Below are 72,089 nucleotides of genomic sequence, written 5' to 3'. Positions count from 1 at the left end.
ACATCTAAAGTCTTGAACTATATGAAAACATTCAGCACATTGTCAACTGTATATATTGTCTTTTTATCGGATTTTAATTTTTCTCTGTGCAATTAATTTAAAGCATAATAACTGCATAGTCATATACTATTTTTACTTTGTTAAATCAAAAGGATTAACAATATATGAAATCAGCACACTAAATGTTGGGCTGAAGTGTCAAAATGTATATATAGGCCTAATTTGGTTATATTGAGGATATATACATTTTTTCCTGGAAGTTTGGTGGTTTAATTATTTCTGAAATGATTTCTTTCAGACACTGTTGTTTGTATGTAGCAAGGGTATATTCATTGAATGTACAGGAATGTTTACAACACCTTGCTCTAAATATTACTGGAATGTTATGTAATGGGAAGTGTCTCAAGCCAGCAAAGAGTCAATAGTGGAACAGATTATAAATAACTCAGGGCCCTGAGGGGTCCTAGGTCAAGGGTCACTCACCTGATTGTTTATATAGGTATGGAACGTGTTAGATTGCTTCTGTGGTCTCTGTATTCACGGGACATGAAAATGGAGTATGTAGTAGTATAGGAACTTTTCTTCAAAAATGGTCTGTATTTTTTTTAATTCACATCTATGTATGAGATACTTTGAGATTGCTTAGTGTAGTATATAAGAGGGTGCATGGTTGTAGATGCATGGTTTTTATGGGGGAAAAAACAAGAAACAGATCAATCAAGATTGTACATCAAATAAAATATCAACAAATATTATACTCACAGTACAGTGAAGTTGCTTATTGCAATATTAAAAATTTGTTAAAATGAGTATTTGGGAAAATCTCATTGTAGTTTTCATTAAGTCAGCTGTATATGTGTATTTAGCCCTAAGGAGAAGGTGTTGACACTTCAAAGAAACAGTTTATTTGTTTAAGATTTACCTTTAAGGTATATCTACAGCAAAGTACACATGAACAGACATATTCTTGCACATATTGTCTGCTAGCTCAGCAGTTAACTGCAGACCTGAGATGTGTGTGAGGGTGAGGTGGGGAGGAGGGCAACTACCATCTACATGTATACTTTTGTTATGGAGACTCGGCTGTTTTTCAGTGACCACTATACAGGTGTAGAAAGACCACTTTGACCTGATCCGAATGATCAATCAAACCCTGATGTATAAAGTTAACCCCCTTCATTTTCTGTACAAGCTTCCTCTCTCTATATAGGTCTTTGTATATTTGGTTTTTCTTAGTCATTTTTCTGTCTCAAAGTTAAAGGACTGGAATTTTTATTTTACTGCAACTCATATAGCATTCTTGTTTATAAGATGAAAAAAATGTACTAATATTATATCCTTTAAAAAATCCTTGTGGAGGGTACTTCAAACTCTCTTGTACAATGACTGTACATACAGTCTACTCATGTAAAATATGTCTTTGATTTATTCAATTTTCTTTTTTAAAGTGAAATGATAAACTAGAAAATCTGGCTTGTATCAGAATGGGTCATCAGTGTTGTAGAATTAATCCTATACTGAAAACAGATTCCTTTAATGGGATATCATGTTCTGTCTTAAATGTAACCTATGTAGAGGCTTCACAATAACCATGTTGTTGTGTGGTACAGCAAGGTACAAAAGTTAAGTGCCCTGAAATGTGTTGGTATTACATAACATAATATTTATGGGAACTCATTCTTCAGTGTGAGTCACTTGGAGGGAATTTAAGTCTAAGCAGATTTATTTTACCTGTGCAATCAGCTGTAGAAGTTACAGTTTTACTTAATTGTGGACTTTTTTCACTGTTTGGTCCACCAACACTGGATTTGTTAAGACAATGGTGAAATGTTTCTGATGCCAGACATTTTTTTTCTGTGAAAATTGGTAATTTCTGACACTTGAATATTAAAACTTCTCTCTCTATCTCAGTATAATGATGATTTGTTGTCTTTGAAAGAAAATCTTTTCTCTTTCTTTCTAAAATTGCCTCATTTACATACATTTTATAGTATCTTGGTTATTCTCTGCCATATTTCAAAGACAGCATTTAGGCATGATCTAGATATGATTTTAACAATGTTGACAATTATTACAGAAAAAAGAAAATTTTAATTGTTTGAAAGCTTCCAGTAACATATACGACAACTGTTGAACTTTCTGAAACATTAAAGGAAGAAAATATACCATTTACATCTTATCATTGTCTTAATGAAATAAAAATAAATTACCTAAAACATATATTTAATTATTTTCACTCTTTTATAGATTTGTGACAGAATCCTCTTTTATTTTGTGTATTTTGTTTTTAACCGTATTTTACTCCATTGTAGGTTCCTCAACGAGGTCCAGAAACAGGATCAATGACAAACCTCCACACGCAGGATAAACAGCTGACTGCTGGTAGTAAGTATATCCTACATGTTGTTTATATACACAGTTATCTTCTCCTGAAAAGTGATGAAAAATCATATCAGTCTGGATGACCAGACATAAATAACAAATGAAGATAACTTTCACTTTGGAGTTATCTCCCTGCACTATTTCTAATCAGGTTAGAGTTATCACCCTTAGTGTGATGTTGTCTTCGGTAATAATGTTAGTAAAGGGTAGTCTTGGTCTATTTTCTAGTTATCTGCTCATAACTTGTATAGATGTACTGTATTTCTCCAATGTTAGCACACTTAATTCTCTCAGGTGACGTCACTCACATGTCTACATAGTCGGGGGTTTTCAGTGATATTGGAATTGTGACCTGCAGGTCAGAGTGCTACAGGATTTGACATTTTCTTTCCCCACAGACCCCAAAAATAAACATTTTATTCATGACTGAATGCTAATTTTAAGGGATAGCTTCAGTTATTGATAATGTAATATACTCAAAGCCTACAACCTTAATTGCTACAACTCTAAATGCTCGAATTCTGTAATATGTATTACATGTACATATGTACCTTGGTGTTCTCTTGGTAGTGGTTGTTTCATTGCATATTTCTGATCAGGCTATTGTATTTATGATCTTTTTCAATCTCAGGTAAAGAATAAAACTGATGTTTTTTTCTCTATTTTATAAAATGGAAAAGGTACTAAAAGCAAAAATATCAACTGTATTAATTGTTTTGGTTCACTACATAGCCTATAATACTTTCATCTTTGAATTGCTTACATTGCAGACTTTTGACCCTGTTGTATGGAGTTAAAATAAGTGTACAGGTACATGTACTTTATCAATGAAAGAAATACCAATCATTCCACTGTGTCAGGAGGGTGAATTAGAGCTAATAATGGGGAGTTAATTTAGATTTCAGGGGAGGAAAGGAAATTCTTTGGTATCTACAGTTCCTCCCACTGTGAAAAAGCCAGATTTTCTTGGCTATCCAACTTCCCTCTCCTTTTACAGTCATTAGGCTGGTCATGCTAAGGCTTCTGTCAGTCACATCAATTAACAAAATCTATTTACATCAGATTAAATATTTGAATTGTTTTTTGCACATTTTGGGTTACAGTATAGTCACCTTTAATTATGAGGAGGTCTGTTTATTTTAGATTATGTGTTTTATTTTCATTGTGGAGTTATTTTCTGGGTTAATTCTTTTCTGTCACATTAACAATTAATTAACAACAATTAACTATATTTATACTAGTTTATGTGACTTAATATTCCTGTAGTGTTTTGGGGGTTATTTATGGCCTAAATATCATTTGTTGATACAAGGATGAGCTATTTGATACCTATATGACACCTGAGCCCACCTTTACATTAGATACACTTTTACATACCTGGGTACAGGTGACACCACTCCTTTCAATACACATATACAGATCAACAGAAGATTAAAAAAAAAGGTTAAGGATTAAACACGGACTGAAATATGCAGAAAATGATAGTAAACTTCTGACTAGAAAAAAGGATCACACTGTATTAATGGCTTGATTGTGCCTGGTCAAGTGACACAATTATAACACAATGATGTCACAGTTCTGTATAAAGGTAAACACTGGTATCATATATAATTGACACAAATATGCAGAGAATGAAAGAGTTCGGAATTCAAGTGATAACAAGGGTTAGACAGAAAATGTAAACATGCATGCCTGGACCCTAGCTGCATTATTGTTGGTACTGAAATAATGAATTAATTCATGCCCAGTCTGAGGATGATAAAATGATTAGAGTTTTTCCATATTCATGATCTAGACTATTATAGAAATGATTAATTGCAGTCATCATAATAAAAGAATTTTTAATTGATACGAGTATGGAAAGTCTGTAAAGTTTAAATAGTGCAGTGAGATTAGGAGCAGTTATTAAGTATCCGATTTTAGATGCCCACATTTATATAAGGATCTCTGGTAATTGGATAGTTTTCTGCACTCAGATAGGTCTGTCCAGGCCGTTACTTGGTTCCCTGGTCAGTGTCCACGCAGCATTATAAAGACCTTAATTAACAACAAGCTGCTTACTGTGGTCTGCTGACAAAGCTCTGTTTAAAAATTAAATGATATTTACACTGTATTGATACTTAGTAAATGAGTCATTGTTATCCACAAAGACAGGCCCTAATAATGTCACTTAGGTGGAGACACAGATTGGGTCCTGGAGTGTTTCGGTCCAACAGTCAGTTTGGTCATTATTTGACAAAGATAGTTTTAGCAAAACAGTCGTAAAATGTTCATTATTTGCTCTAAATAAAAGAATTTATTATTATTAGTACATTCTGGTTCATGACACACAGAAAAAATAATCCAAAAAGAGAGTTTTTGTCTCGTATGTCTTACAACAATATATACATTAACAACAAGCTTGAGTTTTCTGTTTCTTCTTGATATTCTATGCCAGCTAGGTCAGACTTGTATGCTACATGCTTTCTTATGTTAACTTTTTTCAGTGGAATGATGTGTTTGCATGTCTTCTCCTTTAAAATTGGTGAACTCTATATTTTTCTGTATGATCATAGCACTATATGCAGGGCTGTGGTTAACTTTTAAAACCTTAGGGGCCATGTGGGCTCCTAACTTTTCAAATTTTACGGGCCCACAATGTGATCCACGGGCCCACATTATATGTAAATTAAAAATAAGAACACAAAAATTCTAAATTTTTTTTTTTGTAGTATCTATATGTTCGCAGAATATGGATTTTTGTCACGTTTTCTCTTTTCTAAAAACTATGATCCGATAATATGTTCATTACATTTCGTAGTATTTAACCTTAACTTATACAACTGAAGCGTCTATGGTTTAACAATTAAAGGGCATATTAAATAATAAATTTATTTAAATTACAACCTGTGATTAAGTTTGATCCCGATCTTTTATTGTGTGCATCGGTAATTCAAATTCTATCTGTGAATAACTAGTCGAATGGTGAGTGTGACAACCATAGCCGATTGTTACAATATTTCTATTAGAACAATCTCAAACATTTGCTCTTGTATCATCAGATTTAACGGAGATTTAACCGCTTCGATAAATCGCCATGTTTGATCTCAGTCACGTACATGTTTGAGAAATATGCTTGTACGCAACACAAATAATCTAAGTTAGTAGAGCGTTTTCTTAAAAAACTGAAAGTACATAAAATAAAACTGAAATGTGATTATGTTCCGGTAAAAAAATCGTTCGCCATGTGGGCGACCAGATTTTTAATATCTAGTCGCCCACCGCAAATTTTACTCGCATTTTCGAGTGGGCGAGTGGTTATCCACAACCCTGATATGTGTTAGACTACATATGTATTATATATCAGCTGGTTGTTTGTGTGTGTATTCCTATCCTTGACTAAGTAAACCTCTCCTATATCTTGTATCTGAGAGACTATATCCTGAAGCATTGTTTACATACGTAATTACTAATTATGTACATTTATTCACATTGCTTGTATATCCAGTTTACCAAAGAACTGTAGAATCATTTTTTCAATTATAATGATCTTTATCACCCGATGTCTTTGTGAAAATTCTTGCCAAATGGTAATAGGTTGGTCAGAGGTTGTATGGTCAGGAACATTTTAGTCTAAGATTAAATTGTTAAGGCACCTGGCTTTGTGTAGTATGAATGTGAAGGTCACAGACAGCTGAATTCATCAGTGTGTAAATCAGAAGGAAATATTATAGTGTGGATATAACGGGTATCATCACGGAACAAATGTACCCCACTGAGGGGACAAGCGAGGGTAAGTAGCCTGACCCCCGGGATCACTGAACATCCAGGATTGACAAATTAACGCCATGGTTCTGTATATAAGTAACGCTCAGTACATTGCAATCTTTTTTGCCTTGGGATAATGATCAACACCTCTAAGTACAAAATGTTTTTTGTTTTCTGTGTTGTTTTATCACTATTCACTCCATCTCAGGTGTTTTTGCGTGGGGCTGTATTTAAGCATTTGTGGGATTTAGACACAAATTTTACTGCACCCTTTGTTTTAGAAATTTAATGGTGTTAGAATGTAGGTCATGTAAGTATAAAACAATGAAACAGACAGGAAAATTATTTTTCTTTTTCTGAAGTCTCCAAATTCTTAGTTTTGGGGTAGAGAAAAACAAATCATAAATGTTTATAGGCTGAATTATAATATACTTACAGGAGAATGGGAAATGAAATAATGAAAAAGGAAGAAAATCTGTTTTAAAATATTGATTTTCTCTGTGAGATGCAGTAAACCGAAATAATGTGTATTATACAAGTTATTTTAAATCTCATTTTCCAACCAGAAAGAATACTGTAAACAAAAGAATCATTGTTTTCTGGGTTTAAAAAGATTAACAAATTTATAGAAGCTGCATGGTTATGATAAAGGAGGTCATCTATCATAAATGGATCCTTTACATATAGTCACTTGATTTAATGAAGCAGATTATTAGATTTTTTAAAAGTTTATACAGAGATTTTCATCCCATCTGTTACAGAGCAGAGACTTCAGAAGTTTATTGATCCTGTGACATTTCTCTTGTCCTTCAGCAAAACTAGAGAGTTCTTTCATTTTTTACTGTTTAAAGGTCTGGATTATTGGAAATCAATCCCTCACTCAGAATTGATTTACTTGATGAATAGTTGTTTGTCTTTTTCTGAGTTTTTAACAATACTTTGATGAAGTCATTGTAATTTTCCAGATACACGGGTCACAGGCAGGTTTTTATTATAGTGGGAGAAATTATCAGATATTAATGAGAAGTGACATTTCATTCTGTCATTTAGTACTGCTTCTGTAAATTGTATTCATCTAGATAACCAAGTCTTCCAAGTATATATAATTTATAATTTAATGATGGTCTGTCAGAGCATTGTGGTCTGTCTGTGTCATGTGACATGTTATATCAGCTCTGGTGCAGGTGACAGGTAGTCGCTTCACTGTTACCACATGTGTAGACAACAGGTAGCTTCACTGCCACCACATTGTCTGCTGTTTATGTGTGTAGACAACAGGTAGCTTCACTGCCACCACATTGTCTGCTGTTTATGTGTGTAGACAACAGGTACCTTCACTGCCACAACAATGTCTGCTATATATGTGTAGACAACAGGTAGCTTCACCACCACCACATTGTCTGCTGTATATGTGTAGACAGCAGGTAGCTTCACTGCCACCACATCATCTGCTGTACATGTGTAGACAACAGGTAGCTTCACTGCCACCACATTGTCTGCTGTATATATGTAGACAACAGGTAGCTTCACTGCCAAAACATTGTCTGCTGAATATGTACAGGTGACAGGTAGCTTCACTGCCACCACATCGTCTGCTGTATATGTGTAGACAACAGTTAGCTTCACTGCCACCACATTGTCTGCTGTATACGTGTAGACAACTGTTACAGTTAGCTTCACTGCCACCACATTGTCTGCTGTACATGTGCAGATGACAGGTAGCTTCACTGCCATCACATCATCTGCTGTACATGTGCAGATGACAGGTAGCTTCACTGCCATCACATTGTCTGCTGTTTATGTGTGTAGACAACAGGTACCTTCACTGCCACAACAATGTCTGCTGTATATGTGTAGACAACAGGTAGCTTCACCACCACCACATTGTCTGCTGTATATGTGTAGACAGCAGGTAGCTTCACTGCCACCACATCGTCTGCTGTACATGTGTAGACAACAGGTAGCTTCACTGCCACCACATTGTCTGCTGTATATATGTAGACAACAGGTAGCTTCACTGCCAAAACATTGTCTGCTGAATATGTACAGGTGACAGGTAGCTTCACTGCCACCACATCGTCTGCTGTATATGTGTAGACAACAGTTAGCTTCACTGCCACCACATTGTCTGCTGTATACGTGTAGACAACTGTTACAGTTAGCTTCACTGCCACCACATTGTCTGCTGTACATGTGCAGATGACAGGTAGCTTCACTGCCATCACATCATCTGCTGTACATGTGCAGATGACAGGTAGCTTCACTGCCATCACATCGTCTGCTGTACATGTGTAGACCACAGGTAGCTTCACTGCTATCACATCGTCTGCTGTACATGTGCAGACGACAGGTAGCTACAGTACTACCTTCGTTTATCCTGCCTTCATCATGTCAGCTGTCAAATCCAGTTTGTTATAGCTTTGTAGTATTGTGCACACTTTTACTGCACCTTCATCCTTGCACTGATCTCTTAAGGATTTATAGTAATAAAGTGTCCTTTGTGTTTTAACCGTGGGCATTATTTAAAAACTCTTGATCCACATTGATTTGTATTAATGTCTACTGCTACCATGACTACAGTATTATCTTTTGAGAAGATGATTGTACTACCATAGACTTCATCACCTTGCAAAGTTCTGCACTTCATACATGGCTTTGAAAAGTTTTCTGTCAAAATAAAGCTGTGTTTTCCTGCTTTTCAGGCCCACCATACCAAGATATGGGGGTACATTAATAGCCAATTAGAGCGAGTAAATAGCCCTTCCCTTATCTCCAGCCTTGAAGTTGTCAGGATTTTCAAACTTGACCAGTGTTAGGATTCTGTAGATGTATGGACATGTTCCTGCATAAATCAGAAGTTCATATAATACTAGGAGGACTCTGCCTTTGTTTTCCCATCATGTTGATATAAGTCAAGTTTTCTCAAGAACCTTTGGTCGATAACTGTACAAAAAGAGGCACTTCAATTTTTATGAGTAATTTTCAACTAGGACTTCTAGATCTTTCATTCAAACCCTAATATTTTTTCTCATGAACATTAAATAAAAACCTGTTGAAATGTTTCTTTCAGAACAAATGACCAAAATGCATATATTTTGCTTTTTTATTCCTGCAGTTTTAAATCTAATTTTTATAATCTTTGTGAGAAGCGCGGGCCAGTTTTTAGTGACCTTGTACTTAACTTTTTTAGTTCTGACACGTCAGTCAGTCACAACATGACCTTGTAACTGCCACACATATTCTGCCTTTTAATCTTTTAATCTTATATTGATTAAACGCTCATATTTCATGTTCTTTATATGTTTTATTTTCAAAGAGGGCAGTCAGATGTTGCTACTGTTCAAACAAATGTTTCCTGGAGTCAACAGCAAGGAAAAAAAATTGTTCAAAAGTTTTTAAATGTTCTGAATACAAAATCTTTTATTACATTTTTTGCTCTTTATAATGCAATTGCATTTGTGCATTCCATTAGGATATTCCTGATGTTTTTTATATAAGTATTGTCTTAACATGTGAAATGTATTTAAGGTATCTTTAAATATATGGGAGTTGATCATATATATATATATATATATATATATATATATATATATATATATATATATATACACATGTATATATATATAAGATATATGTAAGTAAGTTAAGAAGCTTATTGTGAGAGAATGAGCTGCTAGGGAAGGGTCCAAAATAGACTAATTATTAGGCTGTTATCAAACCCTAACTAACTATTTTAGTGTGAAAAATGTAAAAGTAAGTTGGTTTAAACTGATTTTCTGTATATGTACTATTTTTTTTATTGTAGCTGCGTACTCAGGTCTGCGACCCACCCAGTCCTTTAAGGAGCGGAGTCCATCAGCGGGGGTCCCATTGAGGAATCAGGTAACCTCCTCCTCCTCATCAGCAGGTGTCTCTCTGTCCGCTATTCCTGACTCTTCTGAACCTGACGAAAACCAGGTATGCATGCACTGTCCTCTAGTAGCCCCCACTAACTCTCACCACACATACAGGTCCAGATCAGGAGCTCATATACACTCTAATAATCTTATAGTCAGTAAAAGGTATATCTTTTTAAAAAGTGTTATTTCTTTCTAGACTTTAATTAAGTCACTAAAAATTTACAGATTCTTTATTCACAGTTGAAAGATAATGGGATGAGGGTTATTATAAAAATGCTTTCTAAACTGTACAGGTGGTGCTTTCTTATTTATCACTGTACTTTTGACAATTATAACTATATAAATACAGCTGTACATACCTAAATATATATAAATGATTTTTTAAATCTGAAATCTTGTACTTCTGCATTCATAATCATATATAATCTTGGAAAGAGTTTTATGTTCCATATAAATGATGTATGGTAAGAGGTAAATAATTTTAATATGTACCTTTTATTCAGTCCAAGTATCTAATGCTAATATATGTACTGCCAGATATCCTTAACATTGGTACAATTCTAGCATCCTCCCATTTATTACAGTCTTAACACTAATGCCACTTTGTAAGAGACAGTCTCAACTAACTCTCTAGTTCTCTTGTCTTAAAGTTTTCTCAACTTGAAATTGCTTTGAAATTGATTGTCAATTTAGATCCATTCATTAGCCCTTTGTTCTCTGTTTTCTGTTATTTTGCAGTCTTTTTAACCTCCCTGTAACTTCTAGGCCAGTAGCCTTTTTAGCTTTTTTACTCAATGACTACATGCTGATCCAGAATTAAAATTTTTATGTCAGTAACTCTGTGTCTTTGTTTAAGGTGTTGTCTGATATTGATATTGTCAACCTACAAACATTAAAAAGTAAACAATAACTTCAACAGTCAATCAATCAGTTATTATGATATCATTTCCTCTTCATCTGTTCATAATTGTTCCGGTTGATATTCAAGCACTTCAAAAATAAAAAAAATAACAGTAATGATAATAACAAAGATGATTGAAATATATATTATATGTATTCCCTAATTCTGATTATTAAAACAAATATGTAAATAGTTGCAGGGTACAAAATGATTCCATTAAAAATATTTTTTTGGATTTTCCTAAATTTAAAACCTTAAATAATGTTACCATAGTGTGAATATGTGCATGCAGAATATAAAATAATGAACATTTTGATATATTTTAGGGAGACAGACATCATGCAGCTCTTCATAGAAGAAGTTTACCAAATGCAAGGTAGAAAATACAACAGGTCAAGGTCACACTGCTCAACATGTCAAGGCCATTACTGATATTAATTAATCATCAGATTACATGGTGCTCATGCTCTCTGAATTTTGTAGACTTATCCTGTAGTTGACACCTTGATTCCTATAAACATGAGGAATGTAACTAGATTATTTTGTTATTAAATCTGATTCTTTGTTAGTCTGTACATACCGATTCATTAAAATTCATAGTCCCATCTTATATAATGTCTCATTAAGATGAGCTTTAATTCCATTTAATGTTTATGAACACATTTTGAATGTAAGATTATTAAATCAGCTTTTATTATGCTATCTTTAAAATTTCAAGCATTGTAACCCATGTTCTCTAGAAATACATTTTTATCATGTTTATGCAGTGCATTTACTCTGTTTTGTATACCCAAAGGAGTTTTGGAATTGCACGGGTGCATTGTATCTACTAACAATACGTATGCATTAATCCCTGATTATCATCAGAGCTTTATACATAAAATTAGATAATGATCTATGAAGAACAATCCAGTTTTATTGGTAAACACACCATTAGACGGGGTGGGCTTTGTCCTCATAGGTTAATAACTTATAGGATTAACATGAGTTAGCGTTAGAATGTATGTAGATTGTTTAGGCAGCCATGTATTTTAAGTCAGAGTTAGGAATCTCTCAGTGCATGATTTTTTTTTTCTTGTGAAATTTCTTTCTGTTTAAAATTATTTGATGCACAATCCCTATTTCAACAACTTTTATTTAATCTCTGTCACCTTTTTAAGTTCTGTTGTCAGTCCATGATATTACATGATTTCTGTTAAGGGTGCAGAAAAAAAGAAACTTGTTATATCTTTCCAAAAAAAAAAAGGAGCCAATTTACTATCTTGAATTTTATATTAAAGCAAGAAAATGATGTACAGAATAAATCCCAGAGATTTACATCTATTTGGAGCAGCTGCTTGTCTCAGCCAAGGCCTGAGTCTGTATTCTCAAACATATTCTTATTGCATGTAATACTATGACGTAGCCTCTATTATCTTAACAGTTATTCAATGTCACCACAATACCAGAGACCAGGCTATCAGCACTGGCGCCGCGCCAGGGAGAAGCTTATGGGCATCGAGTAAGTGTAGCTTGGCATTAACTGTTTGCTTCATTCCTGCTGAATTTGTCCGAAGGCTCAATATTGGTGAAATCCTATTTCCATGCTAAGCCAACAGCTGACATTTTTAAGTTCTTAAGAAAACTTCATTTTTTAGCTTTCAATTTTTTGGTTTATTTCATTTTTTGCTATACATATATTTTACTAATATATTAATGTTGCACGAGGTTTTTGGCACGTACCTTTTGATCATTATTTGGTTTTGGATATATATTTCATTTGCATGATTTATTTTTTTAATTCTTTCAATCTGTAAGTTGTTTTAATTTAATGTGATCTTTAAGTTGGCCACCTGTTGTTGTAGCAAAGCTATTCATGAAGAGACCGACCAGGATAGACAGGGACCAGGGCAGGACCTCGGTCAGATTGGGTAAGTCTCCTCTCACAAAAGCCGGCTACCAGGGAATAAGATTATGGTTAATCATGTCAATCCAAAGGAACTTTTTTTTGAGATCGAGTTTATAAATTAGAAGATAGAAAATAGACCAGACAAGAGACATTCTTTATTGTAATGGTTTGGGCTGCGATATCGGCCTAGGTAGCTCAGTCGGTAGAGCACATGACTAGTGATGCAGGGGTCCCGGGTACGATTCCTGGTCCAGCCATACATTTTCTCCTTTCCTGTTACAGATTTGGTGTCGTGACCACCCCTGGATTTGCAGGTGAATGTCCTGCCAGGGGCTGATAAGAACTTGGGTTGTGTCTTTGAGGGCGAAGACAATTTAAGGAGGGAGGAATGTAATGGTTTAAGCCATGGATATCAGCCTTGGTAGCTTAGTCGGTAGAGCACCTGACAAGTGATGCAGGGGTCCCAGGTTTAATTCCCAGTCCAGCCATACATTTTCTCCTTTCCTGTTACATAATAATCAAATTTTGTACTGTTACATGAATATTATGCAAACATTGTGTTCATTGTGGAGTAAAGCATTTGTACAAAGTTCTTTCCCTGATGGTTACAACTGACCAGAATTGTCCTGTAAAGATTGTATTGGAGTGAATGACGACATGTTTTACATTGCATTTTATGAATTGGAAGATTGTCATTGGGAGGTAGAGGATTTATACAATTCATTCAGTGTCTGTAAAATCAGATCTACATTTTTGCCATATCTGGTGACAAGTTGTGATTTCTCCATTCATTTGACTTAATCCTTAGATCTCACTGCCTTCACCAGTTATACATGGGAAACCCCCAAAATACAACTCAATGACTACCTCTCCATTTAGAGAAGTCCATAGCTTTGTGATACATTAGTAATACACATTATGATTATTTGTCAAAAATAACTTTCCTTTAAGTGTCTTGTTAGTTGTCCAAGTGGAAAAGGAAAGAATGGCTCATACAGATACATGGAAGTTAAAAAGAAGGTTGTTAATTTATTGTGAACACCACCCATTCTGAATGAAACCGTGACATGAACAGAGGATATGATGTTGATATATAACCCCAAACATATGAGCACTATTTATTTCCCAAAAGGGTAGATAGAGGGTGTACAAATAAGGAAAAAATAACCTGCATATTAAAACTATCCTCTATATTTTTAACAATTAATTCCAGTATTTCTCATCCAGGTTTTTAACATCATTATTGGGTAACAGGAAGTTCTTATGAATAAGTGACTATAGCAGTCTAGTTTTTAAGTAAGTGGTTCACTTTTTCATGAAATGTATGAGTTGGTAAAGGAACTAAAGTAGTTTTATAAAATAGCAAAGTATATCCTTAATACATTCATTTTGCTTTGAGTCAAGGTCAAAAACTTGAGTCAAGGTCATACATAAAGGTAAATATAATTATTCCTCTACAGGTATTGACTAATTCCCAGAATTGATTGATTGAATGTTAGTTTTGTACTTTAAAATTTGTCCCTCTAATTAGACCCTCCCTCATGATTTTTTTTTTAATTTTAAATATAAATTGAATATTTCGTTTCAAATCCTTACCAATTGGAGAAGTATGAGCTGCGGTGTCTCTGAGATTTGTGGGATACACTAAATTGCCACTTAGATGGCGTGAGGAGTCTGGATATTTATAGACACTCGAACAATAATATGTATTGTATGAATCATTTCCATTTTGACCAAAACTTTAAGTACCCCCTAATATAGTCACCATGTAAAGGTTTGTTTACAGTTAGAATGATAGATTTCATCTGGATATGTAGAAACACACATGTAAGAGATCTGTTTGGACTGGAATGGTCTCTTCTTTGTGTCCCTTTCCTTTTACCTATACTGTACATGTGTCTGGAATACATAGTCTAAAATTGGATGTGTATATGTTTACTTGTCTGAAATGAAAGTGAATTACTGGACTATGCAGCACAGTGCCCCTACTATTTGGAGAAGTGAGACATATAAGTATGATAGTAGCTATAACAAGGTTATAGGGGAACTCTACCTTAGACTAAAACAGAGGTAAGATCCCATTAGCCTCAGTGTGCATTTTCAGGCCTTTTTGTTGTTGATGTTGGAATCTATCTTAAGAGAACTTCTCTTTTGTTTTGAATTATTGTTGAGTGCATTTTATTTATTTTCTGTGGTGTTACATTGTTGTTTTGAAATGATTAAGAGAAAAGAACATGGGAATTAAGAAACATGTATCATCTACTCTCTACTGGAAAGCATTTTAAATTTTCTTCAAAGACATTTTTTTAAAAATGTAATCTAGTTTGAGACTCTTGCACCTTCCATTCATGGTGTGAAGTGGATGTTTGTTCTGATCTTGTACAATTCATTGAGAACATTGATGTTAAGTAGCTGTAGTAGACAAATTCTCTTTATTACAGAGCGGTGAAGGTATCCACATATTTGTGGTTATTTAATGACTGACTGCTTCTCTTTGCAGGTTATCTAGTGCAAACTCCAACTCACTGGAAAGCTTAGATGATGTTGATGGTAAGTTAAACTTATTGCAAGAACACAGAGGATCAAGATCAGAATAAAAAGCTATGGTGAAAAATTTACTTTTTAAAAATATGTATTTATAGTGCACAAGAAATGCAAATCCTTAATATGATGAATAAGATACTATATTAAATTATTAAAAATTTGAGTTGTGTTTTATCTGAAAGTTTGTTTTAAACCTATTCTCAAAATACTAGATTTGTATTAGGAACTCAAAGGTAGATAAATACTCTTGATGTTAGCATTTTGACTGATTTTTCATTCACAGCTGTTTTAGAGGTAACGTCACATATTGATGAGGATTTACGGAATCTCAGTGCTGAAGAACCAGAGACTTGGAGTGAAACCATCGAGAAAAAGGTGACGGTTATCAAAGTTAACGGAAGTGATCAATATGTTATGTATATATATATGTATATATATACCTATGTTATTTTTGTACAGATGTATAATGTTTTTTGTCATGATGATGTTATTGTCAATTTCATTTTCATCCTACAGAAAAGGAAACATTTCAACTCACAAGAAATTAAAAGACAAGACACAATATGGGGTAAAAATCTGATTTGTAAAACAGAGGTTGAAACATAAGTATAAAGTCTTCAATATTGAAATTGAGTGCCTTGTAATTCGTTGTGAAATGATAGTAACATTCTGTGTTGTTTTGTATAGAACTTATCCAGACAGAGAGACACCATTGTAGAACATTGAAAATTCTACAAAGGGTAAGTAACTCTATAAAGTCATAAATGAGTTGTCTGCCTTGTAGACTTGTTTTTCTTGGAATTTTTTCAATCAGTTTGATAAAATTTATCCAAAAAAAAAATCATTTTTATACTATTTATATAAATATTAAGCTTGATACTTAAGTGTTTAGAATTAACATGTTATAACTTGATGAATTGAGAGATCTATTTTTGTGGGGTTACAGGTGTACGCCCAGGGAATCTTGCATGATCTCCACATGCCAAAAGCAGTTGTTGATAGACTCTTCCCAAAGCTGGATGAACTAATCGAAGTCCACATGGGGTTTCTTCGGAATCTTCAGGAATTACAGAGACGTCACCATGATCGCTCTGTTGAAAAAATTGGTGACACGCTTCTCAACCACGTAAGACATGATATTTGTATTTAATCAGTAAAAATAACTAAATTTTGGTGGTAAATTAAACTTTCCTTGCTTTCAGAATTATGGTATTAAATTTTTATTACAATGACTTTATCACCCGTCCAAAGAGTCAGTGATGTCACATTACAGATTTGAAAAGTAGTCATATTATTTTGATAATTTTCAGTTTTCTGGAGAGTCGGCAGAGAAGATGAAGTGTGCTTATGGAGCATTCTGCTGTGGGCACAAAGACTCTGTTCTTTATTATAAAGACCTACTCATAAAAGACAGAAAATTCCTTAATTTTATCAAGGTAAGATATGTACGGATTGGAATTTCTCCATGACATGCTTTAAAACAGACTCTGTGTCATTATAGGACCAGTTTTTACTGTGTTTCAATGGTATTACCACTTACATTATATTCCTGTCATCTACTATATTTGCAGAAGTGCAATAATGACCCTTTACTGCAAAAGAGAGAGATACCAGATTTTGTTCTTCTAGTCACACAGAGACTCTCCAAGTACCTGGGACTGCTCGATACATTAATCAAAAGAACTACAGGTAAGGCAGTCACACAGAGACTCTCCAAGTACCTGGGACTGCTCGATACATTAATCAAAAGAACTACAGGTAAGGCAGTCACACAGAGACTCTCCAAGTACCTGGGACTGCTCGATACATTAATCAAAAGAACTACAGGTAAGGCAGTCACACAGAGACTCTCCAAGTACCTGGGACTGCTCGATACATTAATCAAAAGAACTACAGGTAAGGCAGTCACACAGAGACTCTCCAAGTACCTGGGACTGCTCGATACATTAATCAAAAGAACTACAGGTAAGGCAGTCACACAGAGACTCTCCAAGTACCTGGGACTGCTCGATACATTAATCAAAAGAACTACAGGTAAGGCAGTCACACAGAGACTCTCCAAGTACCTGGGACTGCTCGATACATTAATCAAAAGAACTACTTACAGGTAAGGCAAAGTGACTTCACTAAAAGTCAAATAACTGGGGAAAGAAATCGGGTAGTTCAGATAAGCATCTCTGTAGACATTCAAACAAAGAGTTCACTGACATTATCATTCATCATGAATCAAAAGTAGATATTGCATCTGTAATTCGAACATTAGCTGCTTCTGGCAGTGTCAAGTTCATAGTAGTATGACAGCTAACCTTGAAAAAGTTAAGATTAGCTTATGCTATAATCCAGTCATAGGCATCGCATGTGGTAATGAGATCCATACCCAAGTAATTATAGGCCCTCCACTAATCAAACTTAATGGATGATGGCTCTTGGACTTCACATTACTAGACTTACAAAGATGCCGAATACTGTATATGACCTATCTATGTCGGATAGGTGATTAGATACAATTCCATTTCTCTAAGAAACTGTTGACCCCATATTGATCAAACTTGCAAGAATGATGCATATAGGGATATACACTCCCATACATGTTTATGATGCTGGATCTGACCTTTTCTTGCAGGATGGGGGTGACCAGGTTAATTTTTTTAGAGCAGGTCCATTCCTTAGTACCTACAGACTTTGCTTTTCCTATAGAAAATAGAAGTGATATTTGTAATCTTTAATCACCAATGTTTTCAGATTTGAATTCTTTTTACAGTGAAGGAGGAGCGACAGAACATCAGTCAGTCATTACAGCTCAGTAAGGAGATCTTACAGAGTGTAGACGACCAAGTACATGAACAGGAGAGAATACAGAGGTTACGGGAAATCTACGAAGGATTCGACCCTAGAGCTACCACTTTCTACAAAGGAAAGAAATTCAAGGTCAGGAGTAACAAGAAAAACCATATTTCTGGAACTCTTTCTTTTATATCTTCTGCTGTTCCTTATTTTCAAAATATTTTCTTGCTCTGAACTGAAAACTTCACAGTAAAGTCAGATTTGAAAAATCTGTTTAATTCATGTGAGTTTTATCAGTTTCAACTTTTATATTCCTTCAGAAATCAGACATATCTTCGCATGGGCGCAAGCTTGTGAAAGAAGGAACAATCGGTCTAAAAAGTGCTCGAGGAAAAGTTACAGGTAAGATTCTGTTATTTTAAAAGCATTGGAAGCATAAAGGAAAAAGAGATGGTAAAATTTGGGCGTAAACTTTTGAAATACTCTAATGAATATTGTGAATGCTCCAAAGCCTGGTAAATAGAATTCAGCATTAATTTGTCATTATGTCTTATTTTCTTTTCAGAGGCAATCATGGTCGTTTTGACAGATCTCATATTCTTCATGCAGGAACAAAATGGCAAATACACATTCTTCTCTCAGGACAATAAAGTAAGTTAACAATGTAATTCTGACAGCAGGGTTCATGACCCTAATATCTTATTTTTCCCTAACAGCATTTTGACAGATCTTGCTGTATTCTGTAAGTTGAACCCAGAATGCTGGTTTTATTTATAATTATGGTCATTACCTTTGTGTGAGCTGCTGGTTTCACTTATGGTTATTGAATTTATGTAGTGTTTCTGTTTGAACTGCATTTCATGCAATAATGGTGTTTGAGCTGTTAGATCTAATTATAGGTATGTGTAATATTCCATTTGAGCATCTGGTTCTATTTATAGTCATGTGCAATACCCCTCTTTGAGCTACTGGTCCGGGAGAAGAGTGACACCAAAGAGAGTAAGGGAATTTACTTGATTAGTCAGAACAAGCTAAACCCAGAAATGTATGAGATTGTGTGTAACACTAACAGTGAAAGAGAGGCTTGGATCCGAGAGATAAGGGCAGCATCAGAAAAATGTCCAGCGGATGATGAGTATGAGCAACAGGAAGATGACGAGGAGGAGAGGAGACAAATGGAGGCTCGATCAGCGAAGATCAAAGAAATCATTGGTAAGGGACATAACTCTCAGTAAACTGTTCTAAACCTGACTCTGCCTAGATCAAATAAATCATAGCTAAAAAAATCATTTTAATATACCTGTTTTTTGTAGAACAATTACACAAGAAGGATGATGAGATTAAGTCAGTATGTGATACAAAGAACCAACTGATGATAGAACTACTGGAGATTTATAACATGAGGGACCAGACGAAGGTAACTTCAGAGCATAATGAGTTGTAAAACTTTATTTTGTATAGAAAGTGTTGCCCAAAATCAGTGGCTTTCAAGGTCACATGAACAAAATTTTAATTTTTGTGCAGGGAATCTTTTGAGTCAGAATATCAGAAATATGGTGGCATCAGAAGAAAGAAATTAATCTTCATGTGCAAAAATTTCTTTCTTGTCACAAGTTCTGTTCATTAAATAGAAGCTTAACTAATTTTTTTTTTTTGACAGCGGCCAGATTCTATGGGGTCAGAGGAGGGCTCGGAACATATGGATGCTCTACAGGCAGCATTACAGCATGGTAATCAGAATACAGCATTTATCATATAAACCCCCCTAAAAGTTCAAATGTATATGTACATATATAAGCGATCACAGTGATTTTTTTTAACTTAAAAATGGGGGTGAAAAACCAGCTCATTTATATGGGTACTATAGTTAGTGCAGGTTCATATGTAAGTTATTTATTCCTGACATTTTCCATTACAGTGACAGTAACAGCCTCTAATCTGACCAACATGTTAGAGGGTGGGGATTCAGGCCACAATCAGCTGATGCGACACGTCAGCAGTGTAGGAGAACATGTCAGTTCATCGTATCAAATCACTCCAATGGCTAAACGGGCAGAGACATTTGCTGGCTTTGACACCACATTTGATTTATCAAAAGGTGTGGTATTTCCGCAATTTTTTCATGAATTTCATTTTGCTATAACTAAGATTTATTTATATCCAAGATCTTTATAACTGATTCTTTTCTCTTGGAAAGTTTTTGAAGAGAAATGAAAGGGAAATATCAGATAAATCATCATAGGCTAGAAATTTGTATAACTGAGTACCTTTGAAGCAAGTTTTACTGTAATTCAGATAGGTAATTCAAACTAACATAGTAAGATTTATATGTAGGTCACAATGGTAAACGGTACAGTCAGGTGATGGACAGTGAAAGTCAACTTCCACAAACTGACAGTGACTCGGAATTGTCCTATGATCAGGTACAAATCTATAGTGAGCAATAGAAGACAGAATTAGCAAGTTCATTGAAAGAACAAAAGAAATGTTACCATCTTTTTCTTAAAAATAATTGTAATTATAATGGCCTTCTGGTATTGTTGTTTGCATATATGTACATGTATATACATGTGTTTCTTGAAATAGAAACCAACAGAAGTTGGAATGTTTTACCCATAAGATTAAGTAATTACATTCCTGCTCATATTAACATTCAGTTAATTATCCTGTGTACAACATTTCAGTTGTATTGTTTGTGTTGTTTTCAGCAGTCAATGTACATGGACTCTAATGACAGCAGTAGTTGTAACTATGACAGCCAAAGTATTCCTGGATCTGTAATGGAGATCTACTCCTCCCAGCCCTCAGCAATCCTGACAAGGGAGCACATTACCACAATGCAGCAGCTCTCAACCTCCCTCAACAGTATTGTGGTAAGTCTGAGTAGTTAGTGCTCTCAGTCTCCCTCAACAGTATTGTGGTAAGTCTGAGTAGTCAATGCTCTCAATCTCCCTCAACAGTATTGTGGTAAGTCTGAGTAGTCAATGCTCTCAACCTCCCTCAACAGTATTGTGGTAAGACTGAGTAGTCAGTGCTCTCAACCTCCCTCAACAGTATTGTGGTAAGTCTGAGTAGTCAATGCTCTCAACCTCCCTCAACAGTATTGTGGTAAGACTGAGTAGTCAGTGCTCTCAGTCTCCCTCAACAGTATTGTGGTAAGTCTGAGTAGTCAATGCTCTCAACCTCCCTCAACAGTATTGTGGTAAGTCTGAGTAGTCAATGCTCTCAACCTCCCTCAACAATATTGTTGTAAGTCTGAGTAGTCAGTGCTCTCAGTCTCCCTCAACAGTATTGTGGTAAGTCTGAGTAGTCAATGCTCTCAATCTCTCTCATCAATATTGTGGTAAGCCTGAGTAGTCAAAGCTCTCAATCTCCCTCAACAGAATTGTGGTAAGTCTGTGTTGTCAGTGCTCTCAACCTCCCACAATAGTATTGTGGTAAGTCTTAGTAGTCAATGCTTTCAACCTCCCACAACAGTAATGTGGTAAGTCTGAGTAGTCAATGCTTTCAACCTCCCTCAACAGTTTTGTGATAAGTGGGTCTGTGTAATATACGCTCTCAACCTCCCTCAACAGTATTGTGTTTAGTCTGTGTTTTTAGCTCTTCTGAGCCAAAGGCTCAAAGAGCTAATGCTATGGCCATTTGTGCGGTGTGCGGTGTGCGTAAACTTTTTAGAATATGGGCCATAACTCAAGAACCCCTTGGCCAATTATTGTCAAATTTGTCACAGGGTATCCTTGGCCCAAGGGCTCCGTTTTATACTAAAATTGGGGTTGTGACCCTTTAACAAGGGGAGATAATTAGGAAAATAGAAAAAAAAGTACTGGTTGCTAAAAAATCTTCTTCTCAAGAACCACTGCGCAGATTATCACCAAACTTACACAAAAGGATGAGGATATGTTGTAGATTAAAATTTGCACGGGGATTTACCCTGGGGCAAAGGGCGTGGTCTCAAGGTCACTTCAAAGTTGACCAAAAATTACATTTTATTAAAATGTTGATATTTTGCTTACTATAAGGACTAGGATCATCAAATCTTGTCAGTTGGTGCATCTAAGGACCTCATATCATGTTGACTCAAAAGTAGGTCACGGTGACCTACTTTTTAAATTTTGCGGCCATTCTTTTTCAAAATGATTTAGAGGCATATTTTGAACAATTTAAGGCCTATGATCATCAAACTTTGTCAGTTGATGCATCTTGGGTCCTCAAAGTACGTCAACTAAAAAGTAGGTCACCTTGACCTACTTTTTGAATTTTATGGCTAATCTTTTTTAAAACAATTAAGGTCATTAATTCGAATACGGGGAGGCTTAGAATCATTAAATCTTGTAAGATGATGCATCTTGGGGCCATAAAACATTTTTATTAAAAAGTAGGTCACAGTGACCTACTTTTTGAACTTTGCAGGCATTCGATTTGAAAGCGTTTTAGAGGCATAATTTGGACATTTTAAGTCCTATGATCATAAAACTTTGTAAGTTGATGCATCTTGGGTCCTCAAAAAAGGTCAACTGAAAAGTAGGTCACCGTGACCTACTTTTCAATTTATATGACTATAATTAAATATTTCAGGTACTAATTGGCTTAGAATCATCAAACTTTGTCAGTTGATGCATCTTGGGTCTTTGGAGTAGGTCGACTAAAAAGTAGGTCACAGTGACCTACTTTTGAAAATTTATGGCGTTAATTAAATATTTCGGGTACTAATTGACTTAGAATCATCAAACTTTGTCAGTTGATGCATCTTGGGTCTTCGGAGTAGGTCGACTAAAAAGTAGGTCACAGTGACCTACTTTTGAAAATTTATGGCGTTAATTAAATATTTCGGGTACTAATTGACTTAGAATCATCAAACTTTGTCAGTTGATGCATCTTGGGTCTTCGGAGTAGGTCGACTAAAAAGTAGGTCACAGTGACCTACTTTTGAAAATTTATGGCGATAATTAAATATTTCGGGTACTAATTGGCTTAGAATCATCAAACTTTGTCAGTTGATGCATCTTGGGTCTTCAGAGTAGATCGACTAAAAAGTAGGTCACCGTGACCTACTTTTGAAAATTTATGGCTTTAATTAAATATTTCGGGTACTAATTGGCTTAGAATCATCAAACTTTGTCAGTTGATGCGTCATGGGTCTTCGGAGGAGGTCGACTAAAAAGTAGGTCACCGTGACCTACTTTCGGAAAATTTATGGCTTTAATCAAATATTCCGGGTACTAATTGGCTTAGAATCATCAAACTTTGTCAGTTGATGCATCTTGGGTCCTTGGAGTAAAACAATTGAAAAGTAGGTCACTTTGACCTACTTATAAAATTTTATGATTATAATTTTAAAAAATATTTTAGGTATTAATTGGCTTAGAATCATCAAACTTAGTTGGTGGGTCTTCAGAGAATGACAAGTGATAAGTAGGTCACCATGACCAACTCTCAGGTACTAATTGGCTTAGAATCATCTTGGGTTCTCAGAGTGTGAATTGGAATTTCAAGGGTTTATGTAAATATACAGGATACTTTGAGGCTTCAAATAGAAGTGATAGGTTGTACAGTTTATCAGAAGAGCGATTCAAGGCCCATGGGCCTCTTGTCTCATTTATGAGCAAATTATCAAATATTCCTGCATTTACAAACCAAGACATTGCTTTGGAAAGCTGGCACTGTAAAGCAAGCATGTTTAAGGAAAAAAAACCAATGTGGAAAGTGAAAATGGATGCCAAGTCCTTGTCCATGGCATAAGCATATTTTTGAATATTTTATGAGTACCCCAGGTACATTTTCCATGACACTATAGTAATTCTAAACACTTTTAAAGCAAATCTCTTACATAAGATTATATTGACAGTCTCATTGCTTGTCATTTCAGCATTTAACAGCCAGACATGGAACTGAGGTTGAATCTTTGAAGGCTCAGCTAGCAGATGCAAATGAGAGAATTAACAAGCTGTCTGCCGAGGTTCATGATAAACGGGGAGGTAGTTATAGACAGCACCACACACTGGAGGAGCTGCGTAACATACAGGAACAGGTCCAGCGAGAAAAAGCTGTGTTAGCCAGACAAAGGGAGAATGAGATGAGGCAAATTAACATAGAACGGGCTCTACTGGATGAACAGCGCAAACAGCTAGAAAAAGATCAAGTATGTGCTACAACTGCTGTGTAATTTTGTAAAACCATTGTCTTTTTTTTTTCATAAGACACAGTAGATTAATATGATTCTATTTCATTTTGTACTGACTCTAAAAATGAAAAGCATTTTATATTATGATATATTCAGACTGGATGATTTTTCATATTCCTTTATTGTTGAATATTGATATCTATTTACAGGCAGACTTACTTGCAAAGAAGGAGGATTTAAAGAGACAGAAGGAAGCCTACCAGAGACAAATTGACATGTGGCAACAAGAGAAGATAATTCATAGGGATTCCCCTGTAGATAAAACAGTCAATTCCCAAGGAGGGGTTGTATTAAGGGATAAAGAAAATCTGAAGGGAAGCAGCTCAACAGATCCCAAAAATGCCTCCTGTCCTGACTCTCCAAGTCAGAATTCACACAGACGTTCAGCTAGTGCTGACTTCTGCTCCATGATTGAGGGCGATCTGGAGAGACTAAAGTCTGGACACATGAAAACCACTCGCCGTGAGCTTCCTGTACGGCCTGATCAGCCCAGAGGGGTCCAGGCTACAGCAAGTTTCTCTTCAAGTGTGTCAAGTAAACTGGCTGGAAATAAGAGCCAGAAACTGCCTGCACATTTGTTAAGTGCTAAAAATGAACAGAAGAAATCTGGCTCTCCCTCCCCACTCTCTCAAACTGTTGGTTCTAATAAAGGAGTTCAACAGGTCCTACCATTCAAACTAGCAGATGCGGGAAGCAAATCAGTTTCACAACAGATAACAGGAAGTCAAAGTGTGTCAAATCTCTACAAATCAAATCGTCCCCAGCAACAGCAGAAATCATCATCGTCTTCTTCACTGTTGGGTGGAGTGTTAAAATTGGCAGAGCCGGGTGCAAAAGGGAAAACTCCTAATAACAATGGTGGACAGAAGTCATTGTCTGTGGATAGTGGACAGAATAGTGATGCCAAAAATAATGCTCAGGAAAAACCCGGCCATCAGAAAAATGGCAGTGGGATTTTCTATATGTAAAAATACAGGTCAGTCTTTTTTTCATTTTCACATGTGTAAATTAATGACAAGAGTATTAATCATGTTAATTGGTACCGTACATAAAGTTAATGTATGATACAGTAAAACTTGGTTATAGCAAAGTCCTGGAGACCTGCGAAACTTTGCTATATCCATAATTTCTTATATCAATTTAACAAATCGTTAAAATCTATAAAGTAGATTTGCAATATACATGTTTTCATTCAAGTATGACTACTGAGTAGGTTCAGGGAAGTATTATATTCAAAGCTTAACTTGATTACTAAAGTGTCTGATGAATTGAATTTTAAATACTAATATTTATGACAAATAATGTCCCTTCAATAATTTTAATTTGAGGTCTTAAAAATTTCTTATAGAAGATATAAATATCATTATTTCAAACCAGTACTTTAAAATCAGTTCACTATATCCATAAATTTTCTTTATGAGAGTTCGTTATAACTAAAATCTTAAGAATTTTGCTGAGGATCCTAAAAAACTTAGCTATATCCTTGATTGTACTAAAAGACTTTACGGTAATGCTTTTACAGCACTAAAATTTATTTGTGCCAACTATTATATATAAAATTGAGATTTTCAAAAATTAAAAAGCTGCTTTATTTTAAAGCAATATGAGCTGCAACTTTGATGTCGTAAATTTTGTTGCAGTATTGTAATCAACTATTTCAATGGCAGAAAAAAAAAACTTGAATAAACTTCTGTTGTTCATATTTGCGATGGAAGTACTATTTATAAGCTTTGATTAAAGCAAAATTACATTCTTGTCATCCTGTACAGTATTGATTTCTAGTATAATACTATACATTCCATTGTACAGAAATCTTTCTTCTGAATAGATTTAATACTTTAATTTAGTTTAATTGATCATAAATGTTTAAATTATACGTATAGATTTATCATAACCACATTTTAACAGCAAAGTAAAATGCTCAAAAATTCAGCTGATATTGCTTTAACTCGATGATTATAATATAACGGAATGATTATAATCTTTCTATGTTTTGTTAATTCACTAATTTGGGGGGGGGGGGGATTTTGTTGTATAAAGAGATCCATAGATAATACAGTATTCATGTACCAAAATTTTTTCCTCAAACCATGAAAAATTTGACCCAACGAAATTAAGTGATTTTACAGTATTTGCAAAATTGCTGATTCTAATTGCCTTAATTTTTCAGATGATAGATATGTGCCATACAATTGCCAGACTATAAATGACTAAAGAGGGGCAGGTAACCAGCCAAGACCTGTTCCAGTAGAGTATATCTGGTTGGATAATACCAACAAAAGTCAACCAATTGTCTTTTCTCTCAGGAACGTCACATCATATCACCTTATTGTTGATGATGTCAGAAAGGATGGACAAATTTCCTCACTCGTCAAAGCCAAAGACTGCCTAATTTCCACAATTAGACATTTTCAATTATCTTTCAATGATAATTGAGAAATTTGTGCAGCATGATATATGTGGGCACAAAATCATATGAGGAGGCAAAAAACAAAAACAATAAAAACAAACAAAACCAATTTTTAAAATATTTCTTCATAGAAAGTTCCAACTGTAGTTCGTGATTTAAAAAAAAAAAAACGATGTCCAATTAGCTTGCCTTGTATGATTTGTCATCATTATATTTCATGTTGCCAAAATTTACCACTGATTATGAATTTACAACAAGTGCTGGCACACTTGGAGATCTGAGATACACATCACTGTTAGGGTCATAATGAGTTTTAATTTTAATGGAAAAATTAGTCGCTATTTTAATTAATGTTGAAAGTTTTATATATGGAGGTCAATGAGTAGCACACTGTATGAGTGTTGCATTTTTTTTAAAAACCTGTTATTTGTAGATGATGTATTTATTGACTTTTGTGTTTATTACTCATTCAGTCACTTTTTGGTTTTCCATGGTAATAAAAGAGTAAAATATATATAAAAAAAAAAACTCAAGAGCTGTATGTATATTCGATTTGTGTAAATTTAAATAGTGTGAGTAAAGGCCACGTGTTTTAGACTTTAGAATGCTAAAGTGATGGTGGTGTGAATTTTTCATTTACATGGACTGACTTTGGATAATACCCCAGGGTGACAATCTCTGACTCTTTAAGGGGTTATCATTGCTAATGTGACCTCTTGTAATCTTTCAGGAAATAAATTCCTTACCAAACATTCCCAGACTAAATAAGATCTTTATTTTTATGACTTTAATTTTTATAGCGATTTTTTGCCAAATTAATTGAGAACTTTTTAACCTGTTTTTTTTTTATACAGACATGTGGCCCTCACTTTGTTATTTAACATAGATTTTCATATTTGTTCATTTATAGGCAATGTATATCATATATCATTTCAAAGAACTAGAAATCAACCCATTACAAAAGACTGCTGAATGTCAATGACAAACTGTACATGTAGTTCTGTCATTTTAAACATGAAGTATTTTTTATTGTAAAACCACATATCAACTGCTGATTAATAATTGTCAATGGAATGTGTAATATTTATTTTATTTATAAAATTGTACACAGAAGAAGAGAAAAAATGTTGAAAGTTTTTTTTTTTTATGTATGATTGATGAATTTAATACAAACTTAAATTCATTCAACATTTTGAAAATTTAACACATATTAAGAGGCAGCTGGTCTGCCATGATTTACTAAATAAAAGAAAACTAAAGGTGTGTATAATAGTAGGTGACTTTTGATCTGATGAAATTTCCTTAAAGAATTCTTGCTTGTTCAAGAGAATTTCAATACACAGTCTTGCATGATTTTTTCTGTGTTTTAGAAGTAGCTGTTTCATAAACAGATGTCTTCATAACAAAACCTTTCATTGTTCATTATAGAATCTTCCCTTCATTTTGCTACATTTGTGATGATTGTTTTCGACTTTGTTAAATATATATTTCTATGTCTGGATACTTTTTTTCATGGGATAACTTGAAATGTTATCTTCATTGTTTGAAGAGTTTAAGTGGGATTATCCTCAGGGAGAGGGGTTAAACTGAGTGGTTATCCCAAAGGATCAGGATTAGGATCTGGATTTTTTTCGTGTGTCGGATCAGGCACAGAATGGAACTTGTTATAATGTAATATTTTACATTTTATCATAATTAACCAAATCTGCCATTAATGGTTTTAATTAAAAAAAAAGAAAGATATGTTTGTTGTATCTCTTGAATGAATGTACATTGAAATAGAAACTAAAAGTCATCCTCAGCAGATATAAACACCTATACAGTATCTATGCACTGATACCACAGGCATAAATGTAACAAAAAAGTAGAAAACAACAGACGAGACAAGGATTCAAACCTGGGCCCCTTAAACTCGAGACAGGTACATTACCAACTGAGATATTTGCCAACCAGTGTGGGCCTGACCACCATATTCCTCCCCCAAAAGTCACCAACTGAGCCTGCCTTAAACCTGACAATGGCATGCCACAGGAGTAAACATAACGGGTAGAAAAGGTTTCAGATTACACTGCCAGTGTTCAATCCGGGTCATCAGAACTCGGACAGGTGCTATACTAATGGACTTATCTGGCTACCATTTAACTAACTAGTGTGATTACCACATAAAGATGTCACAATAATTCTGATAATAGTGTTTATACAAAACTTCAAACAGATAATTTATGTGTACCCGGTATATGTATAAGTCATATCAGAAACTTTTTTCTACATAGAAACTTTAGAAACATCAGCAATTTAAAAAAGACTAATTCAGAAATCACAGTACATGTATATGTATACCACTACTTCTGTAGAAGCCAGTTTAAATATGAAGTCTCAGATATACCTGTCTGAATCGAGTTATTCTCAGATATTGGTGTCGAAATTGAGTCCTACTTCGAATGTAAATATCGGACAGAAGCCTCCTCGGTATCGGTGTAAGAACTGGAGCTTTCTCAGATCTATATCGGTGTCTGAACTAAGACCCGCTCTCGAACATCGATATCAGTGTCTGTACAGGTATCGGTGTTTAAACTGAAGCTTCTCAGATCTATATCGGTGTCTGTACTGAGGCCCGCTCTCGAACATCGGTATCTGAAAAGATATCAGTGTATGAACCGAAGCTTCCTCTGGCTCAGACAGTGTCTGAATTGAAGCCTCTCTCAATCATCGGTGTCTGTACAGGTATCTGTGTATGAACTGAAACTCTCAGACAGTGTCTGAATTGAGGTCCCTCTCAAAAATCGTGTCTGTTCAGAATCTTAAGCCTCCTTGGACTTCAGAGTTACGAACTGAAGCTTCCTCAGACAGTGTCTGAATTGAGGTCCCTCTCAAACATCGCTGTCTGACAGAAGCTTAAGCCTCCTTAGGCTTCAGAGTTATGAACTAAAGCTTTCTCAGACAGTGTCTGAGGTGAGGTCCCTCTCAAAAATCGGTGTCTGTACAGGTATTGGTGTATGAACTGAAGCTTTCTTAGACTGTCTGAGGTGAGGCCCCATCACAAACATCAGTGTCTGACAGAACTTACTCAGGTGTCAGTGCTTTCACAGATTTTTATCAGTGGCTGAACAGAGGCACCTCTAAAACATCGCTTTCAGAACAGAAGTCTTCTTAGAAATAGTTCCCTTTAAATATCAGTGTCTTTGTGTGAAACATCTGCTGATATCTAAATCAGCACGCTGTGGAATATTCCATTAATAAGAATGTTTTTTGCAAACAATGAGGGAAAGGGCAAAAGCTAAGCATTTTATAACTGAAAGTCGCTAAATCCAGAGTCTTCAACTGCATGCCTTAGGACGGAAAATGATGTTTCATGTCGCGTACGTCAGGGAGTCGCAGAATACAGGTAAATTATGAAGAATTCTTGGAAGGAAATTTAACGGTTGCATATGAAAGGAAGTCGCTAAATACAGGTGGTAACTATGGCAGGTTTCACTATCAAATAGAGGCTTAGTTGGTACGTGAACATGAAGTTCTTTTCCTGAACCTTTCATCTTGTATAAAATATCTGCAATGAATGTGGCCTCAACTCCCATCTAGATACTAGCTTCAGTTCCTGTACCTACACAGGTTGGATTTAAAATTCAGAAAATTAATTATCCATGCAATTAAACAAACTAATTTACAAGAAATCAATGGGGCGAGGAGGGGGTGTCATTGAATTTTCCTCAAAAAAATGTATATTGTAACTTGATCTGGAGCCCACCTTAAAGCATTCATTAAGTTAAGGGTGAAGCCCAGGGTGCTGGGGGGATGGGGTGGCAAAGCCCCAAGAAAGTCTTATTTTAGGGAGTTTATGAGTAAGATTTAACTTTATAACTAATCTTTATAGGCGTAGATCTTTACATCCCCTCTACAACACATTTTAGAATAAATAATGAAAATATGCAAATTTTCTCATTTAACTCCTCATTGAGCTGTGCCGGTGTCAGTGATTGAACTGAAGCCTCCCCAAACCCTCTTTCATCGCGTTTGATGATGCCTCTCGCTTCTATGCATGTCTTCTCATTTTTATAACAATGAATAGATTTTCAAATAACTCTGGTAATAATATTAGCCCCCCCCCCCAAAAAAAAATACACGATTTTTAAGTCACAATGACTTACTTTCGTGTGCAAATGACGAAGACAAGCAACTACATTATTTTTCAGGGAGATATATATATATATATATAATACAGGTCATTGGCATCTTTTAAAAATATTATAAAACTATGTGAATTTCTGTTACATTCATTTTAGTCGAGCATTTTATGCTTAGCATTTGTTTTCTTCTTAATCATGATATCTTATGAATGTTTTTAAAAAATCAAACTAACCTGGTTTATGATCGACAAAAAAGTGGCACACATACAAAACGTACGCTACTTTAATTTGGACTTATTTTCCTTTATACAAAAATATTCTTTAGACATTTCACTCCTCTTTTCCCAAGGAACTTCTTTAAATTGCTTTATCATCCATGGAAGAGACGGTGCTTTTAATTCTTGCCGATCCACGATCGGAATTTTTAACTGCATCAAGTCATTCTTCTTCACTTTCCGAGGCTTTGTGAAGTGTTTAAAAGACTTTCTGAGACAATTAAAGTGGCATCTTTAGTGAGAAAATGTTTTTAATAGAGTCCCACCTTAACACCAGAACTCCTGTGATATTATTCTCTTTACAGAAGTGGACAGGCTTTCGCCTACATCCGTAGGCGAAAGCCTGTCCACTTCTCTAAAGAGAGTACTGTGATATACATCATAACATATATATATATATGTTTTTTTTACCAATCAAGGGCCCTCAGGGGGCATATACAATTATTTCAGAATGATTACATATAAATAATATTAAAGTATATTGTAATATGAACGAATATAAATCATATCTATCATGAGGGTACAAATGAAAGATGCACAATACCACGAGTAGGATACTCATGAAAATGCAAGATTTGCAACATAATCACAATAGTATGAAACTGGATCAAAAATATTGAGTAGGAAGAAAACTGAAGGAAGATAAAGAAATTGACAATAATAGCAGTATGCTAATACATGTATATAGTGTGGCTTGAATACAGAGGGCACCAGGGGACGATGCCTCTGCATAGTCAATCTTACTGACACACCTGTACCCTAAGTATTCAAGACACTACTCATTCAGAATCATTTAGGTGATAGCAAAACTAATAACATATATAAAAAATACTTAACATATAATTATGTACCTACTCAATTCAACCTTTTTTAAAGTGATTATAGGTATTTTACATTCTAGTATAAAATACATAGTTACATACCCACATACATATACACAGTTGTACATACATATGCATGCCTACATACATTGTTATAATACACATATATACACAAATATACCATTATATTTAACAGTAAATAAGTAATATTTATACTATTGTTTAGTGTAGAAAAGGTAGCTTGAATACAGAGGGTACCAGGGGACGATGCCTCTGCACAGTCAATTTTACTGGCAAACCCGTGCCCTATAAGTACTCAAGGCACTCAATGAATCATTTCACTTTTAAAGGATATAGGGGGAAAACACAGTAACATATAAAAACTATGTACTCTACATAGAATAGACCTTAATAAATTTACTAATATTTTATATTCCAGCTTTCAGAATCATTTTACTAACTTGAATTAGTATTTGCACATCCTCATTGGTCATAAGCCAAGTTAACTTATTATCACTGTCCAAGTTGTGAAAATTCTTACAGGATTTGTTTATTAATTCATACAAGACATTTCTTTCATATTTAACATGATTACATGAAAGAAGAAAATGTTTCTTGTCATCAGCTGTTTTGTTGTTACATCTAGTACAGTGTCTTTCATCTCTAGGAATGCCTATATATCTTCCCCTTTCAATATTAAGTCTGTGAGCTGATATGCGAAAACGTGTAAAGCTTCTCCTCTGATCAAAATTCTTCAGTAAATTTAGATATTTTTCCTGACCAAAATTTTGTTTAAAAGTACTGTAGCAACTTAGTTTTTTGTCAGAATTTGATTTCAGTTGTGAATTCCATTCCCGTATATAGTATCTAAATAAACAATCTTTAAGTGCACGTTTGAATTTATGTCTTTTTACTGAAGTTAAATCGCGAATGCCATTGATACTGGTGAGAAGAAAATTAATGGAGCTGTACCAAGAAGGAATATTCTTGTCAAACAGTGATTTGGATTCATAATATGCATCTTTTAAAAGTGGAAAAGACTGGCCTAGATTTTCAAGTCTATACCAGTAACTTATCATTGATCATATAATGTCAAAGTGCAAGGGGAATCTACCCAAATCAGACAAAACAGCAAAATTAGTTGCAGATTTATGCACACTAAGTATTGATTTGCAAAATTTCAAGTGAAGTTTTTCACAAATTAAGTTGGAGTATACTTTTTCAATAGTACAGCTGGGGATGCTATTTTTTTTTTTTTTAGTAAATGGGTTAAAATAACCCCAAATTTCAGATGCATACAGTAAAATAGGTTTAATAGTATGGTCAAAAATGTGAATAGTGGTTTTAATGTCAGGATTCAGGGATATGAAATTTTTTCTGAGTTTAAAAAATGATTTTAATGCTTTTTGATAAAGCTCCTTTTGAGCAAAGGAGAAAGAGCCAGAGGAACAAAATGTTACACCTAGATATTTGTATTCAGACACACATTCCAGTTCAACATCATCAAAGTAAAATTTTGTTTTGGTGAGCCTACCTGCTTTGTTAAAAACAATAATCTTAGTTTTAGATGTGTTAATATTGAGACACCAATCATTGCAGTATTGCTGTAGAATATTAAGTTCTTGCTGTAAACCTTCTGCTGTAGAGGAGAGTAAAATTATGTCATCAGCATACATCAAGCACTTAATTGAATTTGAATTTATATAAACTGGGTAAGTAGCTGAGTTTAGATAATCTGGAAGATCGTTAATAAAAATTTTAAATAAATTGGGACTAAGATTGTCACCCTGCTTCACACCCAATGTTATTGGGAAAAAGTTTGTAATCTTATTACCGATACGGACACAGGATTTGCTTGATGTATGCATGCTTTTGACTACTTGATAAAAATTTGTACCCACACCGATTCTGAGGAGTTTAATTTTGATACCAGTGTGGATTAACAGTATCAAAGGCTTTTTGAAAGTCAACAAAGCAGGCAAACACTCTACCATCCTTAGTATTGCAATACTTATCAATAATTGTCTTAAGTATATACATATGGTCTGATGTTCTTGCTTTTCGAGTGAAGCCGATCTGATAATCAGTTATTATATGATATTTTTCTAAAAATTTATCCAGGCGGATGTCAAGTATTTTATTAAATAACTTTCCTGTTGCATTTGTAACTGTAATGCCCCTATAATTGTTTGGATCAGAACTGTCATTACTTTTATGAATAGGAATAATGTACCCAGAAGACCAAGGTTTTGGATAATATCCAAAAGTAAGACAACTGTTGAATATTTTATAAAAACATGGCAATAAAAAAGTTTGACCACATTTGATCATATGATTTGAGATATTGTCCAGGCCTGGGGCTTTTCCATTTTTTAATTTTGAGATGGCATTCGAAATTTCAGCTATAGATATGTGATTATCAAGTTCACTGAAACATTTTTCTTTTTCCAAATCTGTAAGAATAGTGTCAAGCTGTGCCAGACGTTGAGCATACTTGGATTTTGGTTGGTTTAAATTTTGGAAGCGGGAGACCCAGGTGGATCGGTCAATTGCCTCATATCTGCAGGGGCGTAGCTTGACTTAAAATTCTAGTGAAGCAAAACCATACATGTAGCAGCAAGAGATCTGGGGCCGCCTTAAGCCCCCAGCAGGTTCCGGATGTTGTCATGGGAGAGGGGGGGGGGCACTCCGACAGAAAATGGAGTTGGGGGTTTTAAAATGCAATGAAATTTCATTTGCTGTACTGGTTTCTTTTTTTAAGACTTCAGCATGATACTGCATATTGTAAAAGAATGTAAAAGAGTTAATAAATATTTTTATTAAAACTTTTGAAACATTTAAAGGTGAAAGCGCATCTTATTAAACTTTGCTTTTATTTCTTTAAAACTTCAATTCAGCATTATAGAACTGCTTAAAATGTTAAAAGAAATACTATTAATTTTACCTACACAGGTATCTGCAATCTGCAATGCATTGTTGATTATGGAAACGGTGGTGGTGGTGAAAAATCTAGTGAGGCAGTTGCCTCATTGCCACAATGGAAGCTACGCCCCTGATCTGTTAGTGTTTTCAGTACCTTGCAGCTTATCAATTAAATTCCAATAAGATTTTGGGTTTTCTTCATGTAGAGTTTCCAACTGTTTTAGTAGAGATTGCCTATACTGACGACTTTTGTATTTCCTTGTTTTTGTATATTCTCTATAGAGTTTGTAATAGTGATTTCTGACCGCAGGATCTTTGGGGTACTTAGAATATATCTTTCCATAGCTAAATAAATTTCTTCTCATGAAGTTTAAGTCTGAATCAAACCATCTTTTTTGGTTTCTGTTGGACTTTTTGCGATTTTTTTTTTCATTTTTGAAGGGACTTATCTGCAGTATTAATTATGATATTTGATAATTCTACTGTGGCATTATCAATTGATGAGGGAGAATCAAGATTAGTTCCATTTAAAAAATTGTGTAATTTTCTTTGAATGTCCTCCGAATTAAGAGCAGCTTCAAAACGAGCAGAAGACTCATCAGACCATATATAGTTTGGTGATACAGGGCTTGAATTGACATCATCCATATCAGATTTCAGACAAAACCTAGCAGACAGTGACCATTGCAACAAACAGTGGCAATCAGACAATGTAGGTGAAAATTCTGATATTCTAAAATACAATATTTGGTTTAGTATATTTTCTGAAACCAATACATAGTCAACAGTGCTACATCCATTTGGCGTAAAACATGTATAGCTACCAACTGTATCTCCGAAGGTACGACCATTTAATATTCTCAATTGATTTGATATACAGAGATCTAATAATGCTTTGCCTCTATTATCTAATTTAGAGTCCAAATTATGTCGATTAATAATCTGTATGTCAGCATTGTATCTTCAATGAAGAGGAATGAAGTTATTATCATCATTTACAATGAAATCCGGTTCAGTAGAAACTCTTGCATTGAAATCTCCACATAACAGAATATTACCCAATGATTTGTAATGAGCTATGTCTTTTTCAATGCACTCCAGAATATCATAGTCAATACTTTTGGAATAAGATGAATTTTCCGGGGGGTTATACAATACACAGATGAATAAATCTTGATCAAAATTGAAATTTTTTTTCTCTAACTTTATTCACTGAAAATCAGATTATTCTTTAAAATCTTTATATGTGGTTTGCATAGCATGGCTAACCCCCCAAAAGTTCTGTTGTTATGCTTTGATGCAGATCTACACACAAAGTGACTGTACTATTTTCCTATCTTGTGGATACATTGATCATGACCAACATGAGTTTCAGCCAGGAATATAATATCAAATTCTCCTATCTGTTTGAGAAAAATTGTGTCATTTAATTTATTGTATGATTTGCTTAAAAGGCCCCCTACATTCCAGAAGCCCATTTTCACTGATGAGTAAACAAAAGATGACTTCATGATCAAAATCAAATGAGTAAAAAAAAAAAAAAAGAGAGAAAAAAAGTACTTGGCTTCAAGTATCTAACTTTTTATAACTTATTTAACTGAACACTAAAATCTAATAAAGACATGTAATCATTGACTGAAAAGTAAAAATCGTGTAATGCTATCTTTGCATGAGTGCCTTTTTTCATGACATTTTTTCCTTTATATTTACACATATGTAATCTAATTTTGGGAAATTAGGGCGACCTGCGCCCCATTACTATCTTCAGTTCTCCCAGAGTCTCTGGTTCTTATTAACCCGGGATCGGGATGTTCCAAATTATTGCAAGTATAGTCACGTGACCTATCGGAGCAACAACAAAACTTGATTAGCCAGACAACAAAAACGCTGTAAATTTGTCACAAAATGCCTCGTGAGGCAAAGCAAGACTACTGGATAAATGAGAGCATTAAAGATAAAAGATTTGAGGACTATTACCTACAGCTAACTGAACTTGGAAGGTAAGAAAGGTGCAAGACAGGTGCTCGTCCTTTTCCGTAGTAACAGCGACTTACATCTTATTTACGTTAGTTGCATATGTCATATAATATTTTTCCCCCGGATAAATTAGGTAAAAACATTATGTTACAGTTTACGTTGATGTTTGTGAATAAGGTTTGTATATAATGATATATATGCAGGTGAAAATCCTCATATTTAAATATATGAATATTTGTAAACATCTTTTATGTCTTTATTTTTTTTTTTAAAGAGGTGCAACATCAGTAGTGGTCAAAGTTGAGGAAAAAGGGACACAACAGAAATGGGCTGCCAAAATTATCCACAAAAGGGTCAGTATTATTCCTAATAATACCAGTATCACTTAAATTACTGTTAATTTACTTTCACAATTAAGAACTAAATAAACATTCATTTACACAAATGTCTGCACAAACATCAGACTTATCATCCAAAGGATACCTCGACTCAGGGACATTTGAATCTGAGTAGTTCAGTTCTGATTCCCCAGTTCACCCTAAGTGGATTTGCCCTGATTACCTACTTACCATGAGTGGATCTGCTCCAAGTGCTTCTGCCGAAATAATATTGTATCCTTATATTAGAAAATGTTTGTTGGACTGCATTTGATCATTGCAATTTTTAGATTAAAGATGAGCAGTTTTATTAAACTAAGAAAGGGGAGGTAGATCATTTCATTTTGCAATATATTTCCAGTTTTATCATTCTAACAAATTTGCCATGGCTAGCTGCATCCATAGCAGAAAAACTGAAAGTGATAATATTTTTTTAAAACTCCATATTAATAAAACTATTTATAAAATTTCATGATTGAAATAACATGAATTTATTCATTTATATTTATAAACAGTAGTGAAACTTTTGTAAATTATTTTTCAAGTTAGTAATTTTGGGGAAAAAAAATCATTATTTAATTGATCTGTTGTCCAATTTCATGTACCGGGTATTATATCTTCAGCTTATTTGTATGTGTTTGATAAGGGCAAAACCCAGTCTTAAACCGATATATACCTGCAGTAAAAACAGGATGAAGCCACTTGGCAAGAAACGGCGAGCATGGAATGGGGGCAAAACCCTCCAATTACCAGATATTTACACCCAATGACACTTTGTTCTGGCCCAAGATTTAAGACAGGTCCCCCCCTCCAAGAAAAGCAACTTGGGTAAATTTTGTTTTAAAAAACTAATTTATTATTATACCCCTGCTCCGAAGGAGAGGGGGGTATACTGTTTTACCCTTGTGTGTCTGTCTGTGTGTCTGTCTGTCTGTCTGTAACAAATTTTTTGTTGCAGTTTTCTCAGCACCTACTCATTGCAGGTGCTTGAAATTTTAACACACTCTTTGTTTAGGCATGCCATATATGGTGGATTTATTTTTGTATGAATCCGATGTCAACTTCCTGTTTATCCATGCTTATAGTGTATATTCACAATACACATCAGAGCGGGGGTATTACTAGTGAGCATTGGCTCAAGACTTCTTGTTGATTAAAGTTTTAATTAACTATGAAAAAACACCTCACTCTTCATTGACAATAATGGAGGAAAGAAAACACAAAGTGCTAATTGATTAAGTAACAAACAATGAAAACTGAAGAGAATTCCCAGCTTCTAAATGCCCTGTAAACTGCATCTTTTTACATCAATTGAGCAAAACTACATGTATATATGCATATAATTTACAGAGAGCGCAGCGAGCGGCGCAAAGTGCTGCTCGTCACTGCAAGCTCTAACGACAACGCCTGGGCGAAGAGAAAATTCGGGCTACTGCACATTCATTCAATAGAATTTTTTTCCGCAGTAATTCTGACCCACAATGCATCGCTTCTTGTTCTCGCTGCTAATTTAATTTGTTCACGCGGTGACAACAACTAAAAATTCACACAAAATAAACTCACTTTAATTTAATGGATATTGCATGCAGATAGTAGATTAAACGTTCTTTGTTAAAATATTTGCACTTTTTAAACTTTGTTTATGGAAATGCAGCTAATATACGACGTCATGTGACGTCACAGTCTAGACGTTCCAAATGTCTCGTGCGGTTTGAAGAGGCGGATCATAATAATGAAGTGAACACTGCGCTCGCCCCAACGGTCGCACCGTCAACATATTAACACTCTATTTCAGATAAGCTGTGTCTTTGTTTCCATATCAATATCTACCACAAATTTATAGATCAAGAAGATCCTTATTTTGTACCACTTTAATGGGATTTTAATGAAGTACATGTAATGCATCTGTTTTTCTGCATGTCTAACAAATACTGTATGTGTATTTAACCCATATTTTAGTGCATACCACATTGTTTATTATGCAGTATTGAGTAAAATTTATGAGTTCACTTACATTTGATGAATATAAAGTTTTAAAGATATACTGCACTAAGTCTTACTGAATATTCTTCATTGTACTAATTAGTACATGATCTATAGATGGCCTACTTTTTGAATGTATATGCTGCACACAATACAAAAGTACAAAGTTAAAGTTGATGATTTACAGGAATATAAATGGGTAAACTCCCTCCTCATTGCTCAGTACTGTGTTTATTTGACAGGTGGACAAGAAAGTCATTAACTCAGAGATTGGAATCCTCCTAAAACTGAAGCACAAGAATGTGGTATTTATATTAACTTGTATATAAATGATATAAAAGTCTGCTTTAAATTGTTTCCATATGATTATTCTCTGAGGAAAAAAAAGATGAGGAGTAAATTAAAAATCTATGAAAAAATATCTTAATAATTTATATTTTGAATATGTATATGTTTAAACAAATGATAGACAAACATTGGTTTCAAATTGAAAATATAAAACTTTATTTCTAGTTTATGCACAAAATATTGTCACTATGTTGCAACAATGAGCAGTGTAACCTTCGTTTCCTAGATTCGGCTAAAAGAGATCTATGAGAGCCCCACAGACATCTATCTTATTCTTGAGCTGGTCAAAGGAGGTGAACTTTTTGACAGGTAATACATTATAAATGGAGAACAACATGAAAATGATATTTTATCCTTTGTCAATGTTTTTAGAACATGATTTATTAATTTGATGACTGTTACAGAATTGTAAATCGTGGTTACTACTCAGAGAAAGATGCTTCTAAAGCTGTCCAACAAATGCTTGTTGCAGTCAAGGTGAGGTCTGAACCAACCACAGAAAATAAACTATCAGCAATATTAATACATGTATATTAAAAAATTGTTGATAATGCCTAACATTTTATGTACCTGTTCTTCTTTTCTACAGTATCTGCATGAGAATGAAGTTGTACACCGAGATTTGAAGGTTTGTGAACAAGTTTATTTCACTAGACTGTCGATGGTATCATTCTTACCTGCATCACCAGCAAACAAACCAACTGGCTCTGTCCATTTGCAGATTTACATTCTTGTTTATATAATTGTTACTAGAATAATTCCATGTCATAGTCATATGTTATACACTGGCTGCAATTTATACCTCTTATAGACAGATGAAATTCTCCCCAAACTGACTATGTTGATCATTTATGTCAGAGTGATCTCGTATATGTTTATAATATTATGCATAACAATCAAGGCATTCACAACTTCCTATCTCTCATTGGCTATCTACTGAAATAGGACACACTTCTCATTGATATATATGTTCTCTGCTTTGTATTGACTGAGTTTGTTTATCTTTCTTTGAAAATAATATATTAAGAACAATCAAAAGAGAAATATCTGTGACAGAAAGTCAGAAACATTTGTTCACGAGTGCACTAAAATATTTTTCAGCCTGAAAACCTTTTGTATGAAGATTTAACTGATGAATCCAATCTCAAAGTTGGTAGGTAAACAAATTTTGAATTAACACGAATAATATAGGAAAATTTCAATCGATTAATGAATTCATCCTATTTTGTGAATTTTGAAAGACATAAATGCATGGAATTAGATATCAGTATTATGTTGATATGTGCAATGCCATGTCTAGCCTTAGTGGAAAAGATTCTTTCATTTTAACTTTATTTCAGCTGACTTTGGTCTCTCCAAAATCATAGAAAGAGAGGTGACAATGAACACAGTGTGTGGGACCCCCGGATATTGTGGTGAGTTCAGACAGACAAACACACAGACAGACTCTGTTAGTCCTACTTTTGACATATGGTTTGGAAGAATTTGCATTTAGATGAATAATTAACAATGAAATATGAAGATCACAGTATTCAATCATAAACAAGCAGGCAAACAGTTTCAATTTAATAGGGAAACTGAGTTCTAGTTCATTTATTCACTCAAAATCATCTAAAATATATGGTACTTGAGGACAATGAAAAATATTTACAGCATATGAATTCAGGTCAGAGGTACAAGTATTTGATACTTATTCAGAAATGAGTAGCCACATTTTGAGTAGACAGTGATATGCATGTACAAGTTTATTGCAATGACAAACTTGATATTTAAAATACCATGTATATAAGTTTTTATTCTTGTTATAATGTATTACCTTAGTTCCTTTTAATGTCATTTTGATTTACATTTTGTTTAGCTCACAACTGCATATCTGGTTTGAAATATTTAGTCAATATGAATATTTTACTCCTCTAACTTTGTATTTATGGGCAATAACTCATTCCAGCCCCTGAGGTTCTGGCTGGTAGACCATACTCTTATCCTGTAGACATGTGGAGCATTGGAGTCATCACATATATCTTGTAAGTTATTGCCTGCATCCTGTAAGCTATCCAAACATCTTGTAAGTTAGGTACCACATTACAGTGATCAATCACATTCTGTAATTCAGATACCACACCACATTACAGTGTTACATTGTAAACAATCCACTAAGTCGGGTACACATTACATTGAATCATCACATATGTCCTGTATGTCAGGTTCCACAGTAAGTCATCAGCCACAACCTGCAAGTCATATACCACATTAACATGAGTTGCCAAACAACCTATAAGACAGGTACCACTTTACAATGAGTCATCACAAAGATCCTGTAGGTCAGGTACCACATAACATCACATAATTCTGTAAGTCAGATAAAAGATTACAGTGAGTCATCTTACACAACGTGTAAGTCGTGTACCACACAACATAGAGTCAAGAAACACATTTTTAAGTCAGGTAACCCATAACATTGTATTATTGAATTCAGCGGTAGGTAAGGTACCACATTAAAATGGGTTATCACAGGTCAGGAACCACATTACAGGGAGACATTATATATACACATCCTGTACGTCATGTACCACATAACACTGAGTCATCAAACACATGTCGTAAGTCAGGTACCACATAACATTGAGTCATCAAACACCCTATAAGTCAGGTACCACATAACATTGAGTCATCAAACACCCTGTAAGTCAGGTACCACATAACATTGAGTCATCAAACACATGTAAGTCAGGTACCACATAACATTGAGTCATCAAACAGCCTATAAGTCAGGTACCACATAACATTGAGTTATCAAACACCCTGTAAGTCAGGTACCACATAACATTGAGTCATCAAATACCCTGTAAGTCAGGTACCACATAACATTGAGTCATCAAACACCCTGTAAGTCAGGTACCACATAACATTGAGTCATCAAACACATGTAAGTCAGGTACCACATAACATTGAGTCATCAAACAGCCTATAAGTCAGGTACCACATAACATTGAGTTATCAAACACCCTGTAAGTCAGGTACCACATAACATTGAGTCATCAAATACCCTGTAAGTCAGGTACCACATAACATTGAGTCATCAAACACATGTTGTAAGTCAGGTACCACATAACATTGAGTCATCAAACACCCTGTAAGTCGGGTACCACATAACATTGAGTCATCAAACACCCTGTAAGTCAGGTACCACATAACATTGAGTCATCAAACACCCTGTAAGTCAGGTACCACATAACACTGAGTCATCAAACACATTTTGTAAGTCAGGTACCACTTTACAGTGAAACAATAAACACAATCCATTAAGTCTGGAACCAATTGGATTATCATACACATCCTATAAGTCCGGACATATCACTTCAAAGTGAGACATCACACATCCTATAAGTCAGGTACCACATTACAATGAGTGATCAAACACATTCAGTAAATCAGACACCACATCATAGGGGACCATCAAATTTATACTATCCACTACATCATAGGTACTTCAACAAAGTTAGAATTTTTCAGTAACAGTTACAATTAAATGAAATACAAAATAAGAAAAGTGAATACAAAAATGTAATGTTTAGTAGTGTGATAAAATCCCTAGATTTGAGCTCAAACAGATAATCCTAGATAAAACAATTTCTGTGTAATGCCCTCTACATGTGATGCATTTTTTCCTTAATTTTGCACAAGTTCATAAATTGTTTACTTTTCAGGTTATGTGGTTATGAGCCATTTTACAGTGAAAATGAGAGGACAATGTACAAGAAAATTCTGAAGGCAGAATATGAATTTCACACACCATTCTGGAACAACATCAGTGAAAATGCCAAGGCAAGACAGTTAAACACAAGATTTATGACATGCCTAATCCATATTTAGGTCATATATTGTAAACTCCCTGCAATGAAGTTTGGTTGGGGAGGGGGGTTATTCTGAAATCACTATGTCTGTAAAGATAATCACAGCATTAAGGTCACTTTTCAGTTTAGGGATTTCCAAACTAGCTGATATGTAGCATCTATTGATACTTTGTGTGATGCTCCAGATGTAGCATTGATTGATACTTTGTGTGATGCTCCAGATGTAGCATCTATTGATACTTTGTGTGATGCTCCAGATGTAGCATCTATTGATACTTTGTGTGATGCTCCAGATGTAGCATCTATTGATACTTTGTGTGATGCTCCAGATGTAGCATCTATTGATACTTTGTGTGATGCTCCAGATGTAGCATCTATTGATACTTTGTGTGATGCTCCAGATGTAGCATTGATTGATACTTTGTGTGATGCTCCAGATGTAGCATCTATTGATACTTTGTGTGATGCTCCAGATGTAACATCTATTGATACTTTGTGTGATGCTCCAGATGTAGCATCGATTGATACTTTGTGTGATGCTCCAGATGCTGTATCTGATTTACCTGTCATGCTTCAGGAGTAAGATCAGTACTTGAGTCTGTGCTCAGCTTATCCAAACTAAAACATACGAGCATCCAAGGATGCTGATCTGAAGCATGCACAGACACAGCAAATGACCTACATTTTAGTCCTGACTGACTACTCTTCAAGTTAGCATTTATGTCTATTTACAGCTTATCACAAGCATTTGGAAAGACTTATACATATGGTGCATTTAATAATGTTTTGTCTGATGCTTGCATGCTGCACCTGACATTTTATTTTTGACTGACTTTGGTCTAGGATAGTGTTAAGGCATTTTTTTACTTAACACAACTGATATTAAAATTTGATGTGTGTCAGCTCTGGTTGTTTTAATAAAAAATAAGGCCATTCCAAGTTTTTTCTATATTTAGTGTCTACCCATCTTTCAAAAACCTACTTACCTATTTGCAAAAAAACACAAAAGCCAAAAAATAAAACAAAGACTTTATGGTCATAAAGTTGACGTCAGTCAAAGGATTGGATTTCATAAATATATTTTTCTCATACAAGATCTTTTCTTTAGCAAAATCAAGGTATTAAATGCTTAAAATATACCTAATATGAAATAATGTAGACAGATCTTTAGAGAAAATGACAGAATTCAAATATTTCAATCAGAATAATCAATTTCAGGACTCCTGATTTTGTTTGTTTTTCTGATATTGGGTGTCAAAAACCAAGGTGTATGCATACACTAAACATAGAAAAAACTTGGAATGACCTAATTGTAATAAGCATCACAGCAATATTACAGCAGTGTTTATGATATGGTTGATTTCACTGTAAGCATTAATTTCTTGGTGTTGAAATTCCACATTTATAAAATAACAAAGGAGATTAATCTTTCAGGACTTTGTCAGAAAGATGCTTCAGTTGGACCCAAAGAAACGCCTGACGGAGGTCCAGGCCCTCAACCACAAGTGGGTCCAGGGTGTGGCAGCCAAGAGTGAGCATATGCCAGAAACTCACGAAAAGATCAAGGAATTCAATGCCACAAGGAAAATGAAGGTATTCATTTTTGATTCATACAAGTGTGCCTCCACATGAAAAACCAACACAATTCTCACATTGCTCAAGAATTGAAAATGGATTGTACAGACACATATTTTTATATCAGACAAGATGTTTCTCCGGTGCATTTTCTGTATTTCTTTTGAGAAATACATTGATACAATGTATAAATTTTGTCAGCATCAAGAAGTTGCACCTCACACAGACTAGGTAAGACCTCTGTGTCAAGTTTGATGTGAATCCATTCATTCAAGAGTGGAAAGATTACGATAATCAGCTGTCTTTTATTAAAAGAGTTGTACTGAAATTTCCATAACTGAACTTTATCACAGTTTCTGTCTCCCCCCTTAAAAGTACAAGTACCTCTACACTTCTTTTAAATTACTTGATTTAAATTACAGTAATTTTGTTGAGAAGCAAATTGCATTAACATCACATTTAAGCACACAGTTCCTCAGAAGTAATTCACATTCACAAAAGAATTTGCAGGTCATATTTTCAAGTTTAATTTCATTAGAAAAGCTCTGTTTGCCATTATGAGTAGTAGTGTTTCAGTGTCGTAGATTAGAGGGCTTTTCTGTTAAAAGCGCTAGATGTCAGGGCCTTTCCAAATCTGTATGCAAGCTAATAATGAAGTTACCTGTAAGTCATGGCATGGAATCCACTTTAAATGTATGTGAAATTACACATCTTAGTTAATGAGGAATTTACAATGTATTGTTAGGACTAGTCATTAATACTCCATTTACTCAAATTTTAATAGGAATATATAGGAGAAATATTTAAAAATCTTTTTCCACGGGAACAGCAAAGCCAAGATTAGTCATATTTATATGGAAGCATCCTCAGGTACTTTAGATTCAGTTTTGTTCAAATCATGACCCCCCCAGACATAGGGTGTGGCAACAATGGGCAATAAAAGTTTAACATAGGAATACATCAGCAAAATCTTTAAATATCTTCTCAAGAACGAACAGCAAAGCCATGTTTAATCATATTTATGTGGAAGCATCTGCAAGTAGTGTACATTCAATTTTTTTTTTCAAATCATGACCCCCAGGGACATGGTGGAGCCACAATGAAGGATCAAGTATTACATAGGAATATATAGGAAAAATCTTTTCAATAACAGCAGTCATGAGAAGTCAACAATGTTTATACATGGAAGCATCTTCTGATAGTGTAGATTCAAGTTTATTCATATCGTGACCCCCTGGGGTAGGGTTGTGCCACAATATGTGATCAAAGTTTTACATAAGAATATATATTAAAGGAATCTGCTGATGAAGGGGCATTAGTTACTCAGGTGAGCATTGTGGCCCATGGAACCCTTGTTTTTTGTAATCATTCTCAATGCATTAGATGATAAAATGATCCTTTGTTGAAAAAAAATGAATAAATGACAATGATTTCTGTATAAAATGTTCATTTTTACAATGAATTGATTTGTCTTTAATTTACCATGAAGGTTTACTAAATAATTTTCTTTTTATACCCCAGCTCCGAAGGAGAGGGGGGTATACTGTTTTACCCTTGTGTGTCTGTCCATCTGCGTGTCTGTCTGTCTGTCCGTAACAAATTTTGGTCGCAGTTTTCTCAGCAACTTTTCAATGCAGATGCTTGAAATATTAGCACACTCTTTGTTTAGGCATGTCATATGGTGCGATTCATTTTTTTTACAATTCCAATGTCACCTTCCTGTTTATCCGTGCGTCTGTCCATACCATACATAACAAATTTTGGTCGCAGTTTTTCAGCAACTACTCACCGCAGATGCTTGAAATTTTTACATACTCTTTGTTTAGGCATGCTATATGTTGGGATTCATTTTTGTATAAATCCAATGTCAATTTCCTGATTATCACTGTGTCTTTCCATAACTGAACTTGTGTATTCACATCGGAGCGGGAGTATTATTAGTGAGCACTGGCTCACAGACTTCTTGTTATCTCTGTCTTGCTAGATAATTGTTGATATAAAAGAGACATTCCGTCAGAGTCAGCAGACAACTTTAAATGAAATCTGATGCTGCAAGAGAATCATGATTTGGTATTCTCAAAAATGATAATGACGTGATGCAACAAAGGAGAAATCCACAATACTCCATTTAATTAAAATGAATAAACCATATGAAATATCCTAAAAAGGGTCTTGTAGTTAGTGGTTTAGCATTTCAATACAGGAGTTGTAGATCTGAATCCTACTTTGGAAGAATGTAATGACAAATTTCTTATTTTGATCAGTGTTCTCTGGTCAGTTTCTCTGAGAATGAGTTCTCTCGATTCTACTTCAAAGGAGTGTACAGATTGCTTTAAGCTAACAAAAGTTTATCATATATTAATTAATATACCTGTACTTTTACACTTATTGCAGGCAATAACAGATGCAACTCTTCTGGCATCTCGAGCGGCACGAGTCACCAGTATTTTAAATCAAAAACAATCCACGAGCGATGTGTCCATGCAGTCTGTGTCAGAGCCAATGGAGCATTAATTACAACACAGTGTCAATCTTATGTTTTGATAATTTATATTGTTTTGTATCATATTTTTATTCTGTCTGTGATAGTATTGTGAATTAACTTTTTATATTTCTTTATATTTTTGTGCAGATTCCAATTTATATTTTAATAGAAATACATGTACAATGTACACTTTCATTATTTTTTCTGTAAATGAACTATTTTGCAACAATTCTTGACATTTTTAATACTATATTTAAGATACTGACATTTTATGAAGTACAACTTTAATTACATGTATTTTTTTTTTAGTAATTTGATTTTGTTCGTAAAAAATGTTACGCTTTTGAGAAAATTTCGAATGTGTTCAAATTTCAGTTCCACTTTTAATATTTTTGATTCACCTATCAATTTAATGGAATGTGTTAATACCATTCAACATAAATTATAAACAGAGGTATTGGTTGTATGAAACATTTATTATTCAGTACGATGATCTTTTACATGACAATTCATCTGAAATTTTGACAGATCTGAATTTGAGGATCAAAATAAAATCACAAGAAATACAATAGTTAGACTGTCACATGACTTGTTACAAAACTGGGTTATTGGAAAATGGTAGATGTACTGCTTACAGAATCATTCCAGTCTTCATATCTCGAGTGTTTACTGGAGGGAAAAAAAAATAAAACTAATTTTATTAGCCAACACACACGTATATTAAATATTTATAAAAGGCTGATATTCATTATTTCTATTTTGCATTTTTGCAAAATGTATTTCTTAATCCAACATTAGAATATCACTCTAATCAAAGAGCAGGCATTCTGTTAGGTATCACATGTCTAAAATGTACTCACTTTATTGTAACTTACCATTTACTTCCTGGGTCGTTTCCGAGGTCGGCACCCATTATGTGGTATCTTAGTGACGTCAGTGATGGATACAACTCGTACTCCTGAAGTACGTAAACCCAACAAGGCCGACTGTAATTCAAAATTAATATCATGTATTAACAATTATTTACCTCAATGCCATCTGGGTTTATAATGTAAGGCCAAAGTTTTTCAATTTTTTTGTTTAAAGATCCACTGACCCTAATTTTCAAGGAACTAGAAAAAAAAAATGCAAATTTCTGATTGTTTTTAATTCGGCCAACTTATTTCAACAGGCAAAATTAAAAACAAATATAAAATATGTTTTAAATTTTACGAATGATTTTACAAAAATTATTTGAAGAGGAAAATGTAATAAATATTTTCCTGAAAAAGCCATTTGTACAGCAACAGGTCTTTTAAATCAACATGACATTGTATCTTTGAGCTATAAATATATGTGATGCAATACATCTGGGGAAATGATCACTGGTGTTTTGTAAATAGTTATTAATTTATTTTCAAGCCATTATAGACACTGGTTTAATGCTGTGCACTGATCATAAAATCAATAATGTTCATGATAGTGTCTTTGCATTACAGATGTTTACAAACGGTTCACTCAGTCCAACTTGTAAAGTGTTCAGGATTGGACTAATACCCCAAAACGCCTACATTTCCTATCATCCATTTTTTCAATTTAAATAATGAGGACAATGTTTTCATTCATTTGTTTTAAATGTGCAGTAACGCTTAATATTGCTACACTTTAGTATATTTAAGAAAATAAAATTATTTAGAAAAATTATTTACATCATAAAATAAAGATCAATCATAAATGAATTAAAAGCTAAAGAATGCCAATGGTCATCTGTTTGATATGCTGCATGTTGATAGTTTTCTACCTAGATTGGAACTGGAAGTTAATAAATTAATCTCACAATTTTTGGGACCTGAACCCTGGATGCAAGGGGACATGATTTTTACAATTTGGTAGAGGGATTGCTATTTATTATACAGTTAAACTTTGTTATCTCGAAGTTGATGGGACTGTTGATGAACTTCGAGATATCCGGGGGTTCGACATATCGAGGGTTATAATTCAAATGAACTTTAAATAAACTTAGTGCAGTGAATATGTACTTAATAGTAAAAACATGTCATGTTTCTTTTTTGTTCGAAATTTTGTATACGATTTCTTTAATGTACATGTACATGTTTTTAGCAATCAAAAAAAAATTTACATCCTCTTTATAATTCACAAAATAAAAGGCTTGTATAATATGCACAGAAGTATAATCCTTCTACTAACGCGGCAAGTCAACCGCTAGCATCGTTTCCCATGTATACATAACCGGATATCGTCTATGCATTGTAAATTTAAAACCGGTAGCTGTCAGAATAACGAAAACGAAATATTTATTTTCTTTTATTGGAAAAACATGTTCAGACATGTAAAATCAGTTAAAAGAAAATTATTTTACCATAATAAAATCAAATGCAAAAGAAGAATCACGCACTTTTGTCTAATATCAGAACACCACTGAATCACAGGGTACTACAGCACAAGTTTTTCACTGCGACACACACTCACATGATGGTGTGTACGGACGATTGTAAATTCTGCACGGTCATATAGGGAAAATAAATTCTAACTGCATTGAATTTGAGAATTTTGTTTTACTTCGATGGCTATAATTTTCACTTTCATATCCATAAACTATATGTATGCTCGCATATTTCGCATAGCATTAAATAGCGATTATAAAGATAAACGTACCCAAGCCACAAAACAATTAACGTGTCATCCACGCGTATGCATTAGACTAATACACACAACCTTTGGCTTGCATAATTACAATCAAGGTAAGCCATACATACACTTCATATAATTATCGCGCTATTATCTGTTGATCACAGGAATACAGGTAACCCGAGCGTGACAGACAGGTGGGTGTTATCAATAGAGCATTCAGTTTACCTAACGGACTTGATCATCAGAGCGGAAAATTATCCTGACTTCGAGATAACGCATGTGATTTTAATGAATGGGTACACAATTTTACTTTGAGATAACCGGGGTATTCGACATTACCATGTTCGACATAGAGGGGTTTATTTTAATCATTTATTAAGCAAAATTCGTCGGGACCACGGCCTTACTTCGACATATCCGGGGTATTCGAGATATCCGTGTTCGAGATTTCGAAGTTTAGCTGTACTTAATCAAACAGACTGTCTGCTAGCTGAAGACATGTAAAGGTGTACTGTATTTTTATATGGAGCTCAATTTTGATTCAAAGGGACATCCGACATTTACAATTTTTGTAGAAGGTTTGCTACTCCCCTTGTAAGAAGTATTGTCTGTTAATTAAATGTTTGGAGATTCAATCTCCAAACATTTAATTAACAGACACTACTTCTCCAAGAATGCATTAGTTTAGATGGTTTTGGCCACACTCCTCAAGCCCAAGGGTGGCAGAGACTATGAAATTCATAATTTCTGTTCCCTTTCATCCATAGATACTAGATACCAAAATTGGTTGAAATTGGTTTAACCAGTTCAAAGAGGAAGCTGAAAATGTTCAAAAGTTTACACAGTGCACACAACAACAAACGGGGGACAATCAGCAATAGATCACCTGAGTGACTCAGGAGACACTGAATTCAAATACATGTACTCCAAAACTGAGAAGCTAGGAAATTTTGTTTTAAACTAGTCAAAAGACTTGGCAATAGTTCCACATTTACAAAAATGAAACAAATTGCAGAACTTACTGATCTTTTGCCATCAATCCCATTCAACTTAACCCTCAGATTCTTTAAACCTAAGTCGACGGCTTTCTGTAAAAGACACTTCATCATATATATCAAATAATCTTAATACATCCAATTCATATCATCATAGACGTGATTCAAACCTTGTCACTATGACAATGTTTACAATGGGTGATGATTTCAAGAAGAAAGGTCTAATAAAGTAGCTTATCCTTGTAATAAGCTATAATTTTTTATCTGAAATCCTAAACTCCTTTATGTCAAATTCTGACTAAATGATGCACCCTCAAAAAAAATTATTACTGGCTACTGAAATGAAGAATAATAAATAACTGTGAAAAAAGTGAGCAAAATTGCCATATTGTTCTAAAATTATAAAAATCTTTTTTAATGACCATTACCTCCCCTATGTGGGATCCAACAGTCTGCGCACAAAGGTTTGTTTTGCCCTTTGTGTTCCTGAACCCAAGGATTCCCTTAAAAACAAAAATTAGGCAGCTTACTTAAATAAACAATGCACATGTACACAGTAATTCTGTTTAATTTTTGTTATAATTTTAAAAATAAAAATCTGTACCTACCCCAGAGGAAGAGTATATAATATCACCTAAAAAGCAAAATTATAAATGTCAAATTTTCTTTATGAAAAACTGAAATACAAAATACAAGTACAGATATTTTCATAAAGTAGATGTGTCTTTTTTAGTATTTTAACCCACAATCTAATATTGAAAACATAAAATATGTATGTATGTTGCTTATTTGTAAAAGACGGGTAATGAATTTCACAAAACCCAAAAAACAAAAATAGAAATCTTATACAAGAGGCCCATGGGCCACATCTCTCACCTGAGCACATTGGCTAGGCAAAAGCACAAATCAATTCAGTATTGGAGGGGGGGGGGTAAACTACCTGATGATGCTTCCATGTCAATATAACAAATGTCTTTGTTGTACTTGAGAAGATTTAAAAAAAAAATTTCCCATATATTCTTTTGTAAAAATTTCATCCCCCATTGTAGCTCCTCCCTATCCCAGGGGTCATCATTTGAACAAACTTGAATCTACACTACCTGAGAATGCTTCCATATCAATAAGACTAAACATAGCTTTTCTGTTCTTGAGAAGAAATATTTTTTCTATATCTTCTTATGTAAAACTTTTGATCCTCCATTGGGCCCCACCCTACCCCTGGGGGTCATCATTTGAACAAAATTGAATTTACATTACCTGAGGATGCCTCAATATCAAAATGACTAAACATAATTTTCAGTTCCTGAGAAGAAGGTATTTTCCTATATGTTCCTATGTAAAATTTTTGATTCCCCATTGTGGCCTGACCCTATCCCCTGGGGGCATCATTTTAACAAACTTGAATCTACACTACCTGAGGATGCTTCCAAAATGACTAATCATGGCTTTGCAGTTCTTCAGTAGAAAATATTTTTCCTATATATTTCTATGTAAAACTTTGATCCTCCATTGTGGCCCCATCCTACCCCCAGGGGTCATGATTTGAATAAATTTGAATCTACACTACCTGAGGATGCTTCCATATAAATATGTGACTCATCATGACTTTGCTTTTCTTGAGAAGATTTTTAAAGATTTTTCCTATATACTTCTTAGTAAAATTTTGATCCTCCATTGTGGCCCCACCCTATCCTCAAGGGTCATGATTTGAACAAACTTGAATCTACACTACCTGAGGATGCTTCCATATAAATATGACTCATCATGGCTTTGCTGTTCTTGAGAAGAAGATTTTTAAAGATTTTTCCTATATATTTCTATGTAAAACTTTGATCCTCCATTGTGGCCCCACCCTACCCCCGGGGGTCATGATTTGAAGAAACTTGAATCTACACTACCTGAGGATGCTTCCATATAAATATGTGACTCATCATGACTTTGCTTTTCTTGAGAAGAAGATTTTTAAAGGTTTTTCCTATATATTTCTATGTAAAACTTTGATCCTCCATTGTGGCCCCGCCCTACCCCCGGGGGTCATGATTTGAAGAAACTTGAATCTACACTACCTGAGGATGCTTCCACATGATTTTCGTCTTTCCTGGCCCTGTGGTTCTTGAGAAGAAGATTTTTAAAAGATGCTATTAATTTTTCTCCAATTCTTTATGATCTACCTTTGAAAGAGGGCATGGCCCTTCAATTGAACAAACTTGAATCCCCTTCACCCTATGATACTTTGTGGCAAGTTTGGTTGAAATTGCCCCAGTGGTTCTTGAGAAGAAGTCAAAATTGTTAAAAGTTTACAGACAGACTGACAGCTAGACAGACGTACACTGGACAAAAAGTGATTAGAAAAGCTCACTTGAGCCCTCGGCTCAGGTGAGCTAAAAATAAAAAAAACCTTTCCCAATAGACAAGAGGCCCATGAGTAACAATGCTCACCTGTGTAACTATGGTTCTTCTTCGTCAACAGTTTTTTTCCCCTATATATTTCTATGTCAAACTTTGATCTCCCATTGTAGCTCCACCCTACCCCCACGGCTGATTTGAACAAACTTGAATCTACACTGCCTGAGAATTCTTCCATATAAATATGACTTGCCATGGCTTTGCTGTTCTTGAGAAGAATTTTTTTTACAGATTTTTCCTATTTATTCCTATGTAAAACTTTAATTGCCCATTGTCGGTCTACCCTACCCCCAGGAAGTCATGATTTGAACAAAATTGAATCTACACTACCTGATGATGCTTCCACTTTACAATTGATCATGGCTTTGCTGTTTTTGAGTAGATGATTTTTACAAATTTATTCTGTGTATTCCTATGTAAAACATTGATTTCCCATTATTGCACCACCCTACCCCTGGGGGTCATGGTTTTAATAAACTAGAATCTACACTACACAAAATGTGACTTATCATTGTTTTACTGTTCTAGAGAAGATTTTTGCTATATTTATATATACTCATGTAAAACTTTGATCCCCCATTGTAGCCCCACTTACTCCCTGGTTTCATGATTTGAACAAACTTGAATCTACAGAGATGCTTCCATATAAATATGATTCATCATGGCTTTGCTGTTCTTGAGAAGAAGATTTTTCCTTTGCAAAAACTTTGATTGCCCATTGTGACCCCACCTATCCCCAGGGGTAATGATTTGAACAAAATTGAATACCTGAGGATGGTTCATATAAATATGGCTAATCATGACTTTTCTGTTCCTAGGAAAAAGATTTTAAAAGATTTTCTCTATGTATTTCAACGTTAAACTTAAATTACCCATTGTGGCCCCACAATACCTCCAAGGTCATGACTTGAACAAACTTACACTACCTGAAGATGCATCATATAAATATGACTGATCATAGATTTGTTGTTCTAGACAAAAAGGTTTTTATTTATCCTATGTTTTCCTATGTAAAACTTTGATTGCCAACTGTGACCCCACCCTACCCTTGGGGGTTATGATTTGAACGAACTTGAATCTACAATGCTTCCATACAAATATGACCAATCATAACTTTGCTGTTTCTTGGAAAAAGATCTTTAAAGATTTTTTCGGTATTCCTATGTAAAACTTTGATCATCCAAGTGGCCCCATTCTACTCCCTGGGGTCATGATTTGAACAAACTTAAATATACACCACCTGTGGATGCTTCCATATAAACATGACTGATCATTGCTTTGATGTTCTTGAGAAGAAGATCTTTAAGGAATATTTTTCATATCTATAATCATGTAAAACTTTGATCGCCCATAATGACCTGACCCCACCCCTGGAGTCTTGATTTGAACATACTTGAATCTACACTTTATCAGAAAGCTTTCACTTAAGTTTCATTTTTTCTGGTCCAGTGGTTCTTGAGAAGAAGATTTTTAAATGACCCGCCTAATTTTTACTATTTTTTTTTCATTACTGCTATCTCCACTTATAAAAGGGTGTGGGTTTTCAAAAATTTGAATCCCCTTTAACCAAGGATACTTTGTGCCAAGTTTGTTTGAATCTGGCCCAGTGGTTCTGGAGAAGATGAAATTGTAAAAAGTTTACGACAATGACGTCAATGACAATGTAAGACAATGGACATTTTTTTTTGATCAGAATAGCTCACTTGAGCTTTTGGCACAGGTGAGTTAACAATCAATGGGTTTTATAATGAATTACAATTAAGGTTTATTATATATATCCTCATTTTTCCATAGTTTCACTGCATGCAAAATTTTCCATCTCTTCCATAGCAAACAAAGATGTACTTGTAAATCTTAATTAATCACACATATTGGTCCATAGTTTACCTGAGGCTTTGCAGAGGGATATAATGACATTGTTTTTTGAAGATTTGATGTTGACTACAGGTAGCTCATCATAAGGTGTCCCATCAATTTTCATTTTAAGTGTCAGGTCACTGGGGTAATGCTTCCTGTCATCAAAAAAAAATCTTTAACTTGACAATTAACCAGATGACGATGAACCATTCAAGTTACCTTAGCAAATGAGTCAAATTTACAACAGAGTGAGCATCTTCTCAATATTCAAATATCAGAATGTTGATGGTTGTTCATCAGTTCGAAACAAAGAAAGTCCATTCTATGACATTTGAAATCCTAGGCGTATATGATAATTAAGGCATTTCAAACAAATTCTAGTCATCAACAAACTTTATAAATAATCAATATCTCATAAATCATTGTAGACATGAAATCTAGTGATAAATTTTTTTGGTTATTATGAGTCAATCTACAATGCCCATCACACGTACAGATGTACTGGTAACAGGAAGGCAATGTCATTGCTATACCTTTAAAAATTTGTTTCTTTAAAAATCTATTCTAAAAAAAAGTCTAACATTTCCAATGTTTTACTGAGCGGTCATAAAAAAATTGATGTTTGACCGCAGAGTGAGATATTGGACCTGTCCATGAGATACTGGACCGCTTATGTCACAAAATGGGCGGGATCAGCTAAATCTCATTCGTTGGTGTTTGACAGTGACAGAATTGATTGAGTTCAGTGCTGTTAATTGAAACATACATCATGAAAGCCAGCACAAGATACACTGATTTCAACAAAAATAAAATACAAGAGGCCCAAGGGCCTTGAATCGCTCTTCTGATAAACTGTACAACCTATCACTTCTATTTGAAGCCTCGAAGTATCCTGTATATTTACATAAACCCTTGAAATTCCAATTCACACTCTGAGAACCCAAGATGATTCTAAGCCAATTAGTACCTGAGAGTTGGTCATGGTGACCTACTTATCACTTGTCATTCTCTGAGGACCCATCAACTAAGTTTGATGATTCTAAGCCAATTAATACCTAAGATATTTTCTAAAATAATAATCATAAAATTTTATAAGTAGGTCAAAGTGACCTACTTTTCAATTATTTTACTCCAAGGACCCAAGATGCATCAACTGACAAAGTTTGATGATTCTAAGCCAATTAGTACCTGAAATATTTAATTAAAGCCATAAATTTTCAAAAGTAGGTCACCGTGACCTACTTTTCAGTTGCTGTACTCCGAGGACAAAAGATACATTGACTGACAAAGTTTGATGATTCTAGCCAATAAGTACCCAAAATATTTAACAAGAGGCCCAAGGGCCACATCGCTCACCTGAGCACTGTGGCTAGGAAAAAAGGAAAAATCAGTTTAGTATTGAAAAGCTTAAATGCATAAGTGGTCCCAACCTACCCCTAAAAAGGGAGTGGGGGGGGGGTCATGATTTGAACAAACTTGAATCTACACTATATGAGGATGCTTCCGTATAAATATGACAAACCGTGGCTCTGCTGTTCTTGAGATTTTTAAAGATTTTTCCTATATATTCCTATGTAAAACTTTGATCGTTCATTGTGACCCCGCCCTATCCCCGGGGGTCATGATTTGAACAAACTTGAATCTACACCACCTGAGGATGCTTCCATATAAATATGACCAATCATAGCTTTGCTGTTCTTGAGAAGAAGATTTTTGAAGATTTTTCCTGTATATTCCTATGTAAAACTTTGATCGTCCAATGTGGCCCCACCCAACCCCCGGGGGTCATGATTTGAAAAAACTTGAATCTACACCACCTGAGGATGCTTCCAAATAAATATGACCAATCATAGCTTTGCTGTTCTTGAGAAGAAGATTTTTCCTATGTACACCTACATGTATGTTAAACTGATCGTCCATTTTGGCCCCACCCTACCCCCGGGGTCATGATTTGAACAAACTTGAATATACACCACCTGATGATGCTTCCATATAAACATGACCAATCATAGCTTTGCTGTTCTTGAGAAGAAGATTTTTGAAGATTTTTCCTATATATTCCTATGTAAAACTTTGATCGTCCATTGTGGACCCACCCTATCCCCAGGGGTCAAGATTTGTACAAAGTTGAATCTACACTATATGAGGATGCTTCCAAATAAATATGACCAATCATAGCTTTGCTGTTCTTGAGAAGAAGATTTTTGAAGATTTTTCCTATGTACGCCTATGTTAAACATTGATCGTCCATTGTGGCCCCACCCTACCCCTGGGGGTCATGATTTGAACAAACTTGAATCTACACCACCTGAGGATGCTTCCATATAAATATGACCAATCATAGCTTTGCTGTTCTTGAGAAGAAGATTTTTGAAGATTTTTCCTATATATTCCAGACCTATGTAAAACTTTGATCGTCCAATGTGGCCCCACCCTACCCCCGGGGGTCATGATTTGTACAAACTTGAATCTACACCACCTGTGGATGCTTCCAAATAAATATGACCAATCATAGCTTTGCTGTTCTTGAGAAGAAGATTTTTGAAGATTTTTCCTATATATTCCTATGTAAAACTTTGATCGTCCATTGTAGCCCCACCCTATCCCCGGGGGTCATGATTTGAACAAACTTGAATCTACACTACCTGACAATAATTCCACATGAGTTTCATCTTTCCTGGCCCACTGGTTCTTGAGAAGAAGATTTTTCAATAATGCCATTAATTTTTTGCTATTTCGTAATTATCTCCCCTTGGAGGAGGGCGTGGCCCTTCATTTGAACAAACTTGAAACCCCTTCACCCAAGGATACTTTGTGCCAAGTTTGATTGAAATTGGCCCAGTAGTTCTGGAGAAGAAGATGAAAATGTGAAAAGTTTACGACAACAACGACGCCGACGACGCCGACGACGACAGACAACGGACAAATTTTGATCAGAAAAGCTCACTTGAGCCTTCGGCTCAGGTGAGCTAATAACAGCCATAAATTTTCAAAAGTAGGTCACAGTGACCTACTTTTCAGTCAACCTACTCCGACAACCAAAGATGCATCAACTGACAAATTTTGACAATTCTAAGCCAAATAATTCCTGAAAATATTAAATACAGCCATAAAATTTCAAAAGTAGGTCACCGTGACCTACTTTTCAGTTGTTGTACTCCGAGGACCCAAGATGCATCAACTGACAAAGTTTGATGATTCTAAGCCAATTAGTACCCGAAATATTTTATTAAAGCCATAAATTTTCCGAAAGTAGGTCACAGTGACCTACTTTTTAGTCGACCTACTTCGAAGACCCATGACGCATCAACTGACAAAGTTTGATGATTCTAAGCCAATTAGTACCTGAAATATTTAATTAAAGCCATAAATTTTCAAAAGTAGGTCACAGTGACCTACTTTTTAGTCGATCTACTCTGAAGACCCAAGATGCATCAACTGACAAAGTTTGATGATTCTAAGCCAATTAGTACCCGAAATATTTTATTAAAGCCATAAATTTTCAAAAGTAGGTCACCGTGACCTACTGCTGTACTTGAGATCCCTTTGCTTGACTTATATCAAACTTTTACATTGGTTCTTTATAGGGAGTATAGATAGCTTCTATTGATTTTGAGGTAACAAGATCAAAGGTCATGGTCAAACTGGACATATTATATTAAGATAGTGACTGATTCTAAGCCAATTAGTACTGCTGTACTCCGAGGACCAAAGATACATCGACTGACAAAGTTTGATGTTTCATATAAATTGAAAACTAGGTCACAGTGACCTACTTTTCAGTTGACCTTTTTTGAGGACCCAAGATGCATCAACTTACAAAGTTTTATGATCATAGGACTTAAAATGTCCAAATTATGCCTCTAAAACGCTTTCAAATCGAATGCCTGCAAAGTTCAAAAAGTAGGTCACTGTGACCTACTTTTTAATAAATATGTTTTATGGCCCCAAGATGCATCATCTTACAAGATTTAATGATTCTAAGCCTCCCCGTATTCGAATTAATGACCTTAATTGTTTTAAAAAAGATTAGCCATAAAATTCAAAAAGTAGGTCAAGGTGACCTACTTTTTAGTTGACGTACTTTGAGGACCCAAGATGCATCAACTGACAAAGTTTGATGATCATAGGCCTTAAATTGTTCAAAATATGCCTCTAAATCATTTTGAAAAAGAATGGCCGCAAAATTTAAAAAGTAGGTCACCGTGACCTACTTTTGAGTCAACATGATATGAGGTCCTTAGATGCACCAACTGACAAGATTTGATGATCCTAGTCCTTATAGTAAGCAAAATATCAACATTTTAATAAAATGTAATTTTTGGTCAACTTTGAAGTGACCTTGAGACCACGCCCTTTGCCCCAGGGTAAATCCCCGTGCAAATTTTAATCTACAACATATCCTCATCCTTTTGTGTAAGTTTGGTGATAATCTGCCCACTGGTTCTTGAGAAGAAGATTTTTTAGCAACCAGTACTTTTGTTTCTATTTACCTAATTATCTCCCCTTGTCAAAGGGTCACAACCCCAGTTTTAGTATAAAAGAGAGCCCTTGGGCCAAGGATACCCTGTGACAAATTTGACAATAATTGGCCAAGGGGTTCTTGAGTTATGGCTCAGAAGAGCTAAAAAGGTATAACAAAACATTTATTGACTGTGTTCTTGGAAAAAATGCATTTTGCTGACCCTCGAACCAAACTGTTTGCCTTCGGCCTAACAACATCAGGCAAACAGTTTGGTTCTTAGGTCCGACAACACGCATGTTGCCCTTGAACCCAGTCAATTAATGTATATTCAAGAGAATAGGGTTCAAACCCTAATCCCCCTGAACTTAAAACATATCATGAACTGAGTTATCTGGCCATAGCAAATGATTCTGCCTGACTTTCATTCATGTTATTTAAAGTATGTGTATTACAAAAGCATTAAACAACCTCCAGTTTTTCTTGTCATGCTGATTGTCCCCCAGTGTAACTCGGTCTTCTTCACTTTCATGGAAGTAACTTACAGCTTGGTGGTTTACTGAAAAGGAAATTCACTTTTCATATAAAAAAAAAAATATTCACAGAACTTAATTTTCAAGTTTGAATATTTTGATGAAAAAAACGAGTACATGAAACTTACCATTTTTCAACAAACAAAAAAAATGTTTCCGAAAAAATTATTCTTTCTCCTAATGCATAAGAATTTACATGTATAACATAATAGTGATGACAGCGAGAAGCGCCATGTGCCATTCATAAAGCAAGAAAACTTAAGACCAAACATCTACAAAGAGAAGTAATTTAAACTGAAACCTGAACTTTTGTCAAGGAAATTTTTGAGTGCAAGTTCCCAGAATTTCTTTGTGATGATGATGGATAAAACATGTAGGTGACCAAGATTTTGTCCTAACAGAGAGCTTAAAAAACAAGAAATATACTGGTATGCTCAAAATGCAGCAATATTAAAAAGAGTCAGCTTTAGATTTAGAATATGTCTGTAATGATAGTGAAAAAATGGGTAACAACCTTCTTGTCACGGGACAAATATAATCTGAAGTTTGATCTCCATCAGATCTCAATATCATTAGGAGTAACTTACTTTTTAGAGAGTACCAGTGTACCAAGTTTGATATCTGTCAAACAAAGGGTTGTCAAGATACTAACCAGTCACTATCTTAATATAATATGTCCAGTTTGACCATGACCTTTGATCTTGTTACCTCAAAATAAATAGAAGCTATCTATACTCCCTATAAAGAACCAATGTAAAGTTTGATATAAGTCAAGCAAAGGGATCTCAAGATATTGATCAGACAATATTTTCCAAGTTTGACACTTGATCTTTCACCTTGTGACCTCAAAACCATTAGGGGTCATCGACTCCTCAGGGGAGCCAATGTACAGAGTTTGATGTCTATCAAGCAAAGGGTTCTCAAGATATTAAGAGGTCAATATCTTTGTATGTCTAGTTTGATCTTGACCCTTGACCTAAAAATCGGAAGGGGTCATCTAGTCCTTAAGGGAACCAGTTTACCAAGTTTGATGTCTGTCAAGCAAAGGGCTCTCAAAATACTGAAAGGCCTCTCAATACTTCCAAGTATTTTTACCTTTGCCTCTGTGACCTCAAAATTGATTAAGTGCAATTTAATAACAGAAGTTGTGTGAATTTCCAGACATGAATTATGAATCAATGTTTCAAGACAGGGCAATGGCGAGAGTCCAAATATCCACCCAAGTCAAATCTAAACTGAGATTATAATTACTCCCCTTTTTCACATTCTTGGTACAGGGCAGGGATGTGCAATTACCATCGCCCGACGCCCGGGGATACCAATTTTAGAGGTTGGGCTATCATAAATCTATACTGTGTTAGCCCGTAAAACGAAAGTATACGTATATTTACGTCAACTGAATTGATGTACGAATTAACTTTGTTGTAAAATCATTATCTTTAATTCGTTTTAACCTATGTGTATTATGTGTTGCTATCGCCAGTCGTTTCAGTGACAATTATAGTCAATAAAAATAGGAAGAAGTACCTAACAATAACAAAGCGCAAACCATTATTTGTTTTATCTATTTCAACTTAAATGGTTTTTTTTTTTAACCTTTTTGTTATACTTATACATGCATTGTTTTCGGTAGATAATGGGCTAGTGACTGGCAACCTCGGGCTAGTAACTTTGTTACTGCCACTAGCCCGACGGGCTAGTAAACTAATTTTTGTAAATGCACACCTCTGCAGGGGCTTGTTCCAACTGTGTTAATAGTGAGCGCAGTCAGCTCTATGGACTAACGTGCAAGAACAGAAGAAATACACATTCATCAAACAAAATGTGTGAAACCTTCCCAGAATTCTTGCTACGAGAATTCCATGTGATAATGGCTAATATCATATCAGTACTGCAGATTTTGTAAGGATTTAATTCTGAGACTCACAGATCTAGAGCCTGTTAAAGGGAAAAAAATGCATGTACATGTACTCTGTAAATCCTTTTGTTCAAAAACAAAATAAACTTGTCAGACTCTGCTATGGAAGTTCAACTGGCATACGACATCATGAGATATCACAGTCTAGACTAAGTCTATAATTGCTGTTTGATGAGTTGGATCAAAGTTAAAATTGTAAGTAATGTCAAGTTTTTGATGGTATCAGTTAATTAATACATTTGTGCTCACCCTAGATAGAACGTTCTATCGTTAAAATGATATTGTCCTACGGACCCGGTTTAACGATAGAATTCGTTCTGTGTATTGGCAATGTTGCAAAATAAATACGGGCGATAACTCAAACTCTGTGCATTTTTTATGAACAATCCAGAGAGTTCCGATGTCAACATGGCGTTAAATTTGAAGCGAGGAAAAAGCGTTGAGAAAATGAATTGAATTTTCATATTTATATGGATTATTTTTTAGGTTAAAAGGCATCTACAATCTCAAAAAGGTTTGTTATGATTAATTTGGTAGTTATTTTCAGTGCAACTCCTTTTGTATTCTTCAAAATCATTTCGGAGTGGATCCACTCCGATTTGCTACATTGCAAGTATATGGGACGTATTCTAACTGTGGTGAGGGCTTGTCCCGAGACACAGTTAGATTATTCTAACTATGCTCACCCCAACCGTCGCATCATAAAAATAAAACATATTGTACAATATTTTAAAATCATATAACAACTTCTAACGTTGTTTAAGCAGTTGGTATATGTTTTTTAGACAAATATTTTTTACACGCAGTGTTAGCAAGCCCATGTTCGAATTAACTTGTGTTTTGGAAACACATTTATGCATATTTTTATCCGAAATATAGGCCTAATGTGCTTTACCGAATTATATTTATTTTTGAAAAAATGTTACCTGAAGCTAAACTTGGTCGAACCACACACGTATACACCTGTCTTGTTATACCAACCAACGACCTCAACATGTTGCTGAAAACAATCCATAGAGATAATTCGGACTACATGGCATTCTCATCAATTCATGGTTTTCTGATAAGTAATTAAATTTAAAATTGCAAAGAAAATCATACGTAGACTGATATTTTCAACTATAAACTTGAATTTTATACGTACTTTCTTCACAATAAATAGGAGATTCCGGATAAACAATAAGTTTATTTTCTTTCGACCTTCACCTTGGGTTAGAATAAACGAGAGAGCCAAATCCTGTAAATATTTTTATTCCGCACGAATTTATGCATACCTAGTACGAAGTGGAGTTTGGTGTCATATGTTTTTATTTATGCTTATTCAAGAGTGTCTTTTAGGAGACATCTTATTAAATTACAATTTTTTTGTCAAGAAAATATTTGTGTACAGCATTAACCTACAGGTGCTTGGGACGGACCCCCCCCCCCCCCACCACGTGTTCCGTACCCACAGGGTTCTTTGACTTTTTTTAAATAAAATATTTTGTATGACATAATCACAAAGTATTACAATTGAAAAGTCCAAACTATAACCTAAAACTAGCCTTTTATAAAAATTCACACTCTCTGATACTAAAAGAGTATTCTCTATTGAGAAGTTGATGGCTCGTTTTAATACTTCCCAATGAGAGAGAGTATTAAAACAAGCCATCAACTTCTCAATAGAGAATACTAAAAGAGATGTGTACGGACTTACGAGCTTGGAATGAAAGAAATAGAGAGATATATTCCTTCATGCCATGACCGTCAATTTACCAGATCTGTTATTCACATATCCAATTTATAGAGAACTGATATGCACATCATCTAAATCATTTATTGATAAAAAGACTACAATAGAAGATTAAATTCCATCTTCTAGGTCTGCAGAGTATTTCGGTCACAGAACATGGCTACAGAAAATGTGAATTATGTACACACCATTTAACAGCAGAGAAAGCATGGAAAGAAAAGGCAATGAGAATGCCTAGACCTATCAAAGTTACCCCGGAAAATGATCAATTTACAGATTGAAACGAATTCCCCAGTGAAGCGTAATGAATCACACGGAACCAATTACATGTGACTAGACTGGACCCGTCAGAGCTAGATATGCAGACGCCATTTAAGGTCATTTTTACTCTGATTTTATTTCCTTACAAGGAATTCTCACAGTGTCCTGCAGGAGTCACTACAATCAAGCAGTTATAGCCTCTCTCATGAGTCGAAATATCCCCAGCATCGTTTTCAGATATGTGCAGCGCGGGTATACCTCTGTTTCAACAGATATATGTTATATTTATAAAGCTATATGCAGGGTTGTCCCTTAGAATTAAAATAGCAGGGGGCATTTAAAAACGTAGAAGAGGGACTGATGTTTCTTCCTTAACATCGGGATGAGGAAGAATACCAGAGTAACCGGGGGGTCACGTCATTATGTAGGCGGGGAATTCCCCGGCTCCCGGGTCTGATGGACGACCCTGTATATATAATGATAAAGTTACTTTTAAAAGTGTTTTATTCCACAACGAAAAACGAAAGTCTAAGTGTTAAAATATTGTGGTTTTCAGAATGCCACAGAGAGATCGATTGCCTGTGTAGTTATAAATGTTTAGCAGAAGAATTATAACGATATAATTAAAAATAGATAAATTAATAAAACAAAAATCTGTACGTTGAAATGACTGATCTCTTAGCTAAACGAATTCTTTCGAAATGTAAAACACATGTCCCTATTTTTCTATACAAATATATGGAACAGATCATTGAAAAAACAATTGAAACCCATTTAACAGAGTCTTATTTTGGCCAGGGACCAGTTATTTATAAAAACCTACTCACTCTCCAATTGCTAGTAATGAGATGCCAATGAACAGGTTATAACGATTTACTCTAAATGCATCGCGTTTTAATTTTCTACTTCAAATATTTATCCATACATCCCTTTTCCGCAAGTTTTCAACATCCCAGCGTTGATTGAGCAATATTGATTTGAGCAGATTGTAGACATGGGCTAATATTTTATCAAAATGCCAATAAATGAACTCATTCTAAAAATTCAAAATTAGTTTAACTTTTCAAAAATAAGTTGAACATTAAATCGATACCTAATTTTCTAAAGTACTGTGTACATACATTTTATTGTCTGTTCGTCTCCTCTTTCAAAACATTTGGGATTTAGATAAATCTCTTTTTTCAATACTGAGTTGTCTAATACATTACATTTGTGCTAATGAGACTCTAAATAAGTGTTGTTTTACAGTCGTTATCCACTCAGCGTGATGGATAAACTTGGAGATAAATTTCTCGTAGTAATTCAAACAAAGTACGCTCTATGAAAAGAGGAAATGTTGTGTAAATAAAACCAAATATTAAATAATTTAACGGTCATTAATAAAATTAACTTATAAACAGAAGGATTCAAATATCAGGCCCAGACACCAATATAACAATGTGCTTTTCATATATGTGTCCAATCATTGAAATTTCCTACAGGTTTGGTGGACTATCCTTGAAAATATTTGAATGAAAGTAGGAGATTGGCGATAGAAGCACCCTCCCCCCATAAATAATCGATTATTTTGTCCCCCGCATAGGCTATAAGCAAATATACATCTCACAGTAGCATGGCTCCAATATTAACTTCTCTATATTCACTCATTAAACAATATTAATATAATGATTAATATGATTACACCCCAAGAAATCAAGTTAATTTAATTGAGTCTAACAGTGAATCATAAAACAAGATTATTGCATTTTAATAAAATAATACAAACCCACATTCAATATAATGTGTGTCCAGAAAAAATCTTTTTAAACTGAAATTTGCTATATGTAAGACTACTTTTACTTAAATTTCAAATTGAACACATAAAATGAAGAAATCATCCTATTTGAATTTTTCCTCCATATAAGACATTGTGACTTATGTCTCGTAAGGAAGACCCACAATAGTCAACAACTGTTTAAGATATAATTAAAGATGATTTCTTCAATCCGATAAGGCCTGCGTTAAGACGGGATAACTACTCCATTATTTCGGTAATCCCGCGGAAACTCCCTCATTAGGCTTCATCCATGTCAAAATCAGATTAAATTCCTGGCAGTGATCATCTCTCCATGGTGACAAGAACATTGTAAAATCCGGTCATCAGAAAACTCACCAAACACTTGGATTCCTCAGACGGGCCCCGGAATCAATTCAGTCTAATGGAAAACTAGTATTCTATGTGCTCAATGCTAATTTTTCTCTCCTCTGTCTAATATACTTGAATAGAGGGTCGGTTTCCATTATGAGAAGGTCTATTCCCCCTTGTCTTCTTCATTATTTTCCGAGTGATTGTTTGCTTTTTTGGGATGTTTATGGCATGATCTCATTGATTGTGACAGATACTGATTTACTATTCTTTTGTAACTACAACTTGTGTGTATTTCCTGGACAGAAGATCGAGCTTCGTACGATAATCTAGCATACTGCATTATGACTTCAGAAACAAATACTCCACGTAGTTAACAATGTTCAAGATATACAAATTAAGCTCAGTACCGTAAATCCAAATTTCTAGGTAAAGCATAGTTTTTGCACGGATACAGTAAATCCCATTTATACAAAACAAGGTTATAGCAGATACTTCCTTATTCGGAAGACTTATTTTTTTAATCAAAATACTCTATATGATCTAAATGCTTATAATATGATATTTTATTCGACGTATTAAATTAAAGGACAAGGTATGGTAACGGCCGAATCTGGCCCCTTATTTGATGTAAAAATCAGAACACAGTTAAAATTGTGATAGTTTGTAGTTAAGAACTTAGAATAATGTTTGTTTAAAACCAGACCTAATTTTTATTCAAAGCTTACAGGGAGGCCACAAGAGGGTGCAGAAGTAGGACATTTTCCAGAATTTTCTCAATTCTGGAGGAATTTCGTCAAATTTGAGATATTTTCACTTCGGGAAACATAGAGCACAAGCTTGCCTATCTGAGATTTTTATACACAAGATGCATCTGATACTAGTGTATGAAATATATAAATTTGGTAGATAGGCAAGCTTGTGCTCTATGTTTTCTGAAACAAAATGTACAGAAAATTCGATGAAAATTTGCATAAAAATGAGAAAATTTGGAAATTGTCATATTTTCTGACCTTCCTGTGACCTCTGTGTATTCCATAAGTTAGAGCCAATACTCATTTTGTGGCAGGGGTAACAACAGATTTCTATTGATAAACTGTTGCATCATTCTAAAAGACATCCCAAACCAGGGGCCAAAAAGAGGTCTTAACCTATCTTGTCCTTTAAAAATATATACTGACAGAGAAAACAAAGCATAAGAATAAAACGTGTTCCTTTTGTACAAAGAACTATCCCCCCCCTTCCCTCCGGAGCATTGCTCACATGGCTGTATTACATAACCAACAAATAGCTCTAAGTAGGAGGAACTTTAATCATGGATATTTAGATTCGTTGTACAATGTATTTATTTGCTATAGAGAACTTGCTAAATATGTGTAAAATGCCTCGTTCACCATTATATCTCATTATATTTTCATCTATCTCATATCACTAAAAAAAAAACAACAAAAAAACAAACAAACAAACAAAAACAAAAAAAAACAAAACTACACAAACAGTACAAAATTATGTTCAGTGGCCATAACTCCTACTCTTGAGATCAAACATTTATGAAATTTGGAACACAAACTTATTATGAACCTTATGACATTTTGTTATTGCAGTTATCAATTCAATTTTCAAGATAACAGTATAAAACTACAAAAATCAGAATTCGACATTTCTGTCCAATATGAATGCACAGATATTTTTAAAATGAAACTTTCTCAACAGCTAGATCTGACCACCTGATTTTTTTGCCCCGTCAGATTTTGCTCATCTGCTGTTATTTGTAAGTTATAAGCTAAAAATACCCATTACCCATTTGTTGTAACAAATATGTAGAGGATATGCCCCACATCAATACTATAATAACCTGCCCTATAGATTCTGCTGAGAATTCAGCCCCGGGCTGGGGTGTAAGTGGGTACCCTTATCATAGTGAATTTCTTTGTGCTCTCTATATTAATATTCAATTAGGACAGTTATGTTAGTTTAAGAATTGTTGTAAAATGTGCTTTATGAATAAAATTATTTTCATTACAATGTGTATCGGTAACGATCCCCTAATAAAACTAATGTCCATATAACTGTATCTCTCTTCCATTCTCAATGACCATGTAGTGTAGGACAGCGCCGTGGGAATTCCATCGGCATCGAAAGCAAGTTTTTTGACTTGCCTATAGATGGCCGAGCGGTCTAGCACGCTATTCCTGTACTGCTGGGAGGAGACAGATTCCGTAGGTCGAGAGTTCAACCCCAGTTTGGAGCGGAATTTAAGTGGGTATTCTTATTATATACATGAATATATATATATATATATATATATATATATATATATATATATATATATATATATATATATATATATATATATATATATATATATATATATATATATATATATATATATCATAGGCGTCGGAGGCGGGGGGGGGGGCTTAGCCCCCCCCCCCCCACTTTTTTTGCAAAGATAGACATAACATAGGCATTGAAAATTGGGGCTTACCTTTTTTTTGTTGGTTTAGCCCCCCACTTTCAATTATAGCCACCTCACTTTCAATTTGCTTCCGACGCCTATGCATATATATAGATAGATAGATAGATAGATAGATAGATAGATAGATAGATCACAGGTGCTTGAGGACAGGACCCCCCCCCCCCCGATATAGACCCCCGGGCATTTTCGACTTTTTTCTCGTATATTATCTTTCAATGACATATTTGTGATATAATCTATACCAACAATTGGAAATATTACCTAAAACAAACATTTTATAAAATCTACCCTACTCTCTCTATATATAAATTTTTATATATAGGGTAGGAAAGTAATTTTTTATAAAATGTTTGTTTAAGTCAATTTTCCGAATTGATGATATAGAGATTATATCATAGATGTGTCAGCCATATATAATTTATGAGAAAAAAGTCGAACAGGCCTGGGGGTCTGTATCGGGGGGGGGGGGGGGGTCCTGTCCTGTCCTCAAGCACCTAGCTGTGAGATAGATAGATAGATAGATAGATATATGTATGTATGTATGTGTGTGTACTTGTGTTTTAATAAGCTTAATAAAAGAATCATAATAAGCTGTTAAATGTATAATAAAAAAAAAAACCCCACCTTCTACGAGTATAAGCTGTTTTAAGCTGGTATTATAGATATTCCTCAATAAGCTTATGTAACTACCTTAAATAGAATAGTGTGGAGAGATAAACTGGAAAAGAAAGGCATAAAAGACGCGTAAAGAATAATACCTCATTAAGCTGGCATAATTTAAACGTGCATTCGATAGCTGGTATACAGAGAATTACATGTAGTTTTATAGACTTGAATAATAAAAAAAACTACCTTAATAAATTGGCATACTCCTTACTACTTTAATAAATCTGTGTGGAGAAGTCATCATATTCAGCTGGAAGAGAAGCTTCATAATACCTCAGTTCATTTTAAATGTTGCTTCAATGATTGTGATTTTCAAAAAGAAATTTATTTCTAAGTAAAATTCAGACATTTTAAGCATAGCTTGCGGGGCAAAATTGGACAAAACAGACATTTTAACTTGACAAATTTATAAAGGAATAATAGACATTTATGTCATTAAGAGTTATCTCTCTTATCAGAGTATCAATGAACCTTAAGCTTAACAGATAAATATAGAATTTTATACCTCAATGGCAGACATCAGTGCCTCCTTAAGCTAATATAGAGAACCAGTTTAACAGACGTCCAAAGAAAATTGCTTTAAATCTGACGTAACTACTAGACTGGTGTAGAGAATTACTCGATAAAACTTAAATAAAGTTGGAAAAACAACTTTAATTAGCTAGAATTAGCGTTTGTAATTTACCAGATTGGTATAGATAACTTCATCCAGGATCGAACCATCACGGTAACTCAGTTGGTAGATCTAGAGCGCTCGCTTCGTGATCGGAAGGCCGCGAGTTCGAATCTTGGCTGCGACTGACCTAAGTTGATAAAAATAGGTAGCAACTGTTCCTTCTCCGGGCGCTCGTCACTTTGAAGTGAAAGTTGCGGGTCCTTCGGATGAGACCTTAAACACCGAGACCCCGTGTCAGGCGTTGGCACGATAAAGATCCCTTACTGCTCAATGGCCCTGAGTGCCGAGTAAAAATTTGAAGCCCTTCACGGGTATATGGTGACGTCTCAATATGAGTGAAAAATTCTCGAATGGGAAATAAAACAACACATAATCAATCAATCATCCAGAACTGGAGAAGAGACTAATGAACTAGCATGGAGAACTATCTCGACAAACTGCATGGTACAGAGAAATACCTAAATCAAACTGGTGGAGAGAAACACCTAAATAAGAATGGAATAGAGAAGTACTTAAATAAGACTGGTATAGAGAAGTAGCAAAATAAGACTGGTATAGAGAAATACTTAAATAAGACTGGTATAGAGAAGTACTTAAATAAGACTGGTATAGAGAAGTACTTAAATAAGACTGGTATAGAGAAGAACCTAAATTAGACTGGTATAGAGAAGTATCTAAATAAGACTGGTATAGAGAAGAACCTAAATAAGACTGGTATAGAGAAGTACCTAAATAAGACTGGTATAAAAAAGTACCAAAATTAGACTGGTATAGAGAAGAACCTAAATAAGACTGGTATAGAGAAGAACCTAAATTAGACTGGTATAAAGAAGTACCAAAATTAGACTGGTTTAGAGAAGTACTTAAATAAGACTGATATAGAGAAGTCCTAAATTAGACTGGTATAGAGAAGTACTTACGTCGCGGGTTCGAATCCCACTGTGGGACGTGGAGACCGGTCCTTCGGATGAGACCGTATAAACCGAGGTCCTGTGTCGCAGTAGGTGCTGGCACGAAAAAGAACCCTCACTGCTCTGTGGCCTTGAGTGCCGAGCATAGGTCAAAATTTGCAGCTCTCCACCGGCAAATGGTGGCGTCTCCATATGAATGAAAAATTCTTGAGAGGGACGTTAAACAACAAACAAACAAATAAACTGAAAGTAGACTGGTGCAGAGAAGAACCTAAATTAGTCTCGTATAGAGAAGTACCTAAATAAGACTGGTATAGAGAAGTACTTAAATAAGACTGGTATAAAGAAGTTCCTAAATTTAACTGGTATAGAGAAGAGTCCTAAATTAGACTGGTACAGAGAAGTACTTAAATGAGACTGGTATAGAGAAGTAGAAGTCCTAAATTAAACTGGTATAGAGAAGTACTTAGATAAGACTGGCGTACCTTCATAAGCTGACATAAAGAAGTACCGTATCTTAATCCCTTAGCATAATTAACCCAACCTCTTAAAGCCGGCATAGGCAATTACTTCAATGACCTTGTATTAGACAGCACTGAAGATACTGGTAACATTTAAAACAGTTTTATTAAGCTGACATAGAGAAAAATTTCATCTAGACATATTTGGTACTTATGTCAGAAACAAGTGACATAACACCGACAGAAACAAAATCAGATTCATTTGATGGATGTTAAAAAATATGAGCAAGATATACATCGATAAAACACTGATGGCTACTGAGAGCAAGGACTAGTTCATTACTGTGTGGATCAGTATACTTTGTATCTGATCCAGATTTCCACGGTCAAGGACAATGCCCTGTCCTCAATTTGCACTCTGTGAGATAACCACTGACTTTGTAAGGCCACAGAAATTACATTATTAATAATCGCATGGCTGTATTGCTGTTTGACTGAA

The 72,089-nt window shown here is 34.7% G+C and overlaps 3 protein-coding genes across 12 annotated transcripts in view; 2 read left to right on the top strand and 1 right to left on the bottom strand.

Annotated features, from left to right (window-relative positions):
- LOC133181726 (rho guanine nucleotide exchange factor 18-like) overlaps window positions 1-28,479 on the top strand; it is a 127,611-nt gene extending 99,132 nt beyond the window's left edge. For 7 of the 10 annotated variants that reach the window (XM_061316293.1, XM_061316298.1, XM_061316291.1 and 4 more), the window contains 24 exons: window positions 2,313-2,385; window positions 9,935-10,086; window positions 11,256-11,305; window positions 12,353-12,430; window positions 12,774-12,839; window positions 15,318-15,367; window positions 15,645-15,736; window positions 15,878-15,929; window positions 16,049-16,101; window positions 16,308-16,487; window positions 16,672-16,797; window positions 16,933-17,395; window positions 18,123-18,289; window positions 18,466-18,547; window positions 18,711-18,796; window positions 19,087-19,357; window positions 19,459-19,562; window positions 19,806-19,875; window positions 20,064-20,243; window positions 20,480-20,568; window positions 20,854-21,018; window positions 24,012-24,284; window positions 24,476-25,302; window positions 26,497-28,479. In XM_061316293.1, coding sequence (XP_061172277.1) covers window positions 2,313-2,385; window positions 9,935-10,086; window positions 11,256-11,305; window positions 12,353-12,430; window positions 12,774-12,839; window positions 15,318-15,367; window positions 15,645-15,736; window positions 15,878-15,929; window positions 16,049-16,101; window positions 16,308-16,487; window positions 16,672-16,797; window positions 16,933-17,395; window positions 18,123-18,289; window positions 18,466-18,547; window positions 18,711-18,796; window positions 19,087-19,357; window positions 19,459-19,562; window positions 19,806-19,875; window positions 20,064-20,243; window positions 20,480-20,568; window positions 20,854-21,018; window positions 24,012-24,284; window positions 24,476-25,294 — 3,741 coding nt within the window. In that variant the 3' untranslated portion in view covers window positions 25,295-25,302; window positions 26,497-28,479. The remainder of the gene's footprint in view (window positions 1-2,312; window positions 2,386-9,934; window positions 10,087-11,255; window positions 11,306-12,352; window positions 12,431-12,773; window positions 12,840-15,317; window positions 15,368-15,644; window positions 15,737-15,877; window positions 15,930-16,048; window positions 16,102-16,307; window positions 16,488-16,671; window positions 16,798-16,932; window positions 17,396-18,122; window positions 18,290-18,465; window positions 18,548-18,710; window positions 18,797-19,086; window positions 19,358-19,458; window positions 19,563-19,805; window positions 19,876-20,063; window positions 20,244-20,479; window positions 20,569-20,853; window positions 21,019-24,011; window positions 24,285-24,475; window positions 25,303-26,496) is intronic. The other 3 variants (XM_061316294.1, XM_061316299.1, XM_061316296.1) reach the window with 3 other exon arrangements.
- Window positions 28,480-36,716: 8,237 nt separating this feature from the next.
- On the top strand, window positions 36,717-47,726 carry LOC133183255 (calcium/calmodulin-dependent protein kinase type IV-like). Its single transcript, XM_061318216.1, has 12 exons — window positions 36,717-36,878; window positions 37,130-37,208; window positions 39,458-39,520; window positions 39,790-39,872; window positions 39,968-40,040; window positions 40,153-40,191; window positions 40,665-40,716; window positions 40,904-40,978; window positions 41,512-41,587; window positions 43,271-43,388; window positions 44,852-45,010; window positions 47,387-47,726. Exons 1-12 carry the CDS (start codon window positions 36,784-36,786, stop codon window positions 47,504-47,506), a joined length of 1,032 nt encoding a protein of 343 aa, XP_061174200.1. The 5' UTR covers window positions 36,717-36,783; the 3' UTR covers window positions 47,507-47,726.
- Window positions 47,727-47,934: 208 nt separating this feature from the next.
- On the bottom strand, window positions 47,935-63,494 carry LOC133183254 (small ribosomal subunit protein uS11-like). The gene is made up of 9 exons (XM_061318215.1): window positions 63,424-63,494; window positions 63,206-63,279; window positions 60,300-60,387; window positions 55,397-55,521; window positions 51,712-51,737; window positions 51,532-51,606; window positions 51,131-51,196; window positions 48,353-48,463; window positions 47,935-48,146 (listed from the first exon to the last, which is right to left on the bottom strand). Exons 2-8 carry the CDS (start codon window positions 63,273-63,275, stop codon window positions 48,356-48,358), a joined length of 558 nt encoding a protein of 185 aa, XP_061174199.1. The 5' UTR covers window positions 63,276-63,279; window positions 63,424-63,494; the 3' UTR covers window positions 47,935-48,146; window positions 48,353-48,355.
- Between the last annotated feature and the right edge of the window lie 8,595 nt (window positions 63,495-72,089).

The sequence above is a fragment of the Saccostrea echinata genome, unplaced genomic scaffold (assembly GCF_033153115.1).
Source record: "Saccostrea echinata isolate AGI-Se365-2 ecotype Australia unplaced genomic scaffold, CSIRO_AGI_Sech_v1 ptg000009l, whole genome shotgun sequence".
In the NCBI taxonomy this organism is placed as follows: Eukaryota; Metazoa; Mollusca; class Bivalvia; order Ostreida; family Ostreidae; genus Saccostrea; species Saccostrea echinata.
The sequence above is the reverse complement of the archived record's forward strand: the minus strand, read 5'-3'. Positions and strand labels throughout refer to the sequence as shown.

Bases quoted from the DNA above. Each gene is read 5' to 3' on its own strand.
- LOC133183255 (XM_061318216.1), top strand. From the start codon at position 36,784: ATGCCTCGTGAGGCAAAGCAAGACTACTGGATAAATGAGAGCATTAAA. The intron at 39,873-39,967 runs GTAATACATTAT...TGACTGTTACAG, and splicing joins GGAGGTGAACTTTTTGACAG to AATTGTAAATCGTGGTTACT. The intron at 40,717-40,903 runs GTAGGTAAACAA...ACTTTATTTCAG, and splicing joins TGAATCCAATCTCAAAGTTG to CTGACTTTGGTCTCTCCAAA.
- LOC133183254 (XM_061318215.1), bottom strand. From the start codon at position 63,275: ATGTTGAGGTCGTTGGTTGGTATAACAAGACAGGTGTATACGTGTGTG. The intron at 55,522-60,299 runs GTTGTTTAATGC...TTTTGATGACAG, and splicing joins CATGACAAGAAAAACTGGAG to GAAGCATTACCCCAGTGACC. The intron at 48,464-51,130 runs GTAAGTTCTGCA...TTTGAATTACAG, and splicing joins GGATTGATGGCAAAAGATCA to TCGGCCTTGTTGGGTTTACG.